This window comes from Benincasa hispida, chromosome 7 (genome assembly GCF_027475165.1).
Source record: "Benincasa hispida cultivar pf3 chromosome 7, pf3_genome.v1.1, whole genome shotgun sequence".
NCBI classification, from domain to species: Eukaryota; Viridiplantae; Streptophyta; class Magnoliopsida; order Cucurbitales; family Cucurbitaceae; genus Benincasa; species Benincasa hispida.
In genome coordinates this window covers 7,666,641-7,738,729 of record NC_143484.1, presented here as the reverse complement: position 1 = coordinate 7,738,729, position 72,089 = coordinate 7,666,641, and the positions used below count along the sequence as shown (strand labels likewise).

The window sequence follows — 72,089 nt, the reverse complement described above, 5'->3', positions numbered from 1 at the left end:
GTGTTCATGTTTTATGAGCTAGTAGAGGGACCTTATGGACCTATAGATCATGAGCTCCAACGATTAAGATTAATTGGCTAAAACTCTTTAAACCAAATTAATTAGTATTTGTTAACTATCAAGTCACATCACTATAACTCGATAGTTGCACTCTCCTCACTGTAGATATATTTGTGTCCACATGATTCAACCATAACTAGTAAGTCGACCCTTCACAGATTGTTCGTAATAACGGCTAGGTCAATATGCTATTTTACCCCCTATATTATATCTTGTTCCTTAAGTTCCTACTGATCATCTAATGAACAATTGGTTTATGATATAATCACTAAATCGGATCCCTCTCGGGCCAGTGAGAAGGTGAGGCCTCTTGTTCAAGACTTGGATTCAATACTTAAGAGAATAACCTTTCTCCTATCCTTAAATTGGGTAGGCGTGAATTCTGTCTTACACCCTATGTCTCCAGCCTACCCAGTCTTGCCCCTGAAATGGGAGGCTTATTGTGCCGATGTTGTTGAGCCAACCCTCACCCATGCAAATCTAAGGGTAATCTCGAATAGACAGGAGTTCATAGTTAGCTTAGGATTAAGATTGAGTTACCTAGGTCATCTAAGCGAAATAGTCAGTCTTAAACAATAAACAACGTTATAAAGTAAGAGTGACTTATTTCTTGATCTGATCTTATGCAAACTCATTGCATAGGACGCCCACACTCCTCATGTCAATACATGAACAAATCTGGATCACTTCATTTGTAGTATCTTTACAACAACTTATAACAGCTACAGAGTAGGCCACATCCAATAGTGTTACCAGAATTAGGTACCAAACCTTAATCATATACTATAGACCGTTTTGGCTATTTACACGAACTTGATCCATCTCTATGTCTCGACATAAAGTTCAAGTATTCATATAATAGTCATGGATCTTAGTTTTATTGGATTTAGACTTTATGAATGCAATTAATATATTTAATAATAACTTTATTGAAGAAATGTTGAATAACATTTTTATTGATGATAGAATATGTTTAATTTTACAAATTTCGAGTTTTAGGACATAAAACCCAACATAATGCACAATCTAAAAAAATAAACAAAATACATTATTGGACCGAGATTGACTTTCTAACAATTAATTAAATTAATATAATGTTTATATTAATTTAACTAATTAAAAACCTAAATTATTACAATAATAATAAAGAAAAACCAACAAGAGAACTGCCTGGACCGGACCAATATGTCGAACTGCTCACGAACCGGACCATCTACGTGAACCATTGTATATCGGCCAAACTCGCGTTGTAGTGCGTTTCGAAGCGCCGGCATAGCGGCACTATGGAAACTCTTTTCTTCACGTCGTGTTAGAGTGCCATGGCACTAGGGCATAATGCCACAACGTTACTATATAGTCGAATTTTGCATCGATTTCTCCATTTTGGCTCCAAATTTGACCCCATCACTTCTAGATCTTCGCCAGAACAACCACGAACGACCCGATCAAATTTTATTCAAAATTACGCCCAAAACAAGGGGTCCTTACAAGCCAAATTTGTAAAATAAAAAAAATAGTAAAGAGAAAGAACAATCCTGAAATATCCACAATGTGCAAAACTCCCACATTCATCATCATAAATGTAGAATAAAAATAGTACCCACATCACTCTGAATTTTAATTTCGAAAAATTGAAATTTGGGACTAAAAAAATCACGTTCTGATACCAATTGAAGGTTTGTAAAAATCACAACGGAATTGTGATCTTGTCTCAAAATCGATTTTCACAGAAAAATGAAATTTACATAGAACAAAAACCATTATGCATTAATAATTACAACATGCTTTAACTCAAGAAAAGATGAAATTAGATGGGTTTGAGACTACTTATTCTTGAAGTCACAATTCCTTCTTGATTTCCTCTCCAACCGGTCACGATCTTCCTTGGACAACGAACACCAAAAACTCAGCACTCCAAAAGCCTAATTGGTTGGACACCACCCAAAGATTTCCAAGGTATTCTCCGTAGGGTTGAGAAAACACAGAAGTTGTAGGTTCTGGATTAATTTTGGGAGAGGGAGAGAAAGTTTTGAGAGGAGAAACATTTTTTTCAGTGAAAAATGTTTTTTTTAAGATGAAAAACTCTCTGACACTTTTTCTGTGTAAGAAGCAAGGGGAAAAAGAAGACTGATCTCAATCAACCAACTCCACCTGCACGATTTTTTAATTGAGATAATTAAGCGGAAGGAGTTACATAACTCCCTTCTTTAATTTAAATTTAAATTCTAAATTTAATTAAATGAAAATAAATTTAAATTTAATTAATAATATATAATTATATAATAACTACCTTATTATGTAATACATATATTATACTACATGTTATATCTAATATAACATATAACCTATAGTTTATATTATATCAAATATAATAGAACCTATAATTTGTAATTCTCTCATTAACCTATAGTATTTAATATAAATCAAATTAATATTAAATTTAAGGAAAATTATTTTAAATGAAAAAACTGCTAAAAATATTTACAATTAATAGCAAAATATCACAGTCTATCTATGATAGAACGCGATACAGATAGTAGTCTATTGTTGTCTATCGCGGTCTATCATAGATAAAATGTAATATTTTGCTATCATTTGTAAATATTTTGGTTCATTTTCCTATATTTGAAAACAACCCTAAATTTAACCTATAGTTTTTATATAAATCCAATTCATATATTAATATTTAAATCATATTCAAATATTTGTTCCTCTCAAAATAAACTTTATATTATAATGTATCAAATATATTATATTAATTATATCATATATAATTGATTCCTCAATTAATTTGAACAATTCAAATTAACTCAAAATTAATTTGATTATCAATAATCCCAGTTGAGCTATCGAGGGGACTTATGGACCTATAGATTGAAGCTCCAATGGTACTTAGATAATTAGTTAAACTCTTTAATTAAATTACCCAACTTCCATTAACTGCCAATCACTCCATTAAAGACTGACAGCTGCACTCTTCACATTATAGATATATTTCTGTGTCTATTGGATAAAATCAATCGATGGTGTGTTGACCCTTCATAAATTGTTTGTAAGTACAATTGGGCCAAAATTATCGTTTTATCCCTGTAGTTACATCTAACTCCTTAAGTACCACTAATCACTCTAATGAACAATAAGTCATAGTTCAACTATGACTAAACCCTACCAGGAAAATGTGTGGTGTCACATTGTTCAAACCTCAAACCAGCTCTTAAAGGAGCAATTTCTCTACTTTTTCCAACTATAGAGAATGAGTGAATTCCTTTTTGTGTAGTTGTGTTCCCCACTCTCCAATCAAACGAATCCTCAAAATGGTAGGCATATTGAGTCAGCGACACTGGCCACTCTCACCCAGGCAGATCAAAGGACCACCTTCATAGGTTGTTCACAACTCACTTAGGATTAAGGTCAAGTCACTTATGGTCATCCTGGTGAAATGTAAGTCTCTTCTATCAACGGTGTTATATAGTGAGACTATTCATTTCGTGGTTCAGTCTTATACAAACTCTTTGTATAAAATGCCACTGTTCTCATGTCTCCACATGAATGATCATGATTAGATCATTTGTAACACTTTACAATAATTGTAACATCTACAAAGCGGGTCATATTCATAGTGTCACCAGGATAAGGTACCCAGCCTTATCCATCTGTTACGGACCGTTTAGATTACATTTTACACATGATCCACCTGTATGTCTCCACATACATGTTTAAGTTACAGAAGATAACTTTGGATCTTAGTTTATTGATTTTGTGTGTGGGTTAATGCTACTAAATGCCAAATAAAAAATCTTGGATTTTACATAAATAAATTGTTTGTACATTACAAAGACAAACTCCAGGATCCACTAGATTTAGGACATCAACCCCAACAGAGGCGACCGGAGACAACAGAGAGTCTCAAACAAGGTCATGAGAGGAAAGGAGAAGACGAACTGGGGGTGGCGGTTTACAACACTTAAGTTCTTAACCCTAGAAATAAAATAAAAAAATTATATATGTATATATATTAAAAAATTAAACGACTTGATTCAATTTTAAATTTGGTTTTTTAGTTTAAAACTGAATTGAACCGCATAATTTGATTTTAAAAATTATACAAAATCGAATTGGAATGTAGAATTCGATTTATAGCTTAATTCAATTCGCTTTTGCATTTGGTTTGATTTTCGCGGTTTGAATGATCATCCTTGGCAAAGCACAATTTTATTTTATTTTATTATTTTTTTAATTCTTAACAAAGCATTTTCTTTCTGTGCAAGTTATTTGCTTTTTAGACCGAGAAAACGAAGCTGAGGAAATAAACCTCACTCGAACTCTCGCTGCTCCACCTGGTTGGATCCTTCGTATTCCTCATTTCAGGTTCGATTTTTACAAATCTAAATCTTCCGCTTCTTCTGCTCTTCGTATTCAACCCTTTGATGCTGCCATTTTAATCTGCTCACTCCTGGTCATGGGTCGCAGCAGAATTTTGAGATACTGCAATAATTTTCTTAGGTTTAACCTTGATATTGTATTTGTTTGAAAATATTAGATTTCTGGGGTTTTGTTTCTGAGTGTAGAAACCCATTAATTTGATTCAGTGTTTGGAACAATGATTTAGTTGGATTCTTGAAAACATATTTTAACAAGTTGTGGGGTTGTTTGATTTTTTTTCCCCTTTTCCCCTGTTCATTTTCGATTATTTTGTTTCAACTTTGCAGGTGCACTTGACATTTAGCTATGTCTAGCTCTGCAATTGATGTTCCTCCCAAGGGTGGGTTTAGTTTTGATCTCTGCAGAAGAAATGATATGCTTGCAAAGAAAGGTCTTAAATCTCCGTCTTACCTTAAGACTGGAACTACCATTGTGGGTTTAATCTTCGAGGTAATCGGTTGCATTTAGGGTGTTACATAGGTCAATCTTATTATTTTTCGATTGCCAAATGTTTTGTCCTTCCAGACATTAATTTTGTAGAGATCCATTGTCACCATTATCAATATTTGGAAAAGTCTTGTTCCTTTCTTTGTAATTTGAGTTCACTTTTATTTCTTTATCACTTTCAGAAAATTGGCCTTTTTTAGCTTCAATTATCTAATCTTTCTACAATGAAGTCGTAGGTTGTGAATTGACATTGGTAAGCCTAGTAAGGATCAATGTTCCATTGAAGAACTCCAAATGTAATTTAGGAGTGTATAGGAAACTTAATTTTTTATGTTGAGCACCTTTCTATTTGTTTTATGACAAAGTTATAATAATCGATCACGTCTTAGTGATTGTAGTCGTCCATGTTCAGTTATAAATATACCACATGCAATGGCAAACTTTTGGAAGATAAAACTGCGAAACAAAGCCAGCTTGAGTTACTATAAATGAAAGAATATACAAGGGCATAAATATGACAAAAAAGGAGCTTATCTACTGACACCAAAGAGATTGAACAAATTAGCAACCCCAAAACATATGATTAAGGTCCTCTTGCTGCCTACAAAGAATGCACCATTGCCTATGCAACACAAAATAGTGTCTTTGAACTCAATCCATGGTATTGACTCTCTAATGTAAAACCACCACACAAAGAGTTTGACCTTCTTTGGGATTTTAACTTTCCAAAGAAAGGAGAAAGCAGAGTGGGCATGGGATGGAGAAGGGGTAGACAAATTGTGGAAAAATGAATTGCATGATAAACCCCTTATGGATTGGGGGTCCAAATCCTAACATCCTTCTTCTTAGCTAGACCTGCTAGTCTTAAAGGAGGGGGAGAAGAACCACCCTTTTTGTTGCCTCTCTATCAGACAAATGATATGAAAACCTAAGGAAATTGAACGAGGAAAAAATTTAGCCCACATAATGCAACGCAACCTCCTATTGGCGAGACGGTATAGCCCCCTAAACATTGCACAATGGGGCTTATCATCCACCAATCAATCCTTCCAGAAGTACACCTTTGAGCCATTCCCAATGAAACAAGTTACAGGCTGAGAAAAGAAAAGAAATCTGGAGGCAATAACTTCCCATAGATTTCTATTTTCTACTAGTGTAGTGTCCTTAGACCCAGCACCTGAAACCCGCTCAGATGGGTGTGGTTTATATCTACTCACAATAACTCTGTACTACAAAGCATTGTGCTCCATGAAGAAGTGCCACAACCATTGTGCTAGAAGAGCTTCATTACGTAATCTCAAGCAAATCCCAAGCCCTCCTAGACCCACCAGCTTCACCACCACCTCCCACTTAACTAAATGGGACCCTCCTCCCTCGTTGACCCCTTCCCATGAGAAATTTTTCATCAATCTCCTGTACTTCAGCTGAAAGCATATTTCAATTCATCATTTGAAATATGTTTTTGATTCTTCCTTTCTGCTTTCCCCATTCACCATGAGGGAAACTCGGGAAGAGTTCAGGCAGAAATAGATGGTGAACATCCCTTTGATATATACTAATGCCTATATATCGAAGGCTAGCAGATCTGCCTTGTGAAAAGAAATTTTTGGGGGATAAGTCTTCATGGTTCTAAAATTGCTATCTTCTGGTTGTGTTGTCTGAAGAAATTATTTCAGCATTCACCTTGTTGAGAATATTCATTCTTTAGAAGATGACTGAATTGAATAGTCTGGTCCAGTTAGTAAATGTTACGCTTGTCACTGCGATGCTTTTTGTTTTCAATTATGTTATTATACACCGAAGTTTCATTTGTAATTTTTTTTTACATTTGTAAATTCAAAATAATGTTTTATTTAATCTTCCTGATTTGCTTCAGGATGGTGTTATTCTTGGGGCAGATACACGTGCTACTGAAGGCCCTATTGTTGCTGACAAAAACTGTGAGAAAATTCATTACATGGCACCAAACATATATTGTTGTGGAGCCGGAACTGCTGCTGATACAGAGGCAGTAACAGGTAATTGGTGATATCTTGCTACTACAAGTTAAATTTCGTCAATATTCTTTCTCAAACAGAACTAATTCTATTATTCTCGCATTTTTAAGACATGGTTAGCTCCCAATTGCAATTGCATCGCTACCACACTGGTCGAGAATCAAGGGTTGTTACTGCACTGACCCTTCTCAAGAAACACCTTTTTGGGTATACCATTTTTATCTACTTGGTATTTTTTTCGTATCTCTCATCTGTAGAATGAAATTTAAGTCTTCCCATCCATTGTCTTCTCCAGTTATCAAGGCTATGTTTCAGCCGCTTTGGTGCTTGGTGGGGTTGATGTTACTGGACCTCATTTACATACTGTGAGTTTTGTCCTGGAAAACAAATAATTTTAGGTTGCACAACTTGCCATTTTTAATGCTATACTTCGTCTGCAGATCTATCCTCATGGATCCACTGACACCTTGCCATTTGCTACAATGGGATCGGGTTCTCTAGCTGCAATGTCTGTATTCGAATCAAAGTACAAAGAAGGCCTGACTGTAAGTTCATGTGCTTATATAGACACAGATAATTGACAACATGGTGTATCTTAGTTGTGGGAATTATTGTTTCCTTTTCTATCTGCATGGTGATTACTTGGTTTCTCTTATTTTAATTTCCTTGTTGCAGAGGGATGAAGGGATTCGACTTGTAACTGAGGCGATATGTTCTGGGATATTTAATGATTTGGGGAGTGGAAGTAACGTTGATGTTTGTGTTATCACGAAGGTTTGTGATCCTAAGGTGTTTCGATTTCTTTGAAGATAATAGGGGAAAATTTGCATCTAAAAAGTACGTGATTATTTGTATATTTATTTCTTTGGGTGTTGCAGGGCCAAAAGGACTATCTAAGAAATCACCTCTTGCCGAATCCTCGAACATACGTTAGTTCGAAAGGTTATTCGTTCCCCAAGAAAACGGGTAAGTTATTTTCTTACTCTACTCTTCCGCATACTTTCATGTTTTGTTTCTCTTCCCCCATTGCTCCACCAATGACTTATGCTTTCTTTAACTACAGAGGTTCTGCTGACAAAGATTATGCCATTGAAAGAAAAGGTGGAGATAATCGAAGGAGGCGATGCTATGGAGGAGTGAGAATGATGAAACACAGGTTTGCGATTCCCGGGGAATTTCGAACTATAGTTTTTTATTTTTCTCTTCATTGCTCAAGTGGATATTATTAGCAAATTCAGTTTGGCCTTGAGTTCATGTTGTCATTGACTTGATTTAAACTTACCAATATTTCAAGCCCAAGAGGGCTGTTAGATAGAGCCAGTTGCTTGTTCAAATCACTCAACTTGTTTAGAATTTGACAACTTAGCTTTGTATGATTTTCGGTATGCCATGTTTATCCCTACTAAAACGAAATTCATTAATGGTAATCTGAAAAGTAGACCTTGCTTAATTATGTTTGTTGTTATTTACCGTATTTCGTAATCGTAGTGAATTGTAGGGCCCACCTTCAAATATGTAATCAAAATGCGCAATTTAATTGAGGAACGAAGGATGGTTAATTTGTTTGTATTTGAAAATTACATGAGACTCATTACCTTTATCATTATTGTTACAATAAGAGAATTAGGAATCTGTTATTGTTAACTTTACTTTTACCGATTGATCCTAAATGGTAAAGGAAAAGGTAGCAATAAGAAGACAGTGAAGTAAACAGCCTCAATTTTAATTAGACTATATTCGCAAAATCAACGTTATTACAAGTAATCTAAGTATATTTACAATTGAGACTCATTAAGAGAGAACCTTTCATTTTATTGCAATTACTCCAATTTTGATTATGGATTGGCAAATGTAGCCTGAATGAATATGAAGGTCATCAACTTGGATTCACACCGTAGCTGATATCGATACTGTTTAAAAAGATGTTGCTTCACAAATTTGAATTGTCTGCATAAATATGTTGTTTCTTTGGGGACGGTGCGACTCCAAACCCTGGCGAAAGTTTTGAGTGTAGAAGAAGGGACAATCTTAGTGAAAAAAAAATCACATGTCTTGGAACTTCAAAGGCAGTTTTCACCTTCGCAATATGCAACTTTATATGTGATGTTGGTAAACACCATTACTTCACATTATATGTAGACTTTTTTTTGTCCTCTTTTTGTCATAATTTGAGTGTAGCTAAAAGGATCTATTATAAGTGATTTTATTAAAATCGGTTTTCGTAGAATCATTTAAATGTTTCATTCATTCTCCACTTTCGAAAGTAACTATTACAATGAAAAATGATTTTAGGTTATTTTTGGAAGTGATTTTGAATTACCGTTTTTCTGTCCTCATGGTTTAATTATAATTGTTTCTTAAAAGCATTTGATTATAATTATTATAAAATTTACTTCTAATTTTTGTAATTCACTCTGCGTAAATGAAGCAAATAAAATGTGCTTATAACTCTTAAACCCAATTGGAAATTGGGTGGAGAAAATATGTTTTCAAATATAGGTGAGTCAACTCATTTATAAATATTGCAAAACGTCACTATCTTGGAAGATACTAATAAACATCTATCAATATCTATGATAGGTGTCTATGTTTCCAATAGTTTTATCATTTAAGACAATTATTCATTTTTATATCTTGCAAATTTGAAAGATTAATATGTATTTTTTTCTAAAACATATTTAGGTGGTGTTTGGATCACCAACTTGAAGTTGGTGGAGTAGGTTATTATAGCACACTTCATGTTTGGGCTCCAAATATAATAGTGAAGGAAAATTTACAACTATTTGGGTAATTGCTATGAATAACATCTTTAGAGCTAATATTTAAGTGTAAAACAACATTTCTAAAAATTGCAAATATAATAAAATCTTCTAAATTGTAAATACAGTAAAGGAGAATTTTCAAAAATGAAAAATAAGGGAAACTATTTATATAAAATAACAAAAATTTAATAAAGGCTGATAGATATCTATCAATGACTATTAGCAATAAAAACTAATAGAAGTATATCAATGACTATTAGTGATAGAAACTGATAGAAGTTTATCATTGATAGACGCCGATAGAAGTCTATTAATGTCTATCCGTGTTTTTTTTTTTGTTTACTATTTTTGTAAGTAATTTAACATTTTTTCTATCTGTGAAAGTTTTCCTATAGTAAAATCTTCTATCGCTGATGAACTCATATTAGCGATAAACTCTTGTTTGGGGCAAAGATCTAGGAAGCTTAGCTTCCTATAACCTTTTCCCATAGGTTTGAATAGTAGGTTATTTTTTTTTTCTAATTTAATTTAGGAAATTCATTTGCCAACTTTCGAATACCGCCTTTGGTGATTGTCGTTGGCCAACTCCGATCGCACCTCTAGCTATCGACACCACCCAATCTCCGGCCACCAACCCCGAAGACCGCCTTCGGTCGCCACACTTCCAGCAACCCCCAATTGCAAACATTTTTTTAGGTCATTCCAAAAAAGCCCTTAGTTTAATTGCAATAATACTTTTTAAAATACACTTTCTCTTTCTTCTAATCATTTTTTTGGGATTTTTTTTTAATTATTATTATTATTAGATTATCTTTTTAATTTTTTTTCTCTTCCCTTCTTTGTTTAAAATTAACGTTTCTTTCTTTTTAGGAGATTTCATTTATTTTCAATTTTTACTAGTTGAAAATCGATTGAGATCAAGTATATGTTGAATATACTAGTAATATAGTAAAAATGTAATATATATCACATATATCATTGTTTATTTTTGGCGTGTTTACAAATATATGGAAAAATGTAAATATACATCAAATATATTGCTCAATATATAAGAAAAATATATTATACAAATTGTATTGTTCATGCACTTTTCAAATATATACTGATTTATTTATAGAAATTTCAAATATAGAGTGCTATATATATATCAAATATACCTCGTCTTCTCCTTTAAAACTTTTCGTTGATTCTTGTTTCATTTATATGGGCAACAATTTTCGAATTTTTGGAGATATTTTATTTTTTTGCATAAGTTCCGAAAAGACAATTGTTTTCAAAAGTTCATAACCCCAAGAAACTTTCCTTGAGCTAAAAAAGTAAATTGTGTCATATTTTTGTATAAAGTAATAGCTCATTAGATTACAATTTTATAATTAGGCCTATTTATTTGGGTTATATGTGTAGAAAGCTCTAATTTTATTTAATATTATTTAGGCTATATGTATGGAAATCTCTAATTCTATTTAACATTTTCATTTTTTCCGTTGGTCAATTTAACTAGTTCGGAGATTTAGGATTATTTTCTAAATATAAAGAATTAAAATGTTGGTAACAATTTAGCGCCAAATAAAAATTAAAACTTTATGTTTTTTTCCTCAAATATAATTTGATAAAAAAAAATTATAACTTTTCAATAATTGAATTTAAGACTTATATTAGTTTATTTCAATTTGAAGTTAGCATGTTATGGTAAAAAAATCGATTATTTTCAAATTAGTTAAAGTGACAAAAGTTTGAAGTTTTATCGCAAAACCATGTAAAAGCAAATATCAAATTACTAAAACAATAAATTAAATAAAATTATAAAAAATTTAGTCATATCTTTATTACAAAATAATAATAATAATAATAATAAACAAATATTCTTCTAAATTTGTATTTGTACCTGTGTTCTAACATATATGGAATTTTTTTTTTTCATTTTTCATTTTTTTGGGTTAATGTCTAGTTAATTTCTATTTAATTTGGATTAGTGGTTGATTTTTTGTAATTTTTTTCTGTGCATTCATTTTTCTTTTAAGTGGTGATGTGGAAGAGAGAACAAAAATATAAGATATGTTTCTTTTGGTGTTATATTAAATCTGTTTTTATTTTTCATTTACTATTTTGTCATTTTAACTTATTTGATAGATTTATCTAAGAACTATTTTCAAATATAGAAAAATGAATAAATTTATTTATAAATATAGCAAAATGTCATTGAATGAACAGTGATAGACATCTATCAATATATATTACTTATAAACAATAACATTTTACTATATTTGAAAATACTTACAATAGTTTTGACACTTGCAACAATTACGCTTTATGTAACAATTATCTCCTAATTTAAACACAATCCTATAAGATATGTTTTTTTTTTGTTTTATATTATTACTTTTTTCATTTCCTATTCTGCCATTTTAATTTATTTTATTGGTTTATCTAATTTTAATTGTCCGAATTTTACAAGTTTTAAAAATGTAGATAAATGTCATAATTTTTTTTTTATTTGATTCAAAATTTCCTAAAATAAGGAGGTTGAACTAGATTGTGCTTTAATACCCTATAGTTGTAGATATCTACAGCAGGTGAATATTAGTCCACTACTTTATTTAAAATAAGATGTGATCTTTTCATTTAACGATTTTTCTAAAGAAAAATTCATTTGGTCATTTTTCAAAAATACCAAGTTGTTTTAGCCATTTCTTCAAATTGCCCCGATATTTTTCTTGGTAGTCAATTTCATTTTTTTTTTTTAAAAAAAAGAAAAGAAAAAGAAAAATCCTCGTTAAATGCAAATTTGAAAATTTGTTCAGTTCTACTTCTTCTAACAACAATAAAGTGCAAGTTTTAATTAAAATTTCATAGAACTAATCCATCCAAGGTAATGTTTTAGGAATACAATTTATTTCAAGCTCATAAATGCAAGTTTTCATTAGAAACTTTAGCAACGATTTGATGCCCAAAGAAATATCTTGAAAAAAGCTCAACTGACATACGAATGACCAAGAGGTCTGTATTTCAAAAAGTAAAAGTAGAAGTTAGAAACAAAGTTGTAATCCATATAAATGTGTGTATTCATCGAGGATACATTGTGACATATTCCCTATTTCCAATCAAATGAAAAAGAATTGTCAGACAACACTACAAACATACACTTCTCACACCTCTCTTCTATATACAATCTGCAAACCTTTTCAGAAAATGTCTGAACATGAGTTCAAAGACAAATATGAAATGAGTTTACTCAAGAACAGATCTAGAAAGACAAAATCATCCCCATCTAAAACTGACTTATGATGGGAAGAACTCAAGGATTTGCAAAATGGAATTTTTTACCTCTGAAAATGTGGACTGTCATTATGAAAGCGTTCGCCTATTGAAGGACTCCACAGTTAAGTTTGCAGTAAAAGCTGGAATCGAGTTCATCTTCCGGATAAATATCTCAACCTGCAATATTTAACAATCTAACCGTCACTCTTTGCACTACCTGTAAATATTAAACTTTCAAAAAAAGCAATTACACCAGAAATAAATACTATGATCAACTGGATATTTTTAACAAAGCTCTGGATGCAACACAAGAGTCAGCTGAACTTATCCATCTTATTAACATATCTCCATGGTGGTATGATATTGTCCACATTGGGCAATAAAGTCCCATGACCTTATTTTTAAAATCACTCAAGATCTCATATCAAAAGAGATTGATGTTCTGACTCATATATCCACAATTTGCCCATTTCTTAGTTAATGTGGGACTTTGTTCACACGCATAACAATCTTCCTTGAATTTGAACAAAGGATCACATAGCGTCCCTCAAATAATAATCTATCCGTTAACCTCTCTAGCTTCAATGAAGTTTTCTTTTATCCATACTAGCTCTCCTTTTAGGCTTACCGCACCTGTGTGATAGAGCTTAGCCACATATTACTATGACTTATGTCATCGAGTCCTACCCCCTTTCTTTGTCACTCAGGATTGCATATTGAACATGGAAAGTCTACAGGCATGACTTTGATACCATGTTAAATAAATCACCAATCAACTCAAAAGCTCAAGTTAATAGGACATGGTAGATTTAATTATATCAATATTATCGCAGATAACTTTTTATGTTGGTCCCAAAATATTTGGATGTATAAAATAAAACCACCCCATTTGCTCATTTGGATGCTGAAAACTCCATGTGGTTTGGACCAATTAAAAATATTAATGTTGATGCTGATATTGCTATTCCTTTATGGGTATATCAATGAAATTATCAATATCAATAGATATTCCTGTAAATAAAAAATTTAAAGGTCCATATCGTTAACCCCATCAATTCGATAGCTCTTAAACTTTAAATTTTGTCTTACAAGCCTATATTTTTAACCCACAATTTAACATTTAGATGGCAAGGTAACAAATCGACCAAAGGCTAGATTAGTGTACGTAGCATAGGTGGTGCACACCAATGAAGTTAATGGCTGAAAGTAGATACAATGGACCTAAAAACTTTTGGGTATAAGAGACTAATCAACACAATATTTAAATCCAGAAGCCAAACTTTTAATTGAACTTATAATGTGTGACATATTTGGTCCGAAAGATTTAAATTTCATTTCTAGGTAGTTCCTAAAGTTTGAAATTGGTTTCTAATTAGATCCTCAAGTATAAAATTATTTTTTGAAGAAAAATCCGGCTGATTTAAAGGATACATAGTAGAAAGACAAGTAACATATTTTAATTGTCATGTCATTATTTCGTTATATCAACTAACAAAAAACTACTTTTTTGACAACAAATAATAATAATAATAAAAAGAAAAACCTTCATTGAGGAAAAAAAATAAAAAAATACAAGGGATACAAAAAACAATCCACGAAAGAGCTCGAAATTATACATAATAACACCTATAAAATAGTTATAGAAAACCTTTGAAACTGATGCCCGCAAAGTAACATGAAAATGAATGAAAGATCAAACCTCACTAGGGTCCCTCTCCATACCTCTAAAAATCTTACTATTTCGCTCTTCCCCACAGAACCCACAAAACAGCACACACCACTACAAACCAAAGAAAATAACCGTTCTTCCCACGAGGCGGTTAAGAAGAGACTCCTCGATCATAGCACAAACATTTCTGTGACAAGCAACCACAATGCCAAATGATTGAAAGAAAGAATCCCAAACAGAACTGACAACCACACAATGGCAAAGAATAAGGTCCAAGTCCTACTCCATCTTCCGACAGAGACTACAATAGAAAAGACCAACAAGTGAGGGAAACTTTTTCTTAAGCCAATCCATCGTGTTAGCGTAGTCGTGTAAAACTTGCCAAGTAAAGAACCTCACTTTCCTAGGAATCTTAATCCTCCAAAGCAGCTAAATAATCGACAGGCCTAGGAGAGAAGGATCTACCAAGTTATGCAAGAAAGATTTGCATGACAACTCCTTTAATGGATCGGGGCAAACTCTATATACTCACATCCCTTCTCCCACGACTAAAACGATAACCCTCAAGTTACGAAAGAAGAACAGCCACATCTGTCGCTTCCCTATTAAGAGCACGATGAAACCTGAAAGAAAAGGAACAAGAGCTCCCAGACCACATAAGAAAATCAATCGTGATTTTTTATTGCAGACAAATGGTACAACCAAGGGAACAAAGAACAATGAGGTCTCTCCCCCACCCAATGATCTTCCCAAAAATATGCATCCCTACCGTCCACCACACAACGAACCAAATGAACCAAGGAAGGGTGCTCTTTTGAAATAATCTTCGACAAGTTTTGATGAGAACATTTAACAGAATGGGGACCATGTTTACTAACAATAGTCCTATGAGAGCGATGGGCTGAAAGGAGAAACGCCAAGCCCAAAAAACTACTTAAAGGACCATTTAAAAACAAATTTCAAATTTTAGAGACTATAAATATAAAAAAAATAATAATAAATTCTAAACTTAGGGCCAAGCATGTCACTCTTGAAACCTCAAAAACAAAATAGAAAAGAAATTCAGAAATCAAGTACTGACAGTGTTAGTTTTGAAAACCTAGGGACTAAATAGGAAATTAACTTTAAATATCAAGGACCAAAAGTATATTTTACCTAATTATCTTATTTTGTGTAATGCTCTGTACTAATTCAGAGTCAGATAATCATTTTACCATTACCCTCCAAGTCAATGATGATAATAGAATGATTTTAATCATGTAATGCATGGATTAATTTATGCAATTCATGAATCAAAATTTTGATTCAGAAAAAAATGTTATATGGCCTCTACCAGTGTTAGGCATAAGAACAGAAAATAAAAAACCAAGCCAGAACTAATTTGCATACCTGACGAGATAACTCAGGTTGAGAGGTATAATTATTCGCCTGTTACAAGAATAAGAGTAAATGCTTAAACGTCTTTAGAAATATATTTTTTTTTAACAGGAAACATGCACAAAATTACAAACTCTACAAGGGAGTGAGGCCGTGAGGGAAAGAAACATAGTAATCGTAATATGAGCAATCATGATAAAGCTGAGATCCAAAACAAAACAAAAGACATAAGATAACCAAATGGGGACAAAAGGCAATGAATCTGAAGTGGGCTAGAGATCAATAGATGAAGGGAAAAAAACTTTAACTATAATCTAACATAACTTAGGAATAAATACTTTTTCGTCCTGCGGGTAGTTTATTTTTCAAACTCCCAAAATACTTCAAAATAATAGTCTATATCTTGCAATAACACGCCCCCCCACCCCCCCTCCTCTAAAAAAAAAAAGAAAAAAAAGGATTTCACATATTCTATGCTGATGTGGCTGAACTGGCAGGACCTCATTAGTTTCATTGTGTATTGTGGCGAAAACTTTACTAAAATTTTTTATTTCTTCAGTTAAAATTAATTAACTACTAATAAAATAGATCTTATTAATGCATAAACAGAGACTACAAAAATAAATCGAACATTACAAAACTAATTGCTTTCGTTCTTGTATCCTTAAAAAACTCTAACCACATTTTCTTCCTTAACCCACTCATCTTGCTTTCTCCCAAAGTTGAAATGACCCACACTTGGGACATGGAGGAGGAGATGAATAGAGGGGGATGCATTTTGATCTCAAGTTGCTCAAATTTTAGTTTTTGTTAGCGTGGCTAAAAGAATACTTTGGAACAATTTTCAAAATTTAATAGGAAAAACTATCATTTTTGAAACGTAGGGACAAAAGGGAACGAACAATGAAAAGTCCCAAAGAATAAAACATATTTATCTTATAATTTGTGATACCAAAAATTATTTTTGTAGAAACTCATTTTCATACTCAAATAAATGGGTTAGAATTTAAAAAAAAAAAAAAAAAAAAAAAGATCTACTTGGGATAACTCCGGTGAAAATCTATCATAAAAGATACACACTCCACAATCTTATGACCTCTTTCATTCATTGCACAGATCGATGCAGTTTAGGGGGAAAAAAGATGGATTTGCATATATACAATCTAGAAAATTTGCGGAAACTTTAATATCATACCAAAATGTTTGTATTCCCAGATTCATACTCAAATTGCAGTTTCTCATCATCACTTTGTGCATATATTGATTGGAGGATAAACCGTGTAACCGGAATTCCATCAGCTCGCTGGTGTTCATCCATCACAATCTGAAAAAATTATTAATAATTTGAATACAAAATGACGGTAAGGTACAAACACATCATAGTCAAACATCAATTGTACACTTACTAGGTGCCTCAGTTGCAAGTCCGAATAAAGTTATTTGAAGATTGTCCATTATGATTTGAACTTGATATAGAAGCAAAGCAGCAAATACAAAATGAACGTAGTTCTAGAAGAGAGAGTACCTTGTAGCCAAAAAGTTCGCAGCAAGCCCTCCTAAACACTGAAATTCTATCTGCAAAAACAGCCTTATACCTGTATAGTAGTAATATCAGAAAATGCTCCATCAATTGAAGAAATAAGAAAACCAAAGTTTATCAAATCCTGCAACTACTTCATGCTGCATCCACCAAGCACTGACCTCTCTTCACGCTTTTCAAGTGTTGCAATCTGTTCTTTGAGCTGCAATATTTTTCCTGATATGTACGAATCCACGAGCTTCCCAGCATCACCTAAAGGTTAACATGTGAATACACCAAAGTGAAAATGTATTGGTAATATAATTCCTTCATACTTTGGAAGGATGGATACAAGGCTACTTACATAGCAATTACAAATTATAAAGAGGGATACTAGATCCCTCTTTATTATGTATCAATTTCCTTAATGACACTTCCAAAGTTATATCGGGAGTGGAAAGAATAATATATTTATTTTCTGGAAAGATAAGAATGGCAGCAAGATAAATCATTTAAGGAAATGGGAATCAGTTTCTAAAGCACAAATCTTCAATACTTAGTAAGTTTTTTTTCTAGGCTAGGGAGTGTGAAAATTGTTCCCACGTCCTTAAATACATTGTATTTGTGTTTCCAACCCATCAAACTCTAAATTTTTATAATCTATTTTTTTTAATTTCATAATTGCTGAAAATCTTTTGGTTACGTTTTCAAAAAAATTCTAAATTATCTATATTTATTCTCTGGTTTTTAGGTCTTCCTAAGAAACATGAAGTACTAATACTGATAACGAGTTTGAAGTAAAAAGGATAAAAAGAAATGAACTTTTACTAAAAACAATAACTTTAATGAAAAGTTTGTTTCCTGTATCTACCATGTTCAATTCCCACATCCAGTATTTTGGGTAATTGGAAAACAGAAAAAATTATAGAAAAAAAGAAACATCTCCTTTCAGATTTTGAAGAGAGAACACCTTATTTGCGAAGCAGCACACAACCTACAGAAAACGAGCATTGAAACAGACCAAGGGGAAGAAAAGATTGATGATCAAGGTTTTCAAATAAATGATTGCCTCGCCAGGACCAGCGTAACTAATAACTAGCATAAGTTAAAAACCTCTCATAGAAAGGATCTCATACCTGATGGAGTCTTTAATTCTTCAACAGCTTGTAACTTCTCCTTCGTCTTCTGCAATTCAGATTTTAAGGCCTCTATAGTCTGTTTTGCCTCATTATCGACAGCAAGGGTATTCACCATTCGTAGAACCTTTGTATTTGTTGAGGAAAAATCACCATGTCCTAACTGGAAGAAGAAGAAAGAACACAAAAAGTTGCTAATCAGTTACCGGATAAAGATGATTTGTGCCATTGAATTAAGTTTGGCCATGAGACAAAACACCATGAAACTGGAGGTAAAAAAAGAAACCACCCTTGACCTATAGAAGTAGTTACAACTTCATTCACACCTTAAACTTTCTGATGTAAGAAGAATATGGGTTAATTGGGTAATTAGATAATATTTTAGGTTAATTCCCTTTTTACCCCACTTGTAATAAAGCTCTATAAATAGGAACCTTCCTCTCTTGTATCAAGCACACTATTCATTCTAATAAAAGATTCACAATCTTTGTTCTTGGAGATTTCTCTCCTTTTATCATTTAGGCTACATCAGAGACCCATCAAAATCTGCAACATATTAGTACGAAAGACATTTCCAAAGACCCAATTTAAATTGAACAAATGAAACAGCCGAAACCAGCAATTCCTTGCATGACTACAGTCGAAAAACAAGTGCTGCAGCTCCACTGATTTTAGAATTGTTGTGAAGTCGAAAAACAATAGTTTAAGGGATGGTGGTTAGTGCATGGTGTAATTTAGGTTTATTTGTGACATTTGGTAAGTTTAGGGGTTTGATTGATCAAAATGAAAATGATGTATTTTGTTAAAATTCGATGGCTTTTCTACCCCTCCAAAAAGAAAACTCGTCCTTGAGCTTTATAAAGAAAAAAATTATGAAGCAAATAATAAATGAAATAAACCTGCACTAAGGGAGTGTCAACCTAGTTGAGATGCCCGGGTACGCCTCCTAATCCTTTATGATTTCATGCTCTTTGTATAATTCTCATGTACTTTGAGCATTAGTCTCACTCTACTTTTCTAATAAAGAGGCTTGTTTCCTTTTTTTTTTCAAAAAAAAAAAGAAATAAACTTGTTCAATGGAGTATGATCGAACCAACTTCCTATATTTTGAACAAAAATATTATGATCAAAGGGATAAATTCATGAAAAAGAATCCAATATTGCCACCAAAAGATGAACTTCTCCATCGGTCATATACCAAAAAAAGTGATGTTTCCTTCAAGCTCATTCAAAAGCGTATTCAAAGGACCAAACACTAAAAAACCACCTTCCAAAGAGAATCGTTCAAGAATCACATCTTCTTTATCATTAGCTTCAAGTTCTTTGACAGTTTGGTGGTCCATTTCCAACGCAATCAATGTATCATTGTCTTGCTCAATTCTTGCTCGGTGTTCAATACCTCTTTTCCATCTTCTTCGTTGGATTTTTCTTCTTCACTTGAGACAATCTTTGAATTAACATTTTCAAATTCTTCTTCTTCTTCTTTTTCTTCTACCTCGTTCGCATGATTTTTATCCCAATCACCTCCATGAACTACATGGGTCTCAACAAGATTTTTCCCAATTTTATCTTCAAGATTTTCTATTTGAAAAGTTTCCAACCGTGATTCCTTTGTATTTTTTCTTCCGTATATGAAATCAATCTGTTCTTGAACTCTTGCAAATGAATTGATAAATGATTAATATGTTGAGTCATTTTTCCCAATGAACGTTGGATTTCTTTTGTTGTTTTCTTTATTTCCTCCAATACTATGTGATCAAAGTAGTCATTTTATTGGAATCTTGTAGATGTTTTAATCTCGTAGTAGATATAGAACTCAGCTATTGATTTTCTTGAATTTACCTTTCTTGATCGCGTTTCATAACCAAAGGAATAATTGAGTCTTGAACATTCTTCTTGGGCTGTAAAAATCCATTCTTGATGATTCTTTAATTCATCTAACTCCCCATCTTTACATTGATTTCTTGAAAAATGGATTTGATTGAATCGTTGAGCGCTTTTTCGATATTGTTGCCTTCTTATTCCATCCCAAATTGACTTAGAAACATCTTTGGAGTCACTAGAGTCACTAGAATCACTAGAATCAAATTTCCAATATGGATAATGATAGGTTCTTTGAGAAAATCGAGCATGGGAAAAATTAGTCTGTTGAAATACTTCTTCTGAATCACTTGAGTTAGAATCCCAACATTGTTTTGGAAGTAAAATCGATTTACTTGCCTATGCCAACAATTGATTTTTTTTTCTTGGACGTCCTCTTTGATCAATAATAGTCCATTATTACAAAATCTTGATAAATCTTTGGTTTTTTCTCCCTTGTTTGGAATTTCAAAGGTTCCTACAAATTAAATGTGTGTTGTTTGGCAACAACACAACTCACAAAGCTCCCTCTTGCGATCGGCATCACCAAGAGTTTCCCGATCTTCCATCGGCAACAATCAACATTGGCCCAAACGGATGCTCTGATACAAATTGATGTAGCCTAAATGATAAAAGGAGAGAAATCTCCAAAAACCAAGATTGTGAATCTTTTATTAGAATGAATAATGTGTTTGATACAAGAGAGGAAGGTTCCTATTTATTGAGCTTTATTACAAGTGGGGGTAAAAAGGGAATTAACCTAGAATATTACCTAATTACACAATTAACCCTTATTCTTCTTACATCAGTCTCTCTAAAAAAGAATGCCAAACTGTTGTGGAATAATGCGGTGAAAGCATTACTGTCTGAAATTTGGTTCGAAAGAAATCAACAAGTATTCCATGACAAGCGGACGACTTGGATGGAGCGTTTTGATACTGTTCAGCTCAACGCTTCGGACCACTTACATCAGTCAATGTTTTGATACTTTCCAAGCATTTTGCAGATTTTTCAATTCAAGACTTAAGCTTAAATTGGAGGGCCATCATATTTCCAAATTTTTAGAAATTTCTTGAATGTATTTGTAGGCTTTTGTTGACTGTTTTGGGTAGTTTCTGGTTATTCCATTGTTGAAGTTTTGGGGGTTTGTGTTTTACTTTGTCCGATAGTTGTGGACTTGAGATGTATTAGTCTTTGTGACTTGTAGACGTATATATAGGTTGGATTGTATTCTGATGGTTGGAGATGATGAGTATGTTAAGGGGGTGTCAACCTAGTTGAGATGGGTGACTTCCTGATCCTTAGGTTCTATTGCTCTTCGTTTCCATATTATACATTGAGCTTTTGTCTCATTTCATTATCTTAATGAAGAGGCCGTTTCTTTTTCAATTGAAAAAAAAAAAAAATTGAAGTCAGTTTTAATGGCTAAAGTTTGAGAGAATCGGAATAATCATATTCTATTCATTGAATATATATATACACACACATACACAACTGTACAAAGATATCCTAAGTAGGAGAAGGTAAAAAGACTAAAGGATAGATAATATGACTAGGATATTTACAATAATATAGCTACACTAATATTAACACTATAACACTCTCTATAACTACTTCTACAGATCAATGGAGGTTTTTGCAAGTAAACCAAAATCACAAAATGCACAAACCACCACCCCTAGCTACTTCTACAGATCAATGGAGGTTTTTGCAAGTAAACCAAAATCACAAAATGCACAAACCACCACCCCTAAGGCCTAAAACTATTGTTCCAATCAAACCCTGAAACTGTAGATCTTTTACAATCAAACTCAAAATTCTTTGTAACAATTTTTAGTTTTCTTAAATCAAGAAGATAATTCCACATCAATATGAAAGCAAAATGTTTAATGGTTGTACCCGCTAAGGTTAGAAAGAATCAGAATAATCATGTTCCATTCACGGAAGAGATATATATACACAAATGTACAAAGATAACCTAAGCAGGAGAAGGTAAAAATACATTAATCTATATGGGCTCATGCCCAACTTAGAGCATTTATGTTAATCATACCACACGATATATTATCATATATCACTTCCGGGTGAAGACTAAGAGTCTTGGAGAAATCTTGGAGAATCTTGGAGTGGAAGTTTTATTTTTTTTTTTAACAGAAACAAACTTTTTATTGAATTAATGAAAAGAGTCTAAAGCTCAAAGTACAAAGAGATTTACAAAAAGCTTTAGAACAAAGCAATCATAACTACGGATCAGTGGGCACACCAGGCCATCTCAACTAGGTTGACACCGCCGTAGTGCCCTCATCATATCCCCGAAACCAGACATATCTCTAACATGCTATAAAATTCAAATCAAATTCGTACAGTAAAAGACTTAACTTAGGACTAAACAATAATAAAAAAAACACACGTTTAAGAAAAAGAGATAAAAGCATTCCAGTTAAGGCAAATATCTTGGATGAAATAATCTTCAAATAACTTGGCTTGTGAACACCAAGAGGATGCAAGAAGCCTGATTGAATTGAAACGGTCTGACCAAACTACATCTTTGTTCTGAAAAATTCTTTGATTGCGCTCGAACCGAATTTCTGACCACGTGGCCTTGACTGCATTTGACCAACTTGAGCTTTAGGTGTGAGAGAGGGTCCCCTTAAAACTTGAGAGACATTAATAGCAAACGATCGCCCAAAGGCCCACAACACATTGAAGTAAGAAAAAGTTCTTCACCAACACATACTGGAGTAAGGACAATCAAAAAACAGATGTTGTAGATCTTCACTGTTTGCAAGACAAGAGGACAGATTGTGGGTGATAAATAATGGCCTTGGAGCTTATGTTGCAATACTGATGAACAATTAAGGGTTCCATAAATCATAATCCAAATCAGAATGTTGATTCTTTTTGGGTTTTTGGACTTCCAAAGAACTTGGGAAAGATCTCTATCCATGGGAGAAGAGGAGCACAGATGCTTTGACAAAGATTTGGAAGAGCTGAAGGTTCCAATGACCAAATTCTTGCATCTGGGAGACAAGATGGTGAAGCTAGGTATAGAAAAAAGATATGTGTTTCTTATATTTGAGTGATTGAGAAAGACTCAATATATACAAGAGGATTATCAATTAGTGTGTTGAAATTAAGCTGACAATCTACACCTATAAGGAAAGAATAAAATTACAAGGTATAAGGAAATAATCTAAATTAATTCTCTAATTACAAATGCATAATTAGCTTGATTGCCTACATTTAGCTTGATTTCCTACACTCCCCCTCAAGCTGAATGGTATATGCTAGCCATTCCAAGCTTGGAAATTAGTCTACCAAGGTTTGTTCGATGCAAAGCCTTAGTTAATATGTCGGCGACTTGTTGTTGGGACAGCACATATCTCAAGTTGATAGTATTTTTCTCAATCTTTTCACTGATAAAATGACAATCTATCTCGACATGCTTCATTTTATCATGATGTATCGGATTTCTTGCAATGGCTATGGCGGATTGATTATCGCACAATACTTCTATAGTACCTTCAATCTTAATTTGAAGTTCTGTGAGAAGGTGTTTTAGCCAAATTCCTTCACAAATTCCATAGGCTAATGATCGAAATTCAATTCGAGTCACAACTTGTTGTTTCTTGCGGCGCTAGGTTACTAAGTTTACCCATACGTAGGAGCAATATCCCGGTGTTGACTTCGATCAATAGAGGATCCAATCCAATCCAATCTGCATTAGTGTAAACTTCTAGTGATCTGGTCATGGTTTTTCTAAACATAAGGCCTTTTCCAGGATCGCGTTTGAGATATTTCAATATTCTATACACAACTTCCACATGTTTCTTAGTAGGTTTGTTCAGAAATTGACTTACCACACTAACTGCAAAGCTAATATCTAGTTGGGTGTGAGTCAAGTATATCAATTTTCCCACCAGCCATTGATACCTGTCGCGATCAACTGATTCATCTTCGGGATTAATTGCAAGTTTTGAATTTGCATCCATTGGTTTATCAGTAGGTTTGCATCCACTCATTTCAGTCTCCTTTAAGAGGTCTAAAGTGTATTTTCGTTGGGTGACAAAAACTCCTTGCTTGATCTTGCTACCTCCATTCTTAGAAAGTACCTTAAATATCCCAAGTCTTTGATCTCAAATGTCTTTGACAGGAGTTGCTTCAGTCGAGTTATTTCATAAAAACATTTCCTGTAAGAATTATATCATCAACTTATACTATTAACACGGTGATCTTACCTGGGGAGAAATGTTTGATGAATAGAGTATGATCAGATTGACACTGAGTATAGCCATCTTGCTTCAATACAGTGGTATACTTTTCAAACCAGGCTCGAGGTGACTGTTTCAGTCCATAAAGGGACTTCTTGAGTTTACATACCTTTCCTCTAGTATATTTGTGCTCAAATCCTAGGCGTATATTCATGTACACTTCCTCTACTAGATCACTATTTAAAAATGCATTCTTTACATCAAGTTGAAATAATGGCCAATCTAAATTGGCAGCAATAGAAAGGAGTACCCGAATATTATTTAACTTGGCGAATGGTGCAAAGGTTTCCTATAGTAAGTAGGAAGATTTGAGAGAACTGACTTACAAAGAGTCGCCTGTCCTCCTCTAGATAGGCTGTATCTTCTCCATTTATCTAGATTACCTTGAAGTTTGTCAATAACTGACTGCCAGAATTCCACCTTTTTTGGGTAACCACCCAATGGGAGACCGAGATAAACGAGGGGGAGCTGCTTAGCTTTACAATTGAAATTAGCAGCCATCGTTTCCAATTTGTTTGAATCTATATTTATGCTACAAAGAGCTGATTTTTCCCAATTAATTTTCTGATCAGAGCACCATTCAAAAAGATCAAGGGTAACCAGAAGAGAATCTAACATAACATCTTCATATTTGCAAAAAAATAAGAGTGTCGTCAGCAAATTGAAGAATTGAGACATGGACTTTATCTTTACCCACCAAGAAACCTTCATAACTTCCTTTTTCATGCAGGCATTTAACACTTCACCCACTAGGATGAATAGGAAAGGAGAGAGAGGATCTCCTTACCTAATTCCTCTTGTTGCATTGATTCTCCCACGTGGCTTGCCGTTAATGAAGATGGAGAACTTTGGGTTGACAATGCAGCCCATAATCCATGAGATCCATTTTATATCAAGATTCTTACCATAAAGCACCTTTTCTAGGAAGGACCAGTCCACTCATCAAAGGCTTTTTCTAAGTCCAGCTTAAGGATCCAACCTTTCTTCTTTTTCGATCTATAGTCTTCGACGACTTCATTAGCTATAAGGATGGGGTCTAGGATTTGTCTCCCCTCAATGAAAGCACTTTGAGTAGGAGCTATTATACTTAGCATGATCCTTTTTAGTCTTTCAACTAATACTTTTGCAATTATTTTATACAAGAGTTGTGAGACTGATTGGCCTAAAGTCTTTTACTTTCCCAGCATCTGTCTATTTTTTGGATTATGCAAATGAAGTTCTCATTAATACAAGAGTTGAGCTTACCATTGCTATAGAAATCATCCAACATTTTTGTGAGGTTATCCTTTAGTTGATTCCAAAATTTGATGAAGAATTCTGGTGTGAAACCATCCGGGCCTGGTGCCATGTTTTTTCCCAATCCTTTCACTGCCATTTTGATTTCTAGGGCAGAAAATCTTGCCACAAGCTGCTCATTTTGGCTTCTTGAAACTCTAGACCAATCAAGATTAAGTGGTATTGCACAAGAACTATCACATTTTGAGTAAAGAGAGGAGTAAAAACCCAAGATGAGACCTTCAATGTCGCGGATGGATCTAGTTGGTAAGCCTTGGTCGTTAAGCAGTTCTGCTATCAGATTTTTCCTCTTTCTTGCAGATAGGAATCTACAAAAGAAGGAGGTGTTTTCATCCCCCTCTTTTAGCCAGTTTAATTTACATTTTTGGATGAGGTTTCTTTCTTCCTGCTGGTATAAGACCAATAGGTCTGCTTTCAATGCTAAATTTGCCTCTTCATCCCTGGTTTGAGGGATTTCTTCATCTGCCAATAAATCCCTTCTTTGTATTTCTTTTATGAGACTTTCCTCCTCACCGTCTCTTTTTCTTCTTTTCTTCTTCTATTTCCTTTTTTTTTTTTTTTTGGTAACAACTAACGGGTCATTCGGTTGAAGGGTTTTCTGGATGGGAATTGACACAAGTATACAATATTCATATTTGTTTCATAGTTTTCAACTCTTTGACCGGAAATAAGCTATCTCCAAGCATCCTCTTTTTCTACAAACAAGAATTTTCTTTTCCCTTCCAAAACTATGGGTTTTCTCTTTTCGCCTTTCCATCTTTTTTTCATTTTATATATAATTTCATTTTGAATATAGATAATTAATTAATTACTAGTAATTTAACAAAATTAATACAAATATTTGTTTTAATAAATCAATAATAATTATTAAAATTATTACTTAATTTATTTTTACAATAAAAATTTATTAAATGAATGCAATTACTAACTAAAAATACATAAATGAAGCCACAAACTACCACAGCTAACAGAACCAAATCTGGTTATGTGACTATGGGTCAAATACATGTGTTTTCCTGAAATTATCTTCAATCACAGGAGTATCACAACTTGAATACGTATGGAATCTAGACCACTTTTTAAATATTTATGATCTGATGATTTGCAATTCTTACAATAACTTTGTTACTTACCTTTGACTCCAACAGAGAAATTTCAGAACGAAGCCGATCACAATCCCTCTCCAACGACTTTATTTTTTTTGCTTCATTATTTGATCTCTCATTCAACAACTTTAGCTCATCGTGTTGACGGCTATTAACCTCTTTCTGCTCATGTAAATTCGTTTCTAATTCTTTAATGTACCAATCTTTCTTTGCAAGGGTCGAGTCTAGTTCCTGTACGATCAAACAAGCCGCAAATGAAAACTTTCAAAACACTAACATGAAATTAGCTTGGGAAACAATGATAAGGTGGAAACCTGAGAAAGAGTTTCACTTGTTGCCTTAGCCTCTGCATCATCATTTTTAAGGCTCTTCAACTCATTTACAAGACATCTCAATTTATCCCTCTCTTCAGTAGCCACAGAAAGCTGAAATTGAAAATTAATTTTTTAAAAAATCATTAAAAACATAATGATTACTTGGTTTTTCTTATATTAATATATTTATTGTTTTATATCCACACACAACTTATTCTATTAGGTGAACCAGAATCTTTAGTAGTAGTTTTATACTTTTATGGAAAACACTACTGAAACTATATGCACATACTAACAGTAGGGTAACCATTAGTGTCCAAATGAAAGACACGGGGAAGGACTACAGCAGGCTAACAGTAGGAATCTAATCTTTCAAGGAAAGAAAAATACGTAAAAAGGAACAGAGATGATACAAGATAGGTGAAAAACCTTGAACAGATCTTAATTTAACACTGATACTCACATGCCATTAAAATATATTCAAAATATAATGTCAATCTACAACAAGTACAAATAATTCAGAAACAAAATTGGCATTACATAGAAACAACAAACAGAATGGTGTACTAATTCAAATGAGTTTTTATGTTCATGCTTCCATGTCTATTTTTCATACAAGATAGTTTCCAATTACAAGCGGATTCTACTGCCCTAGTTCCTACCAACTAAATGAAAAACAATTAATGGATAACTCATCCTGTCAAACATTGAAAACATTTCTGCAAATTAAAATACAAATAGCATATAGATAGAAATAGATGCGATTGTTGAGAGACGAAAAAGAGTAATAATCAACATTCAGAATATGGTTAATTTTAAAGGGTCTTGATAGCCATAAAAAGAGAAGGCGACTGATTTGTCTTTTACTACAATTGTTAACGAGTGGCAGGCATACTAGTAATCGTTACAGTCCTTTACTTTATTGTCATATTGTTCGCACAATTTCTGGGAACAATTGTGTAGGCTGGTCCTACAACACTCGAGTTACAATCCAACTTATGTTGAATCTTCTTTTTCTTTAGTTTATTTTTCTTCTTCTTTTTTAACAAGATCCGAAACTTTTTATTGACAAAATAAAGGGAGACAGTGTTACCGGATATAGTGTATGCACTAGTTTATTGTATTGTATATTCTATTTGTATTGTACACTTCACTCCACTAGCTTTAGGAAAAGTGGGAGATTGGTGGGATTGGTGTCCTAATATTCTTGTAGTTTGTAAATTTGTATAAACAAATTGTTATTAATAAAATAAATGTTATTTTATACGTGCATTAACTAAATCTAATAAACTAAGATCCTAGGTTATTTCATGTAGTTTAAACATGTATGTGGTGACATATATGTGGATCATGTTTAAGTAATAACCTAAATGGTTTGTAGTAGATGGATAAGGGTGACACTACGGATACGACCCTTTTTGTAGTTGTTACAATTGTTGTAAAGTGTTACAAATGATCTGATTTTGATCATTCATGTGTAGACATGTAAGCGGAGGTATTCTATGTAAAGAGTTTGTATAAGACCAGACCACGAAATGAATAGTCTTTTTTTATAACACTGTTACTAGAATAAACTTACATTTCACCAGAATGACCATACGTGACTTGACCTTAATCCTGAGTGAGTTGTAAACTACTGCTTATGAGGGCGGTCCTTTGATCTGTATGGGTGAGAGTTGCCAAATTTGTCGACTCAATATGCCTACCATTTTGGGGATTCGTCTGATTAGGGAGCTGGGAACACAGCTACACAAGAAGGAATTCACTCTTTTTCGTTGTTAAGGTAAGTAGATAAATTGCTCCTTAAATGACTGATTCTGGGTCTTAAACAATATGGCACTATACCCTCTCCTAGCCCAAGAGGGATTCAGTTATAGTTGGACTATGACTAATTGTTCATTAGAGAGATCAATGGTATTTAAGGAGTTAGATATAGAACTACAAGGGTAAAACGACAATTTCGACTTAGTTGTACTTACGAGCAATTTATAAAGGGTCAACGCGCTATTGATTGATTATATCTAATGGACACAGAAATATATCTACAGTGCGAAGAGTGCAGTTGTTGGTCTTTAGTAGAGTGACCAGTAGTTATAAATGAAGATTAACTAAATTAAAGAGTTTAATTAACTAATCTAGTATCATTGGAGCTTCAATCTATAGGTCCATGAGGTCCCCTTGTTAGCTCAATAAAGATTAATGAGAATCAAATTAATTTTGGATTAATTTGAATTGTTCAAATTAATTAAAGATAATTAATTGTATGAGATACAACTAATATTATGTATGTTGATACATTATAATATAAAATTTTACGAGAGAAATAAATATTTGAACATGATTCAAATATTAATTATATGAATATGATTCATATATAAACTATAGATTAAAATTAACATGATTATGATTCATTTTAATACTATAGGTTATATGCGAGAATATAAATTAAAGGTTATATTATATGTGATATAATAAAATGTTATATATTATATGGGATATAATATATGGTTGCATTTAAATATATTAATGTAATATAATTAAATTAAGGAAAATTATTTTAAATGACAAAACTGCTAAAAATATTTACAAATAATAGCAAAATATCACAATCTATCTGTGTCTATCTGATAGTAATCTATTGTTGTCTATAACAATCTATCACAGGTAGACGGTGATATTTTGCTATTATTTGTAAATATTTTGGTTTATTTTCCTATATTTAAAAACAACCCTTAAACTAAATTAAATTTGAATTTTTGAAATTCAAATTAATAACTCCCAGGGAGTTAATTTTCCACGTTGTGGGAGTTATCTCTCATAGGTGTGGAGAGAAGTTAAGGGAAGGGGAAAGGTTCATTACAAGGAAAAAAACATTCATCTCCTTCATCTGTACAATTTCTTTCAACAAAACTTCTTCACCCTTTTCACCAAAATTAATCAAGCAAACCCACCAAACTTTGCTTGATTCTCACCTTGAGAATAACAAGGTAATCATTGTAGTGGTATCCCATTACTACCGGTGTCGAGGTTGCTGCATTTGAGAGAAGATCTGTGTTTGAAGGAGTAGATCTCACTGTTCGTGAGCATTCACCAGAAGGGAAATTGAGAAGAATGGTTATTCAAGGGTTAATATATCATTTCCCTTTCCCCTCACTGTAATTTAAAGTAGAAAGCATGCTTAGGATTTATATCGTTTATCCTTGTTTCTCGTCCTCTATTTTCTTAAGTTCCGTAAAACGAAAAACTACGACACGAATGCATTCATATGCTTCCGCTATGGGAATTCCAATCCCTTTAGATAAATGCTCAAGAGACTCTTAACTTCATATATCTTATTAAAATGTCTATAAAGATAGAAATTGACATATATTCATGAAAAAAAAAAAAAAAAAATTGTTTCAATAGAGCCTCTCATCATTAATTATACGATGAAATGACATATTTAAAACAAGATAATGAATGCAAAAAACACAAAAAAAAAAAAAAAAAAAAAAGACCTTGTAAGAATTTAATTTAGTATTGATATTAGGTTAGCAAAAACCTACAGAAAGGAAACACAACTCATGATTGATTTTTCTCTTATTTTTTTGTTATTTATCATTTCACCACCGAAAAATTGTGTGATATCTTTAATTTAATTTGGAAAAAGAAAAGGATAAACAAAAAAAGTGAATAAAATCTTACCGATAGAAACATCTTGATTTTCTTGGCCTTTCTTGCCAATCTTGTTTAGGCTTTCTTTTTTTGTTGATTAATCTTCGGCCGGATAGTTTCATTTCTTTAATTTCTTGTGTTAGTACTTGATTAAAGGTAGCTAAGACTTACTTACCAGCGCAGTCAGTTGTAATATTGATTTACCAAGTTCCTGTTCTCCCATGTCTATAAATATGGCAGTCCTTTGTATTTTTTGAAATAAACACTTTGAGGGATTACTTTCACTTGTGTGCATCACTTACAAACTATTCATGCTATCTACTGACGCTCCTGTTAATATACCAAGTACAAGGTTGAAAGGTAACTGAACAAAAACTTACAAGCAATTCATTCTGCTTAACTTCCAACTTTAATGCGTCAATCTTTTCCTTTACAAGTGTAGCCTCACTTTCTGCCTTTCGTTTATCAATTTGAGCTGCATCCAGTGCTACTTCCAATTGTTTCAAGCGAGCATTCACCTCACCCATCTTTATCATGTTATCAAGTACCTCCCTGGTTTAGAGAATGGCAAAACGAAGCTAATAAAGATATTGAGAAAAGGAAAAGATTACAAGGGAAAAAAATTTGAAGAGCCCCACTTCTAATGAATTTGGCGATCCATATTTACTCCAATAATAGCTACAGTAATCATGAGATGTTTACGCTTTTTTTTCTTCCCTTACCTGCAATTGGTCTTTCTTCTACATAGGAAGATTTATGCCGCATCATTTTTATCACAAACTAAGCAACACATTAAATAAAATTGGACTAAGTGAACGAAGCACCAGAAGATGGAGATGCTTGACAATAATTGAAAATAAACCCACTCACTTACTTTTGGAGAGAAGAAATCTTAATTGGTATATCTTCGTAAGTTGTAATGCCAGGAATGTCCTTAATCAACAATTCTCTGCGTGTCAATTCATCCTCTAGATTCTTTACACTTAATTGAATGTCTTCTAATTTAGACAACTCTGATTCTGCTCTCTCCCTTCTGGCCTTTTCTTCTAATAGCTTCTCCTTCAATAATCCAATATCACCAAGTGATGATTTCAACTTCCTAGCTTCTCTCACTTCAGATTCCTAGGAAAAGAGCCAAGAACAAACATATATATACACATTTATATAGTAGTTGGAAAATAACGTGGATATTGCATATATGTTTTAAAGAAAAAGATGTAATTTTTACTGAAGATAAATCCTTACGGTTAGTTATCATATGTTGCATAATTTAGAAATTATCTATTATAGTTATTCTATTTCATCAAATTATTTGATGTAGTATATTTCCAATTTAAACTAATCTATAACCTTAAAATTAAGGATCACCTTTGGAGAGTTTTCATTTAGTTTGAACTTCTAAATCTTCTTTGTTAAAATAATGGTGGCAAAAAGAATTTAGCTTTAACTGCAAAATCATTAGCATTAATCATTGTAGAGCAAAAAGATAGACTTTTTTGTACATTTGCATGCCAAATTAATTACAAGGAGCAAACTTAAACTCAAGAACGTTAACTAAAGATTTACAAGCAAATGCCCCAAAAAATCAACATTCCAAATTTGTCTGTCACAATAAATAATATCATCGCATGCAAGTTTTTCTACTTTATAAGAAAGCGAGAAGCTAACTTATTGTAAACATTAAGATTAACTATCAAAGAAGAAGAAGAAAACCCTACATAGTTCCTGAGCTCTTCTTGCAGATGCTTAATCAAAATATTGCTTTCCTTGCCAGTACCTTCGTTGACTGTGAAAGAAGTTAATTTCTTCTCTAGTTCAGTCTTCTGGCATAAACACTGGAAAGTAACGATACCACCATGAAATATAAAAACATTGGTCATAATACTATTAGAAAATGATGAACAAAAGAAACTGATTAAATAAGGAATTTACTTGTCCATTGTTTCACCTGTTAAGTATAAAAAATTCAACTTTTACTTAAATTTAGGAAAAAAGAATAATATTATTATATTTCTTCCTACTTATCTAAAACAACTACAAGGTCTTCTTATATAGAAGAAAGACCACAAACTAATAAGGAAATGGATATTACAAACCTAAATATTAAATATATAGAGAATACACAATAAAAATTACAAAAGATACAAGAAAATCCAACACTCCCCCTCAAGCTAGTTTGTAGATATCTTCCATAGCTAGCTTGTCGATAAAATTATCAAATTGCCTTTTTGAAAACCTTTAGTTAACATATCAGTGGTTTGTTCTGTTGTTGCATATATCACCCCCATCAATCTTCTCTTTTAAGAAATACTTATCAACTTCAATGTATTGTTCTATCATGTAGGACCGGATGATGAGTAATGGTGATGGAAGCTTTGTTATCACAATAGATCCATATGGGAGTCTTTTGAGACAATTTCAATTGTTCAAGTATCCTATCAATCCATATATCTTCACAAATTCTAGGTGCTAAGGCTTTAAATTCTACTTTAGCACTGCTTTTGGCTACTATATTTTGTTCTTTACTATAACATGTAACTAGATTCCCTTCAACAAACGAACAAAAACCAGAAGTACATCTTCTATCAACACTACTTTCAGCCCAATCTGCATCAGTATACACTTTAACTTGAAGATTGTTATGTTTCTAAAATAATATGCTTTTACCTGGAGTCCTTTCAAATATCTCAAGATGCTATACACTGCTCCAAAATGAATGGTTGCAAGTGAATGCATGAATTGACTCAACATACTTACTGCAAATGCGATATATGGACATGTATGAGATAAATAGATCAGTCTACCCACAAGTCTTTAGTTTTGTCTTTGTTCTTACTTGTTCAACCTTTGCAGCTTGTAATTTCAAATTCGATTCAATAAGAGTTTCTACTGTTCGAAAACCAAGTAAACTTGTCTCTTAAAGTAAGTCAATAACATTTCCTTTGACTAACAGAGATACCTTTCTTAGATCTTGCAAACTTCATCCCTAAAAAGTATTTCAAGGCTCTCAAGTCTTTGATCTAAAACTCACTTGCAAGTTTGTTCTTAAGATAAACTAATCTTTCTCATCATCACTTGTGAGAATAATATCATCAACATACACAATTAAAATAGCAGTTTTATTATTCCCCGAGTGTTTAAAGAAAATAACTATGACGGTATCCACACCTAGTAACTACTTTTCCAAAACATTTTTAAACCAAGCTCTTTGAAACTGCTTGAGACCATACAATGATTTTTTTAATCAGAAAACTTTACTATTTCCTAGTTCCGTTTCAAATTCTAAATTATTGTTGAGAAAGACATTCTTAACATCTAGTTGACGAAGTGACCAATCTAATGGTGGAGTTAATTTTTGCAACTAGAGCAGACGTCTCTTGATAGTCAATCCCATAAGTTTGAGTGAAGTCTTTGGCTACTAATCTAGTCTTGTATCTTTCAATACTACCATCAGGATTACACTTTACTATAAACACCCATCTACATCCCACAATCTTCTCATCTTTTAGCAAGTTTGTTATTTCCCAAGTACCACTTTATCTGGCATTCATTTTCTCCACAACTACTAGTTTTCAATTTGGATCCTCTAAGACTTGTATATTCTTTGAAACAAATAATTTGTCTATCCTAGACACGAAAGGTTTATGACTATTTGATAATTTGGAATATGAGATGTAATTGGCAATCGGATGTTTATTACAAGTTCGAGTACCTTTTCTAATACCAATAGATCGGAACATCAAAATCAGAAATAATAGATGAGATATTTTGAAATTTGAAAGATGAGGAGCAGAAAAGGAATCTTTTTTAAAGAAAACAAGTAGGCACTTTTCATTGATGGAATGAAAAGGGACTAACGCTCAAATACAAGAACCCTATGAGGGGAGACAAGAAAGAAAAAAAGTAATAAAATAAATGTAATGCAAAATTAATTTAAGATTGTAACATAAAAGCATTCCAATTGATTGTAGTTTCCCAAATCCTGATATGGCCTTCCTTGCCTCCATTCAAAATATGTCAAGCTTTTCGAGGAGTCCTATAGATACCGTCCAAAGGAAGATGCTCAGTTGTTGAAATCCTTTTTGATACATTCTCCTGTCTCAATTGTCCCACAAAGTCAAAAGAAGGGGAGGAAATGAAGGTGTGCTTGAAAGCTGCAATAGTAAAGAAGCGTCTCTAAGGAAGGGAGCGGAAATTGGCGGCCACTTGTCTACAAAGTCCTTTAAAGTCACCCAAGTTGGTGAAAGTTCTGATAACCCTATTTTAGTTTTAGATAAAATTATTCCGGCCGGTTCAATTTCCCCTTCTCAAGAAGCTACCTCTCCAAAAAAAAGAAGATAGTCTGCATAGCAACGTCAAAGCTTCCCCCTCATTCCTTCAAAGGATGTAAATTGTGCTTCTTCTCTCAATGCACCTCCTTATCTTCCCCCTGTTTCGCAAAGTTGTTCGAAGTTGTTTAAGCCTTATCCCAAACACATTTCCAGAGGCCCAAATTCAAGGCAAGTGCAGTGATTAAAAATTCAGTTTTGTTGAAGAATTGTTGTGTCAGAGCACAGATTCCGGCCATTGCTAACAAAAAGAAAAGACCCATCCTCAAGTCAAGTGTTATAGTCAGCAACCTGGATTTGTTAGAAGTGTGTTCGTCCAAGTTCATGTCCCTGCTTTTTCCAAGAGATCAATTACTCTTCCCCCACTAACTCAACAATTCAAACACTCTGTTTTCCCTAATTCAAAGGTTCAATTTTTGAGAGGTACACCATGCCTTCCTTCAGATTCTTCTTGAAAAGGAAGTCTGAATAAGATAATGATTCTCCTACAAATGTTAGCAATAAGGATTCATATGGCTCTGAGAATGGAGTTGATCATGATGAACCAGTGCAAGGGGATAATTTTGAGGTGGATTCCAATGCTTTGTTTCATAATGAAGTTGATCTGAAAGATAATATGATGGGTGCTACTTGTTTCTCTCCACTACATCCTTCAGAAATCTCAGCACATTTGAAGTCTATTGTTGAAGAATGTGATTTAATCTTGGGTTGGTCCTCCCCTCCTTGTTAGAATTTGTTTCAACTTATTCGCCCAAAATTCAAAAATGATAATTGATTCTTATAAGGAAAAAAAGAGGAAGCCGCAGTGGAAGTTGTTACTTTGGGGTTGCTAAATAGTTGGAGCATTGTTGATTGTTCTATTTTGGGAGCTTTGTAACCTTCATTCATATATCGAGTTGGTTTGCCATGAAACTGCTTGTCGAAATGCTTCCTCTTTTGGTGCACATTAAGTTAGGATTTTGAAGACTACTCTTTTCAGGACCTATTCTTAAACTGGCGAGATTTCACTTTCCAAGATTGCTAGCAAATTGCTTCTCGGATCAGCTCTCCTCTAGTTAATTTAGCTTGAGTATTTTCTGTAATTGTTCGTTCTATTTTATCTAGTCTTGGTTTATGTTGATTTCGTTTGTTCTTGCTACTCTTTGTTATGGGTTGAATTTTAGCCTACGTTTTAATCCTTTGGGATTTTTGCTCTTTGTATAATTCTCTTATACTTTGAGCATTAGTCTCATTTCATTTTATTAATGAAGAGGCTCATTTCCATTTCAAAAAAACATAAAAGCATTCCAATTAAGACCATTTGCGAATACATGGGCTCCAATCCCAAAGAAGAGTGCATTGTTGATGTCAATGTCTAGGGATCCGATGGTGGCTAGGGTTTGTAGTGATGGTTAGAAATTTTTAAGGTTTTTTTTAAAGTTAAGCCCGCTTTGACACCAACTTAAATTTTGGAAAGAAGAATAATATCATTTTATATCTTCTTACTAATCTAAAACAACTACAAGATCTTCTTATATAGGAGAAAAACCACCAACCAATATTTTTATACAGAATACACAATAAAAATTACAATAATGAAAACTTTTGTACCTTTTCAGAAAAATAAATAAATAAATAAATAAATAATGGATACTCACAATATAAAGACATAAAAGAGAGATGTTGAATTGCACAAAGGCAGAATAAGAAATAGGGAATCAGACATCTTAGTAAAATTCTCTCTAAAAACCAAACCCACATACTCACGAAGGCTACAGACCTCATTGAGTTGTTTCTTCAAGTCTTCCAACTGCTCTTTTAGTAGCTCAGATTCCTTCTCAGCATTACTAGCTCTGCAAACCATCTTTTCCAGCTACAAAAGATAAATCAAGACAAGTTAAACAGTATAGTGATAATCAAACAAATATTGCTTGACATTTTATAAGAGAAGTTTGTATTCTCAGCAAGAATTTCTTTCACGGAATGAGTTTAACAAGTTGCAATTACATCTGCGTTTATCCTTGAAACAGAAAGTTTTGATTCTCCTTTTAATTGTGCAAGCTCAGTATGAAGACGCTTCTTTTCTCTTTCTATGCTTTCAGAAAGATGGTTTAATTTATCTTCTAAGAGTCTAGCTTTCTCTTCTGACAATGCAATTGAAGACTCAGCTTTCATCCGAAGATTTGATTCATTTTGCAACTTTACCTAAATTCACAAAGCAAGATATTAAAAGAGTATCAAGAAAGCCCTTTTTAATCCTTTTTTAATCAAGAACACTTTGAAATGGAGACAAAATTTTCAGTGATATAATGAAAAGAGACTAATGCTCCAAACTACAAAATTATGAGAATAAATATAAGCGACGACTATAGTTGACGATGAGAACAAACCAAATAAGACATGGAAAGTCTACAACTGAGAAGCATCAAAAAGCTTGGGGAAAAAAGCACTCTGAAGAAGCTAGCCCAAACAGAGCAAATCTTGTTTTCATTTTGTGTTAAGTTATGTATCATTGTAAATTAAGCTTTGGACTCTTTTCACTATATCAAAGAAAAGTTTGTTTCCTTTAAAGAAAAATAATAATAATAGTAAGACGTGAAAAGCCTACAACTGAAAAGCACTAATAAGCTTGGGAAAAAAAAAACACTCCGAAGAAGCTAGGAGATATATGGAACCACAACATATAGACCAAATAGAGCAAACATCAAACCCAAAAGAAAACTAACAAAACTGTACTGCAGTAGGCCAAAAAACTCGAAAAATGTCACCATGAGAAGAAAATAAGACCCCAAATCGAATGGGACTTTAAGAATCGCCGACAATCAAATAAAATACCTTGAAAAATCCATTAAAATATAACAGTTCTAGTCGAACAAGGTGAACACTTTAAGTTGCAACTCCTGGAGATCTAGGAGGAATTGCCCACAACTGGAGACCACAAATCTTAATCAAAGAAAGAATTTGTTAAGCATCGAAGGAGAAGACACTAGTGTTACTATTGAGATTGGTTCTGATCTAAGTGACTCATTATCTTCCCTTGAAAAGATATGATTTGTAATTCCTATTGCTCTAGGTCTTCTATAAGGAGTTCATCTTCCACACTACTTACAGTAACAATTGATTCCTCATCATAGTCAACTGAGGATAAAGCTACTTTAGGAGAAAGGGGATTAGATACCCTTCAAATATTAAATGTCAAACCCAGATAGAAATAATGAAATCCCTATGTTGTTTTGTATATTTTATTGAATAATCAGCATAATCAGCTAATCTTTACAAAGATGAACGAGAGAATAAATAGACATCAAGAATACAAGAAAGGAAAATAGTAGAAAGGAAAAAGTACAAGAAAGGAAAATACAGAAAAGGAAAATACTAATTAGGAGAATTATGTCTCATAAATATAAACCATAATTTACATTGACAGCTTAAAAGGCATGGTATGATCCAAGACTGATGTTGCTTTTCAACGTCAGTATGAGAAGCTGTCAAATGTGAAGAAGACATCAAGAACGGGTACAAGATTCTTCTAGAGCATTAGAATTACCCTATGAGCATTCGGGGATAATGGAGACCTGTTTCTTATGAGAATGATGAAAAGGGAAGGCTGTCATGTATCTTGGCTTGTACTCACTGTAGGCTGAGTAGATGAAAAATTATGTTGAATCCCTTTCGAATGCTTGTCATCTTCTACTGGAAATTCGTCTTTATTTGACAAAATAACATCTTCCATTACCTTTTTTAACTCTTTAAATCCAACAATTTTGAAGTCTTTGAATGATATATTGCCATGAAGGATTATTTGAACTTGGAGTGTCCACGGAAAGCTATATCACCAAAACAAAGAGAGAAGTTACTAATAATACCATCCTGAACATTATTAACTTCTATTAGAATGAATCCACAAATATTTTTGTTAACTTCAAGTAGGGCAGCTGAACAGTCTATGAAATTGAGAATTTGGGAGGCAATGGTAACCGACCTACCTAAATTTTGCCCTACAGCTTCAAAGACGGAATTCTTCCGGTGTTCTAATTTTAAGTTTTTAATTGATAGCCAATCTCCATAACTTTTAATAACCTCTGGAAGAGAGTGATTCTTATAAGACCAACGCTCAAATTTGAATAATCATTGTCAATCTTTACTAAAGCCTTATGATCCATAATTGGATTCTAAGATGAACTTTGGACAAAATAATCTTCTAAGGAAAACTGAAATTCCTTCCAAGAGTAATAAGCAAGCAAACAAGGCGCCACCAAAATGGAGTTAATATCTAAATCCTCCACTTCCTTTTCTTTTCTTACCCAAAAAAGAAGAAACCTCAACCTGAGAATTTCCTACCACTTTCAACTGCTGAAAAGTGAAAAGATTTAGACTCAGAATGCATCTTGCTCTCGAGAAATGAGAGGAAACCATTTACCATTTCCCAGAAAACCATCCAACCTTTTTTGTCGATGTCGGCAGGGACTTTCACAATCTTTTTCCCTTCGTGGAAGGCCAAACAGAGTATTCAAAATGTCATCCTAAAGATATCCAAATTTGGATAAGTGAAGTGACACCAAAATCATCCTTAAATTTCTTCTAAAAGAAGAAGTGAACTGGAAGTTGCAATAATTCAACCACAACACATTCTAACCAATAAAAAAGCCAAACTTAGGAACATTTAAATAAATAAATAAATGAAATAAAATAAAACCCAAAACTTTTCACTGAAGAAATGAAAAGAGGCTAATGTTGAAATTACTAAGATACGATGATAACAAAAGAAAATTACATAGATAATTAAGTTGGAAATATAAAAGCAATCAAATTCAGGCAAAGATCTTGAATAGACTAATCAACAGAATGCATGAAAGAAGAAGGCCATGAGGAAGCTTTTTTTTTTATGAGAAACATTCGATCATAATTTTATTGATAGTATGAAATTACAAAAGGGAAACAAATGTTGTGAGGGATTACATAATGCAACTGTGATATAAAAGATGTAAGATCGTAATCACAAAAAGAGGAAGTCAATTTACACCATGAAAGAGATGCATACAAAAGGTGATCAAAAAATTGAGTAAACTCCGTTTCTCTATCTTCAAAGATACGAATACAATGATTCCATTCATTCCAAATGAGCCAAAAGTAGGCTTCGATGATGAAGATCCACATGATCGCTTTCTAATTCTTGAACGGATGGTTAATAAGAAGCATATTTGATGTAATAGGAATTGGGGTAATTTTGTAAGTTTAGAATTAGTTACCCTATCCCACACTTCATTCTCTATAAATAGAGAACCTCTCTCTTGTATTCATTAGATTTGAATCATTTGAATAAAACTCTCATTTAGGCTACATCAAGTGGTATCAGAGTGCCGATCCAATGCTCATTCCTTTTGGATCTTGAAACATTATGGACGCAGAAGCACCGTCATCAACTAAAGTCGTGGAAGCCCATTTGCCTTCAATTGAGAAATCATTCATCATGAAGGGGGAAATTGGAGAAATCCGTTCCATGTTGGCCCAAGTCTTGCTGCGATTGGACATCCAAGCCGTGGAAGACTATCAAGAACAGACTAATCGGCATCACGGAGGTGGTATTCGAATTCAAGAATCACAAGATTCAGGCGTGAACAAGGAGAAACTAGAAAACCGAACCCCTATTGAAAGATTTGAACCTACAAGAAACCTAGGAAAGACCATTGTTGAAGTTCCATATCAAGAACATAGACCGAGCAAGATTCCAACTTCAAGAAATTTGTCTCAATCAAGATTTCCACCTCAAGAAAACCGAGGGGGGTATATGTTGCAAAATTCTGATTCATCAAGTGAAGAAGAGAATTATTACTACGAAATTCAAGAAAGGTCATAATTATAATCTTCAAGATTTTCCAAGAAACCTTCAAGAACTATATTTAAGCACTCAAGAAGATCAAGAATTCAATCAAACAAGGTGTGAAAATATACTAGAAACAAACAAAAAAGAAAGGCCAAGAGATTCGATACTTGTGTATGAAAGAATTGAAAGCAAACAAGCTGAGATATGGAACACAAGTGTGAAGGCCATATTAGGCGAAAAAGAAAGAATTGAAGGAGTTGACATCGAGGCTGCACGGTTTGAATCGGATGAGGAAGAATAGTCGATCGAAAATTTGAAAATCAAAGATGGCAATACTGAAAACGAAGAAGAAATTCTCTATAGAGATGAAGTCAGTAAAATCATTTCGAAATCAAGGTTTGTGCAACCACTTTTGAATGAAAAATCTAAGTAGAAAATTGAGAAAAATGTATAATTTGCAATTGATTCATTTTGTGAAGGAAGGAAAGCCAGGCTTGTTATAGAAACACGCAAGGAAGACAACGATGGAAGATTTGCAAACAAAGGATTTTACTTCATCGATCAGGCCCAACCCATCTATTTTAAAGAAGTGACCCGAGGATATTAGGCTACACTAGTTTATCAATTTAGCTTTGTAGTTTTCAAGGAAGAGGATATTAATTTCCAGGTTCTTCTACTCCAATTTTCAACATCTTTGGAGGTGTCACTAATTTGGAAGCTTTGGCATGTTCATGATCTTGAAAGGCAATTTTCAGTGAAAGTATTTTGCAATCATCGAAAGAAGTATTCTTGCAACAATGACTCGCCCACTATATTCATTCAAACTTTTTAAGACTCGAGGAGGAATTTCTTTTGGGAGGGATAGAATATGATGTTATAGGAATTGGGGTAATTTAGTAAGTTTTGAATTAGTGACCCTATCCCACACTTCATTCTCTATAAATAGAGAACCCCTCTTTTGTATTCATTATATTTGAATCATTTGAATAAAACTCTCATTTTGGCTACATCAATATTCAAGAGGATGAGTGGGTCATTAGGCAAAATCACTTGATAGTTGAAGTAGGATAAAATTTTGATCCAAAAAGATTAGACAAATTCTCAACCATGAAAGGAAGCCTTGAGACAAGCAAACTCTCATCGAACCAAGCATCAAAGCCTTATCACAAAAATTCTCTAAATCCTTTCAAACCAAAATTTCAAAAAAAAAAAAAAAAAATAGCTTTGATTGCATTAGACGATAACATTGATCTAGTTGTACACGAGACAACAACAGATACACATCTTAAACCCATTTTGTTGACCTTCTCGTCGAAAGCTTGATCAATTTGATATGAAACTTCAATGGCCTCTTGATGTAGGGATATTTTAGACAATTTTGTAATTAGCCAACTAATTTTATACTTTTAGTTTAGGTGCGAAAACACCATTACCCTTTGGATCTATTTAAAGGGGACTTGGGTTTAGGTTTAGTTAGGTAGTTAGATGTGTAACCATCCTTTCCCTTTGGGTCTATTTAAAGAGAATTTTGTCAATGTTTTAGGGCAATTGAATAAAACTCTACTTTCAGATTTCTCCAAGAACTTAGACTTCACCAAACTGGAATCAGAGTAGCCACGAAGTTGAGCCTAATGGCTGGCAAAAACACCAGCAAACTTATTGACCCTTCCCTCCCTTGATGTGGAAGTAGCCAACTCTTCACACTCCATGAATCGTCAAAAGCAACTTTGATGTAAGAAGAATAGGGGTTAATTGGGTAATTAGGTAATATTCTAGGTTAATTCCCTTTTTACCCTCACTTGTAGCAAAACTCTATAAACAGGAACTTTTCCCTCTTGTATGAAATACATTGATCAACAATCTTGATTCTTGGAGAGAATTCTCCTTTTATCTCCTTTAGGCTACATCATTTGGTATCAAAGCGACCGCCTGGGCCAAGATTGACTACCGTCGGTGGAAGACCGATAAACTCTTGGCGACGTTGATCACAAGAGGGAGCTTCGTGAGTTGTGCTTGTTGCCAAATAACACACATCTAATTAGAGGGAACCCTTGAAATTCTAAAAAAGAAAGAAGAAACCAAAGATTTTTCAAGATTTTGCAAGAATGGACTATTACTGACCAAAGAAGGCATCCAAGAAAAAATACAACAATTGATATGGGCAAGAAAATAAAATTTACTTCAAAAAAGAGTGCTGGAATTCTGACTCAAGTGATTCCGAAGAAGAATTTCAACATACTAATTTTATCCACGCTCGATTTTCTCAAAGATTCTATCATTATCCACATTGGAAATTTGATTCTAGTGATTCTAATGATTCTGATGATGTATCAAGGACAGTTTGGGACGGAATAAGAAGGCAACAAAATTGGAAAAGGGCCCGAAGATCCAATCGAACCCATGTTTCAAGATATCAGCGTAAAGATTGGGAGTTAGATGAACTCAAGAATCATCAAGAATAATTTTTACAGCCCAAGAAAAATGTTCAAGACTCAAAATTACTCTTGGTTATGAAACACGATCAAGAAAGATTGATTCAAGAGAATCAATGGATGAGTCCTATACCCCTCATGAGATTAAAACATATTCAAGAATCCAATAAAATGACTACTTAGATCCTGTAGCATTGGAGGAAATAAAGAAAACAACAAAAGAAATCCAACGTTCATTGGGGAAAATGACTCAACATATTGATCAACTATCAATTCATTTGCAAGAGTTCAAGAACGGATTGATTTCATATACCGAAGAAAAAACAAAAGAATCACGATTGTTCATTCAAATAGAAAATCTCAACATATTGATCAAAACAAGAATTTGAAGATATTGAGAGGAAAAGAACGGATTGAAGAAAATTTCATATACCGAAGAAAAAACAAAAGAATCACGATTGGAAAATTTTCAAATAGAAAATCTTGAAGAAAAAATTGAAGAAAAACAAGAATTTGAAGATATTGATTTGGAAATAGTTTCAAATGAAGAAAAAAATCCAACCAACGAAGAAGATGAAAAAGAAGTATCAAGCACTAAGTAAATATCGAACAAGAACAACGACACACTGATTACGGTGGAAATGGATCATCAAACTGTCAAAGAACTTGAAGCGAATGATAAAGAAGATGTGATTCTTGGAAGATTTTCCTTTGAATGTGGTTTTTTAGTGATTGATCCTTTGAATACGGTTTTGAATGAGCTTGAAGAAAACATCTTTTTTGAGTTTATGCCCAATGGAGAAGTTCATCTTTTGGTGGCAATATTAAATTTTTTGTCTCGAATTTATACCTTTGACCATAATATTTTTGTTCAAAATGTAGGAGGTTGGTTTGGTCATACTCCGTTGAGCAAGTTTATTTCATTCCTTATTTGTTTCATAATTGTTTTCTTCTCAAGTTTCTTTTTGGAGGGGTAGAATGATGTAAGAAGAATAGGGGTTAATTGGGTAATTAGGTAATATTCTAGGTTAATTTCCTTTTTACCCCACTTGTAGCAAAACTCTATAAATAGGAATTTTCCCCTCTGGTATGAAATACATTATTCATTCTAATAAAAGATCAATAATCTTGATTCTTGGAGAGAATTCTTCTTTTATCTCCTTTAGGCTACATCAAACTTTTTCAACCTGGAGATCTAGACATGGTGTAATCAAGAAATCAAGACTACCAGCTAGAAGTTCATCCAAATTAGCCAACCAAAAATTTGGACCATTCACAATACTAGACAAATTCCGTGACAATGCCTTTCGAGTAGATATACCTACATCCATAAACATTAGCAACACATTCAACATTGTTGATATCTTTCCCTACTATGCCTCTAATGAGTTTAAACTTTCATCATAAACTCGAGGGCGAGTTTAATTCTCAGGGGGTTGAGTTGATGTAAGGATATTTTAGATAATTTTTGTAATTAGCCAACTGTATTATTTTATATTTTTAGTTTGTTTTATTTTTAGTTTAGGTATGAAAACACCCTCCCCTTTGGGTCTATTTAAAGGGGCCTTGGGTTTAGGTTTAGTTAGGTAGTTAGGTGTGTAACCACCACTTCCCTTTGGGTCTATTTAAAGGGAATTTTGACAACATTTTAGGGAAATTGAATAAATCTCTACTTTCAAATGTCTCCAAGAACTTAGACTTCACCACCTCTTCATAGGAAAGTGAAACATTTCGATCCAAGAAAATTTGATCTAAAAATATGCGGTTGTAAGATGGATACTTGATTATTCCCATAAAAGCTGACAAGTTCTGCTCTCCATTAAGGAAGAAAAGCCTCACATCACTTTAGCTTTAGATGATATCCTAATGCAAAAACCAACTTTCTTTGAGGTCTTGCGGACATGTTTGAATGACCTTCTTAAGCAAGCACATTACTTTACGTCGGTCAGAGATAGTGAGAGGATTCAAAATCTAGGAGCTCCTTGATAGCCTGTTTAAGATCCAATACTTCTTTGTAAGAAGTACAAAATAATTTACGCATATAAAGCCGGATAAAAATACTCTCTCTATCATCTAATAGTGAACTAAATGCAACTAGAAATTGATTCCCATCATGGGACAATAAATGGGAATAACCCTATAGAAATTCTTGTATCAAAAGAGAAAAGTTCTGATATTTCAATGCAATAGGTGCGAAATTCTTCAATAAATCAATTTCCCTATAGAACTACTTGTATCAAATCCAATTTTTCTCTTGAATTAAAACTGCATGTGGATTCTGATTTTGAAGAAACTTTTTAAAGCAACCTTTGGCGAATGGGAAGGAATTTTGCAAAATTGGAGACCACAAACTTCAATAATTGAAGTAAGGGACAATGACTGGGCGACAACGTTCGGTGATAGCGATAGAGCAAGAAACCTGACGAAAGCGACGACTAGGATGGTTCCAACGGCGACGATAGCTACGGTTAGGTCTAACAATGCAACTAGGTTCGATTTTCTTCTGGGAGAGAGAACACTTCAGCTTCATAGACTCTCCTCCTTTTGGTCGTTCTGATGAGGTTGTTACGAATTGGACATGATCAGACGTACTTATCCTACCTTCCTGGAAGAATTGCTAACCCAAGCTGCTCGATGCGCTCGCCTTTCCCTCCAGCCACGGCAAACTTGATCAAAAAAGAAAAGTTAGCATGATTGATGTAGCACACCACCACAATAAAGCCATTTGCGTCCCCTTTAGTTTAAAGCAAACATCCTCCACCTAATACTTCTCCATCTCTCTCTCATCTTCCTCGGCCAAACCTCCACACCATTCTGCGATTTCTGAAATAAAATGCTTTGTTCTTAAAAATGGAGCCGCATCCAACATGGTGACACAACCCCTTGAAAAAGTCAATCGTGTACCTTTAGCTGCCAATTGAAAATTCCAATCAAACTCCCCAAATTCCTCCACAAGACCAACAAAATCACTACTAACAATTACCCTGGCTTTCTCCTTATATTCACAAAGGCAAACAGCTTAGTCGGAACAACAAGGTCTCACGAAAATCGAGAGCACAAGCTAATTTTATAATTGTAGCCTGAGGCCCTTAAGCACAAGCAAAAACATCTCCGACCCTTCTTTAGCATATTAAAAGGCCCTCGGCTCACGGCTCCGGCGAATACCCTTTGGTCCAACAATGTTTTTTCCTTCCTTTGGAGACTTTGGTTTGAAAGAAACGCGAGAATGTTTTGTGGTCAAGAAACTAACATGGATACTTTTTGGGATTTAGTGACGCTTTTTTCTTTTACTTGGTCCTTTACTTCATTTTTTTTTTTTAATTATAGCCTACTCAAATGTACACTAGTTGGGCTTCTCTTTTGCCTGTTGGTTTGTGGGGATTTGTCAACACCACCCTTTATTTCAGAATGGTGAAAATGTTCAAGTAGATAAGTCACACACTATTCCTGCCAAATTCTCTTGTTTGAATGAAAAACATGGTTTGCAGATGAAATCAATCTCATCTTGTTCTTCATCAATTAAGGTCCAGCTCGATGGCTATGTTTAGGGTTGGGCTTAATTTTGCGAAGTCTCTTGTTCTTGAGACTTCGACTAACCATTTTGCTTTAAAGAAATTATGTTTCTATAGCAGTTTTCAAGTTTGCATCGGGCAGCTGAATAGCGCTTTGGTATGATTTGTGGGTTTCCTCTGGAAACTCATTTATTCAAGATCTCTTACTCCCACATTGGTTTGATCTTGGTTTATCTCAATTTCCAGTTTATTGGTTTCCCCAACATACTCAAGGATTATTGTTCTCAGTTGCTCATTGGTCTTTCGTTTGGCATTGGCTTTAAAGTTCTTGTGATCTTTAAGCAGTGGGATATATTTCTGTTTTTTTTTTTTTTTTGGGTTTGTTAGGATTATAAGGTTTTGCTCATATGGAGATTTTACATTGTATTTCAGATTTTTTATCTTCCTCTATTTTACTGAAAAATTAGTCTCTTCATTTTTCCAATGAAAAGTTTTGTTTTCTTTTTCAAAAAAGCGTATATAAGGTTTGTTAGGATTAAAATGTGTTTTGTTTTGTTATATACACTTTTCATCTATTAATAATGAAAATTTTGTTTCTTGATAACAAAAAAAAAAAAAACAAAACAAAACAAAGAAAAAAAAATCCAATAACTAAAGTGAGAAGAGAAAGCGTTCAATAAGGGCCAACCCAGGTAGGAAATAAATATATTTAGTTATAGGACTGAAATTCAAATAATGTACCTCCAGTTCACTGCTTATTTGCATTTGCTTCTTCAATCGTTCCCCAGAATCATTAACTTCTTTTATTAATTGCTCTTGCAAAACTTTTTCACGTCCCCTTGCAGCTGCAAGTTCTTGCTCTGTGTATAATAACTGATCCAGAAATTTTTTTCTCTCTGATTCTGTGGCAATTACAATGACAACTCAAATCAGCAAGAAAAAAAAATTTATAACAAATATTGATAACTGTAAGGATTTTTTTTTCAGGAAAGATCTTTCATGGATCAAATGAAAAATTACAAGGAACTCGAAATAACTAACCTAGAAAGAAACCAGCAAAGAACTAAAAACAAAAATAGATAGCAGCCAAACTAAATGATCAAAACAAACCCAAAAAACCATTCAGCATGAGGTAAATACCATCCGATAAATATGGAAATCAAGCTGAAAGATTTCATAGCCATTTAAATCTTTTTTAAAAAAGAAAAAAAAACTTTTCATTAATAAATGAAAAGGAAAAAATTGTTAGAGTGAAAACAAACAAACAAAAATCCCGTAAAATACAAAAGCCTGAATAAAACATTCAAGAACAATGCTTGATCGAACACAATATTCTTTAAAGCTCAAGGTGCAATAAAACACAATAGTCTTCTGGAGTTCAAGCACAAGGCACAAAAAACAAGTGCGGTTTTTTTTGTGAGGCGCACTACATATAAAAATAGTACATTAAGAAGAGAAAGCATGCCTGAAGTGAAAATATGGAGGAAAAAAAAGATCCTTAAACAGAAGAAAATTGCATGTAGGCAAAGTAAATTTGATATTTTTAGTTAATTGACAAGAATAACCCCTGATTATTACAATTTTTCGAAAATAATAGAAAAGCCCCAAAGCCCAAGACTTTGAACCTTGGGACTTCATAGAAGGAGCGCACTTGAGGCGCACCTTATTTTGTGAGAAGGCGAGGCACAAGACTTGCGCCTTGAGCCTAGGCATGCGCCCGGGAGGGCTTTTTAAAACACTGATCAAACAGAAAAACAGTCACTGAAATTAGGTGAAAGTTTAACACAAGTAAGATCCAACCACCACAAAACTGCTGAAGCTATGACCAATTCCAACGATGTACAATATGAACTCCTGAGCTACTGGCCTAAAGACTAAACTTGGAAGAAAAGGTCAAGAATTTCCCCTCATAGCTTCAAAGATCTTTTTTAATTATTTCTTTTAAGAGTTAAACCAGCAACTTAACTCCATCATTCAAAGGACGGATGGATGCTGGATGTTTTACACCTTTCCCACTCCTCTCCCCACATCCTCCCTTGCCACCGGCCATCAGTCATGATCCATGCCACTTCACTTTCCCAACAACCAGATTATTCTGCCCACTGCTCTACGCTCAACTGTTACTACTGAACATAAACACTATACCATTGAAATAGACCACAAATATAGAGGTTAGAAGACAAATCACAAAAGCTGCCAAGAATTGATCATTCTTCATCTTCATTAGCCACCCCATGCTACAATGGTTGGTTGAATATTTCGAGGACCTAAAATATGCTCTGCTTGACCAACAATTTGCCACACCCATGCTACAATGGTTGATAAATGGAACGAAGACACATTGAAAAGCATTGGTGATTCTTATGGAGGATACCTAGAAACGGCCGCCAAAACATTGTCTTGAATGGATGTAATGGAGGCTTCCATTAAAATTAAACCCAACCTTTCTGATTTCCTCCCAACCAAGATATAGACCCTTTCTTTGTGGCAAAAAAAGAAAAATATCGTATACATGGTCGACATCCACAGAGGAATCTCACAGGTGAGGCATAGCTACAGTAGAATCCCATCAAAAGGATAGGTCATCTCCTCAGACCATACCCTGGTTCAGCTACATATGAGGTTACTTTTACTTTACCTGTCGAGGTTGTTAGAGTATACATGTGTAAATATAGGAGCTTATTAGTCTTTTGTCCTTTATTATCTTTTTACTATAGTTTAAGGCTTCCATGTATGCCTATATATATTGAATTCCAATGTATCGAATACGGGTTCTTTTATATTTTGATCTCACAATAAAATGGTAGAGTTAGGTTTTTCCTAGGACAATTAGGGTTTTGTGAGTGATTAGGGATATGTGAACCCTAAGGTTTGAGGTTCGGAATACCTTTTTGGAGGGTGGCCATTAACTTGAGTTTTGCATATCACTGCCCACTTCCAAAACCGTCGTCGTCACCACCGTTGAAAATCGTCATCATCACCTCCACTGAGGTCTATCACTGTAGTTATTTTTCATCTCCCCCACCCAAAAGATGGCCCATCTATTGATCTACAGGAATCCAAAATTCGGTCAAAATGTCGAAGAGTCATTTTTTCCAAGTAATAAAAAATTCTCTCATGACTCTAATTTTATAAAAGAACTTTGCTTGTCTCTTTAGCTTTTACCCAATTTTGTTTGAAAAACATCAACAATCTCCGTATCATCCTTTGCCTTATAAGCAAAGTTGTGATCAGTCATCATTACTTTCTCAAAGGATTCGGTAAAGGCAATGATTAAAGGACCTTTTCTTTCTTCATCAACTGAGAAGATTTCTTGGCACTCTTCTTCATCTTTGCCTTCTTATCAACACTTCGACAATCGGGTTGTATCAAAATCATCTATATCTTGTTTTTAGAAAAAAATGAGAATGCATGGTGAGTTGCAACAATTCAACTAAGGAATCTTCGAACCAACGTAAATAAGAGAAAGAAAGAGGAATCGCCAACTTTTTCTTACTATCTTCAAGAAAAAATATTGCATGTTTTTTGGAACCATTTACTTCTTCTCTTCCTTCTTTGCCTCAGCAACCTTCTTCAACCGAACACCAACATGGCGGGCATTTGCTTGCTCAACACAAAGCTTGTCATAAGCCTTGAAAGATTTCATGCCTTTTGTGATCTTCACAAGCTCCAACGATGGCTTCTCTAATCCAGTAGGCATGTAAGAGCCCTGGACCTGGGTGGCAGTAGTTAGTTCCTCAGAAGTAGAATCGCCAGCCTTGAACTTGCGGGCACATTGGGGAAGATGACCACCTTGGCCTTATAAGTCTTCAACCTTTGTACGTTAGCTTGAAGAATCTCCAAGGAGCGGGTTCTACGGTGATGATCAACTACAATGCCAATTGTTCGTACATATGTCTTTGGAATGCCAACTACCTTCAACTCTTCCAAAGAGAAGCCTCTACCGGCCCTCACTTTCATGTTATATTTCAACGTTTGTCCATGAACAATAGGTTGACGTGGTCCACCAATAGGCCGAGGGAAAGTTTTCATGGCCTTTTCTTGACGAGCATTCCTTCTCCTTGTTTTTCGAGCAGTTTGGTTGAACCAAGTTCTAACATAATTTTGCCAGTGCTTCCTAAAGTGCCCACTAGGGATAACATGTTATGCTCCATGGCTTACCTTTGTTTTTCTTTCTATGTTCCTTCTGCAATTCCAATCTCCTCGTTCCCTATAACAAAAAACATTGCATTTTTTAACCAAATAAAGAAAAACTTAATTAGTACACAGCAGTTCCTTACTTTCCATAATTTAGCAGTCTTTGCTCATTGACTTCTTCTCTAATGATTCCAAGCACAACTCTTCAATTGCTCATTGGTCCAGGTCTTCCACCACAGCTTCGTTTGTTATGTGTTAATGCAATTAAAGCTATTATTTCAAAATTTTAGTTGAAGCATAATCAGTTTTTGAAAGCAAAGCAATAGTACGTATTGGCTAGATCCTTTTAGGGCAGCAAAATTTGAGGTTTCTCTTTCATGTTCTTGTGCCTTTTATATTTCCCAAGTATTTTTCACCTTCTTTTTCAGTCATCCCTTTTTGGAAGTCTGTACCTTTGAACATTAGTCTATGACTCTTTATTCAAAAGATATAGAACTACATACACTTCATCTACCAACAATTAAAATAAACTTATATGCTGACTGGTGGCTACTCACCAATTTTGGAGAGGTTCTCATTTAGCACGCCCAACTTCAATTCATAATCATGAACTTGCTTCTCTGCATTGCTTAATGCATCTAAGAAGTCTGACTTCACCTGAAAAATAAACAAGATTAGAAGTTCATGGGACAAAATATGAAAGTATTGGAAAGCTTATTGTGCAAGGTTCGTTTGTGAGTTCTAAAACTATAGTTTAATGTGTCAAGGAACAAAGACATTTGATCTAAAATATAATAAAATAATAAATATTGTAAAATAGGTAACAAGTATGCAAATGGCCAAACATACTTCGACATGGCATAGATTTCTAGAAGGGACATAAACCGCACCATATGAACGACTCCATGGAGAATAAAACAATTGGAGTATGTTGAATATGTTGAAAAAAGATTGAGGTTGGATCTCCAAATCTTTTGCATAATTCTCTATTCAAGATATATGTTTAAATTGGAATATCTAATTTTTTTCCTGCTTAGTAATGTATTATTGTAGAAGGATTGCATTTTGTCTTCTTAACACAAAGAATGCCACTTAAAGATAGAATCTTCAGCAGCATATCTTCAGTTGCTGAGGTGGGCAGGTTTTTGTCATTTTTTCCATTCTCATGTTAATTAAAGAAGCTTTGAAGACATGGTTTTTTGAGTTTGAGGAAAAAAGGTAGAAAAAAAATAAAATCTTCTTGCTGAGCTTGATTTCTTAATGATAAAGCAGAAGCTAATAACTTTAAATTGGCAATCTTTTTGTCAACTGGAAGATTAATCGAAGCATCAGAAGTAGAGACAGCAGCTTCGCTTTCTTTAGTACTCTTATTTGTCTTAGCTTCTTGATGTAATTTAGATTTCTATAGCCTAGTTCTATATTTTGTTCGGTTGCAACATTCAGATTGTATTGCTTCATTAGACTACTCTTATTTTAGCCTTTGTTGGCATTCTCAATTTGTTGTATATGATGAGGGTGCTATGGGGGTGTCAACCTAGTTGAAATGTCCTTGTGCACCTACTGATCCTTTGGTTTCCTGATTGATTTCCTTGTATTTTCCTTTATTATCAAAGTACTCATCTCTTGTACTAATTATATTGATTAATAAAGGTTGTTTCCTTTTCAAAAAAAAAAGCAGAAGCTAATAACATTTCTCCACATGAAATTGTTATTTGAGCTGCTGTTAAAGGAGAGCAGTTCTTAATTGAAGAAAGGAATTATATTCAGAAGAGCAAGTTAAATTAGCTTAGGCTGGGAGATGAAAATTGGCTTAATTGCCCAAAAATTCTTCAAAAAAGCTTCCAAGTCATTCATTATTGCTCTCAGTTTGTCCTCTTTGTTTGATGGATTATGAAGATTCTCTTCATATTTTCTTTGAATGCTGTTATTCGATAGAATGTTGGAGGAAGCTTTTTCTTCATTGAAGCTTCATTGGGTTTGGAGCAATGATCTCAAGACCATCGTTATTCAAATTTTAGTTGGCCCTTCATTATAAGTTCAGGCACAACTTTATGGGCTAATGCAGTGAAAGCTCTCCTTTGCTCCTTTCAGAAATTTGGTTCGAGAGTATTCAGTCAAGCCACTTCCTTTTTCTGATCGTTATGAGATTCCTCAAGTCAAAGCCTCATCATGGTGTTCTCTATCTAAACACTTTGCTGATTATTCAACTCTAGTGATTTGTTTAAACTCGATTGTTTTTACTGCTTCGTCAGAAGTTTAGTCTATGTTTTATATTTTGGTTCTAGCTTTGTTTTGGCAAGTTTGTAGTTTTTATTTTGTTCCATCTCATGTACTATGAGCATTAGGGTCATTCACTATTTCAATAAAAAGTCTTGTTTCCGTTTTAAAAAAATATCTTTGTATTTTGAGTATTAGTCTCTTTCATTCAATAAAACGTTGTATTTCCTTTAAAAGACAATAATAATAATAACTCAAATAACATACTTACCGAGCTTGGGTAGTCTGCACTTATTAATTGATGACTACAAGTTGCCTACATGATGGGATGATAAATTGTCCACTTTTCTGTGTTGATGCTTTAAAGGGACTTAACTGATATTACAAACATTTTGATGTCTTTCCGGAAATAATCTTTTTTTTTTTAACGGAAGCAAACACTTTTCATTGATGAAATGAAAAAAGACTAATGCTCGAATTACAAAGAAACAACAAAATAACAAGAACTAAACCACATAATCAAATTTTAACATGACCTAAACCAAACAATTCTATTGATCAAAGTACAAGTACAGCTAAAAAGAAATGTCCTCCATGGCTAAAGCCTGAGAGATATCAGAAAATAGATGTTCCAATTAGCTGTGTGAGGAAAACAAAATCGCTCAAAAAACACCAAGTCTAATTAGATGCTGCAAAATGCAACAATTGCCAAAATTACAAAAGTATCTAACTATCTCATCCCCTCAATTCCTTTATACCAAATCTTCAAATCTAGGCCTTTCCCTGTTCGCTTTATTTGCAATAAGCTAGAGAATCTAGGCTTTACTACCAAAATAATAACGATATATGATCTACTACTACCAAGAGAAGAAGAGGCACTAGACCAACCAATCCAATCAAAACTGTACTTGTTAGAGATGGTTATGCCACAAAGTATCAGATTCCAAATAAAAACCTCAACAACTATCGGGAAAGAGGCAGCTGTTTTCCTCCCTCTAAATTTACCCCAAATATCTCATGATCTGCTCAAATTTCAGGGCTGATTTAAAATGTATCTTAGCTAACATACCCAATGGGTGGAAATGTCAAAATGGACATCTAGTTGGAGTTCACCTGTCTTTAAGATGAAGACCTCCTATTTTAGGAGTTTTCATGTGACCTTATTCCTCAACACGATCTAGAAGCACTTGGCTATCAGACTACCTGCTAGAACCAGACCATGATACTCGGGTTTATTCAATTAATTGGGTTTAGACAGGTTAACATCTACGCATGTACACCGCCCAAAAGAGTTCAGAAACATCAAACAATTGGAACAACTAACGAACTTCACACAATAACAGGACTACGAAATGATGTATCTATCAATAACAATACATAGATTTGAGAAGAGGAAAGGCAAGTAATTTTGCAAACCATTTGGCGACATTGGTAAGTGCAGAGCATGTGCTCAGAGGACTCTTGCGAGCACCCTGGTTGTGTCGTTGCTGGCACCAAGGGAAGAGGATCTTCATAGATAACGAGCGGCAGATCTGAGGCACCGGCTGGTAAGGAATCGGGCAGAGATGCAACATCGGAACGTTGCTTCTTCGGTGGAGGAGTCCTGACAATCATGCTGCTGACTTTTCAAATTCCAATTGATGGGTTAGGGTTTGTTCGGGAAGTGCAGTTGTGTGGGCTACTGAACAATTTGAAAACAACGGTCGTTTGATGGCCGTACCAAAGAGCTTCACTGTGACGAATTAATCAAATGTAAAGGCGATGAGAAAAGTTGGTGAATCGAGAGTTTTTTTTTTTTTTTTTTTAAGGGTAAAAAATAACTCTTATTTCACTTTTCATGAATAGCACGTTTTTAAAGACTCGTTAAAATAATTTTTTGTGTGCTTCTCGATCGAAATAAATCATCAAGGTCTATATAAAGAGTTAACTTTTTTAACTTATATCCAAACTATCTATTCTTTTGGACTTAGTGGAATCTCGAGAATCGAGATTTACATAATTTTTTCAAATCTTGCTTAATCTTTCTGATCTTTCCAAAATTTAAAAACCATACCAACAAATATTATAGAATTTAGAGAATATTGAAAAGATAATTGTTAAATCGATTTAGATAATCGGTAGATTAATTTGAAAATTCATGGAAACATAAGTTGGGCACTATATTTGCAAGATTACACAATAATTTATATAAGATTTGGAAAGATTATAAGAAAATTTTTTAAAGATGTAAGAGTTAATATAAGATTTGAAAAGGTTGCATGATATTTGGAAAATATTATGTGAATCTCAAATCCGGAGCAAAATTGTATCGAGAAAACATGAAAGAATTGATAGTTGGATATAAGATGAAAAAATTATTTTTTTATTCAAATCTCGATGTCGATCTCAACTAAGAATGACTAAAAAAACTATTTTAACGAATTTTCAAAAAGAATGCTAGTTGTGAAAGGTAAAACTGAAAGAGGGTTATTGTTGTTTAATAATATGATGTTTAATGTCCTTATAGATGTGAATGAATTAAGTAGAATTTCTCTTCAAAAGCATAAGTATAAACTTCTAAAGAACTAAATTACTTGGTAAGACCAAGGTTAAACTTAGGGATTTTCAAGTCAAATAATCTTATCAGTTATGTTTATCTTTGGTTTTATAAATTCAAATTCATGCAGTTGAGACTTTTGAACTAAAAACTTTAATAAAAATATGGTTTACGTAACAACATAAATGCATAGTTTGAAAACTCTGAGAATGTGCGATTGAGAAAGGTGCCTTTTGCATGAAAAATAAGGTTGAGATGATTACCATCATTCCTTTTAACATATATAAGAGTTTCCATTTGTATTCTTAACCACAGCATTATACGCAATCTTTCAGTGAGGAAACCACATTTATCATGTTTCCCGGATGCATGCATAGAAGTTACTTGAATAAAGGGTTGTCTTTATCTCTAACGATACTACCTACTTTGATTACTGTTCACAATCCCTTAGTTAATTGTTGCTACTTTATTCAAAAGACCAAATGGAACCAAGCTTATAGAAATATGCATTCATTAATCAAACTGAATGTTCACTAAAAGTATATCCACCGGAATGATGATATATGCACCTCAACCCATTTTCATTTAGCTACTCGTGAAGAAATAAGAAATAAAAATGGAGAGGGTACTGGGGACTTCTCTATTTTCAATTAGTTACCATAACTCCCACCCACATGAGTGAATAATTCTCCTATAATGAGGATTTAATAATATTATATTTGTTAGAGTTGATGTCTTAAATCTCAGTAGGTACTGTAATTTGTAATTATAATGTACAAACAATTTATTTATCTAATTAAACCTAGGGCATTCTATTTGATATTTAATAGCATTAACCCATAAAACCAATAAACTAAGATCCAAGGTTGTCTTTTGTAACTTGAACATACATACAGGTGGATCATGTTCAATCGATAACTTAAACAGTCTGTAGTAGATGGATAAGGCTAGGTACCTTATCCTGATAATACTATGAATACGACTCGCTTTGTAGTTGTTACAATTGTTGTAGAATGCTACAAATGATCTTATCCTGATCATTCATGTGGAGACATAGGAGCGGGGTGTTCTATACAAAGAGTTTCTATAAGATCGGACCACAAAATAAATAGTATCTCTATATAACACCGTCGATATAAAAGACTTACATTTCATCAAGATGACCATAGGTAACTTGACCTAAATCCTGAGTGGAGTTGTGAACTTCTGCCTATGAAGGTAATTCTTTGTTTTGCATAGGTGAGAATGGTCAATTCTTCGATTCAATATGCCTATCATTTTGTGGATTTGTCTGATTTGGGAGCTGGGAACGTATCTACACAAGAAGTAATTTACTCATTCTCTATGGTTAGAGTAAGTAGAGAAATTGCTCCCTTAAGGGGTGATTAAAGGACTTGAATAATGTGGCGTCACACCCTCTTCTGACTTCAAAGGAGTTTAGTCATAGTTAGACTATGACTTATTGTTCATTAGATGGATAAGTGATACTTAAAAGTTAGATGTAACTATAGAGGCAAAACGATAATTTTGGTCAAACTGTACTTACGAGCAATTTGTGAAGGCTCAGCAAACTATTGATTGGTTATATCCAATAGACACAAAAATATATCTGTAGTGTAAATAGTGCCGTCAGTTTAGTGGAATGACCGATAGTTAATGGAAGTTGGTTGATTTAATTAAAAAGTTTAACTAATTAATCAAGTACCATTGGAGCTTTAAACTGTAAGTCCAGGTCCCCTTGGTAGCTCAACTGAGATTATTAAGAATCAAATTAATTTTAGATTAATTTGAATTTTTTAAATTAATTGAGAAAATTAATTATATGTGATGTAATTAATATAATGTATTTGATACATTATAATATAAAGTTTTATTTCAGAAGAAATAAATATTTGAATATGATTCAAATATTAATTATATGAATATTATTCAAATAGAAACTATAAATTAAATTTAATTATGAATTTGATTGATATTAAATAATATATATAAAATGAAAGAATAATAAACTATAACTTATATTATATGTGATAATATAAACTATAGGTTATGTGTTATATTGGATATAACATAAAATTTATTATATATACATATATTAAAGTAGTTAGTAATATTTATATATATGTTAATTTAAATTAAATTAAATGTTATTTTAATTAATTAAAATTAAGGGGAGTCATTGTAACTCCTTCCAACCCATTCTTTCATTGATATCAAGAAAGTGGTTTTCACGATATATATTTTTTTAAATAGAAGTTGGAGATCATTCTTGATATTGAACTTCTCAATTTTTTATCTCTAAGAAACTCATCTTCTCGACACATCTCTTCCTGCCAAAACTAAGAGCAAAGCCCATACCTCTTGCTTGATTTCTCATCCTATAGAGAATATTAAGGAATCGTCGTTGGTGGTGTTCATTTGGTGTTATTGTGCTTGTAGATATTGTTCGTTGAGTTTGTGCAGTACATAGGAGATGAGACGAAGATTTTGTGTCTTCAAGGATAAGTTCTCCTTGGTGTTCTCGTGTTTTGTAAAAGCATGTTGTAGGGTATTGAATATTTATCATGCTTTGTTTTCATCACTATCTCTAATTTATGTATGTTCTGTAAAATTATTTGAGAGACATGATTGCATATCATGTTTTTGCACAGGTTTTCCAAAACCTTCAATATTGAATAAATATAATATAACTAAATGATTATTTAATTAACAATTAATTAATCAATCATATCACATGCATTTTAATCACATTAAAATACAAATCTCTCTTATAACCTATAGTTTTAATATGAACCATATTCACATTAATTTTTAACCTATAGTATTTATATGAATCTCATTCATATAAATAGTATTTGAATCTTATTCAAATATTTACCGCTCACATATTATATAGTTTTAATTTAAATCATATTTATAATTAACTATATACTATAATATATCAATATAATTATACTTTATATTAATCACATTAATATAATTAATACCTTTAATTCCCTTAAATAATTTGAACAATTCAAATTATTCTAAAAATATTTATTCATTGGTTAATCCTTAATAAGCTAGCAAGGGAACCTTATGGACCTACAAATTAGAAGCTTCAATGATATGAGATTAATTAATTAAACTCTTTAATTAATTAATCAACATTCATTAACTGCTCATCACTCCACTGGAAGCCGACAGCTACACTATTCGCACTGTAGATATACTTATGTGTCCACGGATATAACCAATCAATAGTAAGTCGACCCTTCACGAGTTGCTCATAACTACAGTTGGGTCAAATTACCTTTTTACCTGTGTAGTTACATCTAATTTCTTAAGTACCATTTATCCCTCTAATGAACAGTTAGTTATAATCCAACTATGAACTAGACCCCTCTCTGGCCAGTGAGAGGATAAATCGCCTCATTGTTCAAGATTCAAAGTCAACCTTTAAGGGAACAATTCATATACTTTCTCTAAAGACAGGAAGGAGTGAATTCTATCTTGTGTAGTTGTGTTCTCAGCTTTCTACTCGAACAAATCCCCAAAATGGTATGCTTATTAATTCGGCAATCTGGTCACTCTCACTCATACAAATCAAAGGATCACTTTCATAGACAGGAGTTCACAATTCATTTAGGATTAAGAACAAGCCACCTATGGTCATCTTATTGAAATAGTAATCTCTTCAAGTAACGAAGTTATAAAGAGAAACTAATCATTTTGTGGTCCGGTCTTATATAAACTCTTTGTATAGGAACCCTCACTCACATGTTTCCACATGAACGATTAGGATCACATTATTTATAACACTTTACAATTATTATAACAATTACAAAGTGGGTCGTATCCGTAATGTCACCAGGATAAGATACCCAACCTTATCCATATACAACATACCATTTAGGTTATTAGTTAAACATGATTCATTTGTATGTCATCCATATACATGTTTAAGTTACATAAAATAACTTTGGATCTTAGTTTACTAGATTGAGTTAATGCACATAATGCAAACACCTTCTGAAGGCGGATACAAGTAAAGATGATCCCACGAGACCGAGCATAGATCTCAAAGTGTAAACTTTTATGGAGAACGTGAAAAGAAATTGACATATCATATATATCATTTTCCTCTCAATAAAGAGGCGTTTGGTGCACAAAGTTGAGTTGAGTTGAGTTCGTAATAATTATCTGGGAAGTTAGATTATATGTAAAGTTAGATTGTCTATGTTTGTGGCATAGAGTTGGGTTAAGTTGAGTTGGAATGTCTGCATTTGGAATGTTGACTTGAGTTGAGTTATGTTAGAAAGTCTGCATTTGGGGTGTAGAGTTGAGTTAAGGTATCTGGTGTAGTTTTTCTAAACAAAATTGATTGTCGTGAATTTTTTCCCTATTTTATAAAATTTTCAACCATACACATATTTATCTACAATTTTAATACTAAAAAATGTTTTATTCTCTTTTCCCATTCTTAAAACATAACAAATTCTTACATAGTAAACATATACTAAACACAAATTTTGAATTCAATCTTTGAACGCTCGATTGCATAGCATATATTTTTTTTTATTCCTAAACACCAAACATATTCCAAACAAATGAAAATTTTTTAGAACTACTTAGCCCTCAATCATGAACACTGAAGAAGCTTTAAATTAAACAACTTTTTTGTTTTTCCTTCTTTTAAAATGTAACATATTTTCACCATACACTCGAACACTCAATTGCATAACAATTTTATTTACATTCCAAAAAACATGTCATATTCCAAGAAAATGAAAATTTTCTCTTATTTCTTATTGGGGTTGATGTCCTAAATCTCGTAGGGTTCTATAGTTTGTAATTGTAATATACAAACTTCTTATTTATGTAATAAAAATATTTGATGTTTTATTTCACAATTAATTGCATTAACCACAAACCAATAAACTAACATCCAAGGTTATCTTATAGCTTAAACTGTTGGGATTGGTGACCTAATTCTCCCGGTGGTCTCGTAGTTTGTAAATATATTGTTATTAATAAAATAAATGTTATTTTATAAGCATTTACTCAAATCTAATAAACTAAGATCCGTGGTTATTTCATGTAACTTAAGCATGTATGTGGAGACATACAAGTGGATCATGCCTTAAGTAATAACCTAAATGGTCTGTAGTAGATGGATAAAGGAGGGATACCTTATCCTGTTGACGCTATGGATATGGCCCACTTTGTAGATGTTACAAGTGTTGTAAAGTGCTACAAATGGTCTGATCCTGACCATTCATGTGGAGACATGCGAATGGGTGATATCTGAAGTCTATCATATAAACGGATGCTTGATCGTTTAGTAAAAGGTAGATGATCGTGTAGTAAAAAGGGCCTGATCGTTTAGACGACCGTTTAGTAAAATCGCTTGCGCGGGCGATCGTTTAGAAAAGACTATGTGATTGTTTAGGAAAAGCGCGCGTGTACACGATCGTTTCGTAAACTTTGAGCTATTGTGTATGATCTCGTTTGCTAGGCGATGGACAATGTATTAAATCGTGGAGCAATTATTTTATCTCTTTGCAAAATAAAAACCATTCATGTAATCCTTCAGTTACGAAAACTGATTGCAACCTCCCATTATCTCATTCGGTTACGGAGAAAAAACTGCCAACAATTATCTTATAATTGTTTAATTAGAAATAAATATAATCATATTATATTTATAACCTATAGTTTAATATCACATCATATGCAACATATAAACCATAGTCCTTTTCTCCTCCACCAAATATAAATCATATTTATATCCTTTTCCTCCAATTAATGTATTTCATACATCATGTCAACAATATCATATATAATTGACCCGTTTAATTATATCATATATAAAAAAACTCTCTCTTGTCAATCTGAACACTTCAAACTGACCCAAAAATTGATTCTCAACTTGAATCCATTGAGCTACCAAGGGGACTTTATGGACCTAAGGCTTGAAGCTCCAACGGTACGTGAATAGCTGACTAAACTCTTTAGCCACGAGATCCACAATCTGTTAACTGTCAGGCATTCCACTAAAGACCGAACTCTTATCACCACAGATATATTTTTCTGTCCATCGGATATAACCAATCAACAGTACGATAACCTTTCACAGATGCTCGTAAGTACAGTTAGGCCAATTTACCGTTTTGCCCCTATAGTTATATCTAACTCCTTAAGTACCACTGATCCCTCTAATGGACAATACAACATAGTCGTACTATGTGTGGACACCTCTCGGGCTATGAGAAGGTGTGTGGCGCCACATCGTTCAAGCCCTGAATCAGCCATTAAGGAAGTAATCTATCTACTTACCCTTACTTCAGGGAATGAGTAAATTTTATCTTGTGTAGTTGAGTTCCCAGCTCTCAAATCAGACGAATCCCCAAAGTGGTAGGTTTGAGTCGGCAATCTGGCCACTCACACCCATGCAAATCAAAGGACCGCCCTCAAAGGCAAGAGTTTTGATAACGGGCAGAAATGAACGTTATCATAGTGCTAAGTTCTTAAACAATACTGGCTTGCGTTGATAAAATGTGTTAGATTGTGTCAAAAAAGCATTAAGTTTATTATATTGCGGCCGCATACGTTCATTGCATAGGAACAGTTGATTTTTGTATTTTTTGTGCAAGAAATGCGTTGACGCAAGGCAGAAATTGTGATCATAGGAAATCATTGGTCAAGCGTAGCATTACCGCAAGGCTTTGCGGTGATTGTATTCATAAACATTTGCCTAAGAAGGAGTGTCGCAACTTGGTTGGCGTAACATGGTGGACGCATCTTGGTGAAAGGTATAATTAATCATGATGGGACAGAAAGCTGATAACAGTCGAATCCGAATTAAGTTGACAGCCACTAACGAACAAGTACATTCAGCTTTTCGGTGACAAATATTCAGCGCATCAGTCAGGAATTAAAGTCGTCTCATCTATGCAATCATGAGAGAGAAGCCGCCTTTCACCCTGGAAGTTCTATAAATACCAGAGGCATCCTTTAGAAAAGAGGTTAACCAGTTCACCATTTCATGAATTTGAGAGCTCAGCTCGTCTTTGTCCATAGTTTTCCTTTTTATTTTAAGGCGAAGCAAGAGAAGAGAAAAGACGTCGAAGATCGCTCAAGGCAACTCGAGAAAGAACCTTAAGGCGTAGAAGCAGAGAGCAGGCTGACTTTCGCGAGAGCGAGATTATCTTTTGAACACGAGTAGAAAAACAGTGTAAAAGCCTAGGGAGCAAAAGACTGATACCAGGCCTTTTATTCTATACTTGCATTGTTATTTTGTACTTCATCTTTATATTTATACAATAAAAGTTCTTATTCTACATCTATTCACTCTCTTAGCACGTATGAGTAGCTAAACTAGTCGAATGGGTTGAGAAGAACTAAGCTAACATGATCTAGGAAGTTCATTGCTTGCGATTGTCTTGTTTCATGCTGTGCCAAATACCCCTTTAGAGCTACTCGAGAGAGAGTCTAAGGAAAGAACCTAATGACCTGAGAGATCTAGGTTAGAATCTGGACTCGAGAGAGCAAGATTAAAACTACATAAACAAGAGATAAAGGCTTAGAGATAAGCTCTGTTTGTCAACCTGCATCGCATGCATCCTAGAGATGGGAATGATATTTTGTGGTCATCTTATTTGTGTGTGTGTCATGTTGTCATCGCATAAATAAGAATAAAGGCTTATGTGTAGGTCCTATAGACTTATCGCATATATCGCATGCGTTCTAGCCTTAGAAGCCGTGGCATTCGCACCGAGAGGTGGTTTACTGTTGTATACATGTTGCATGATCGCATAGCATGAATGCATCCTAGGAGGTGTTAGCCAAAATTTTTCTCAACCCGTTCACCGCATACTCATCGCATTTCCCATTTAATCAACTCTTTTCAAACTCCGCCACATTTATTTATTTTTCATCATCGCAAACAACAACCTCAACAATTATTGATTTATTTGGTTACCGCAAAGTTTTCTAAAAATTACCAACACAACCTATTTTCACAAGTCCCTGAGTTTGACCCTGGACTTACCAGGAAACTCAATGGAGTTTACATTTGGATTCCACTGAAGAAACTTGAGTGCTCAACGCAATTTCACCATCGCATTTCATCCACATTTCTACATCATAAAATAACGAATCAAGTTTCCAACTCATTCAAGATTGAGGTCATGTTACCTATGGTCATCCTAGTGAAGTGAAGTCTCTGTCATGAACGACGTTATATAATGAGACTATAACACTTCATGATCTGGTCTTATACAAACTCTTTTGTATAGGACGCCCCCGCTCACGTGTCTCCACATGAATGATCAAGATCAGACCATCTATAGCAAGTCAAAACACTTGTAACTATTCTACAAAGCGGGCCGCATCCGTAGTGTTACCAGGGTAAGGTTTCCCTCCTATATCCATATACTACAAACCATTTTGTTTATCACTTAAGGCATGATCCACCATTATGTCTCCTCATACATGCTTAAGTTACAACTACAACCAGGGATCTTAGTTTATTGGTTTGTGGTAAAGCAATTAAAACATCCAATGTTTCATAGACAACAGTGAAAAAAAATATCATATATTATTACATCAGAAGCGTTTGTTCAATACATTGTTTACAAACTACAGAACCCAACGAGAGTTTAGGGCATTATCCATAACAATCTTCCACTTGTCCTAAAGCGAGGGGGGGTGTACAAAAAACTAGTAAAAAACAATAAAATAGGGCACTAAGGCCCAGTACAAAAATCTTCCACTTGCCCTAGTATAGCCGCGAGCGATCCTGTAGACCTATGCTCTGAAGGTGACCCTAAAAAACTGTAGCTGTGAGAGCCTTCATAAACGGGTCAGCAACGTTGTGCTCTGAAGCGATCTTCGTGAATAGCACGTCCCCTCGATGCACTATCTCGCAGATGAGATGATACTTTCACTTTATATGTTTGCCATGCTTGTGACTCTTTGGCTCCCTAGAGTTCATTACAACACCACTATTGTCACAATAGAGGGTGATGGGCCTAGACATGTCTAGAACAACTTCCAGATCTGTCAAGAACTTCCTGAGCCAAACGACCTCCTTAACAGCTTCACAAGTCGCTACGTATTCGGCCTCCATCGTGGAGTTGGCGATGCACTCTCGCTTAGTGCTTCGCCACACTACTGCTCCTCCGTTAAGAATGAAAATTAAAACCTGGAGTGGATTTCTGAGAATCCTTATCCGTCTGAAAGCCAGAATTCGTGTATCTAGTAAGGATCAAATCCCTAGTTCCATACACGAGCATGTAGTCCCTCGTTCTCCGAAGATACTTAAGGATGTTCTTGACTGTGGTTCAGTGACCCTGTCCTAGGTTAGACTGATACCTATTGACTATTCCCACAACATAGCAAATGTCTGGTCTAGTACAGAGCATCACATATCAAACGGTCAACGACAGATGCATATAGGACCCGTTTCATCTCCTCAACCTCTTGAGGCGTCTTAGGTCACATTTCATTAGACAAAGTAAGTCCATGTATGAAAGGTAGTAGGCCCCTTTTGGAGTTTTGCATCGAGTACTTGAGTAATATCTTGTCAATGTACGATGCCTGAGACAGTGCTAGCACCTTGTTCTTTTGATCCCGAAATATCTGTATACCAAGAACAAACTGAGCCTCTTCCAAATCTTTCATTTGAAATTGGGTCGCTAGCTAGTTCTTAACTATAGTCAATAGTCCTACATCATTCTCAAAGTAGGATATAGTCTACATACAACACTAGGAAAACTACTGAACTGTTGATGATTTTCTTGTAGACACAAGGCTCATCAACATTTTAGTCAAAGCCGTACAATTTGATCCGAGTATCAAACCGAATGTTCCAAGATTGAGACACTTGTTTCAGCCCATAAATGGACCGATTCAGTTTGCAAACTTTTTGCTCTTGACCTTGGGCTATGAATCCCTCGGGCTACGCCATATAAATGGTCTCCTCAAGATTACCATTAAGAAAGGCAGTATTGACGTCAATTTGCCAAATCTCATAATTATAATAAGCGGCAAGTCTCCTCATAGTCTACTCCCTCCACCTGGGTATAACCCTTTGCCACAAGTCTAGCCTTGAAGGTTTGCACCTTCCCATTGGCACCCCGTTTCCTCTTGTAGATCCATTTGCAACCTATAGGTCTTACCCCATCACACTGATCTACAAGATCCCATACTAAGTTGAAATACATCGACTCCATCTCGAGATCCGTAGCTTTGAATCATTCATCCCAGTCAACATCCTCAATGCCTTCTGATAAGACAACAGATCCTCAACGTCGCCATCGGTAACCATACCCAGGATTTTCGTGAAACCTAGACAACAAATAGGTGGGTTCGCAACCCTCCCACTGTGTTGAGGTTTCCTCAACTCTTGAGGTGGAACCGACCTACTAGATGAACTATCATCAGCAACTCTTGCTGATGAAGCAGGCTCTTCAACAACTCTTGTTGAAGTTTCAGTAGTTTCGCTGGAAAGCTCACGTAACACAATCTTACTATGTGGACTGTGCTCCCTAATATGATCCTCCTCCAGGAAGGTAGCGTTCATAGATACAAGCAATCTATTTTCCATAGGATCATAAAAGTAACCCCCTCATGTACCTTTGGGGTAGCCTACAAAAAGGCATAACCTCGACCATGGTTCCAATTTCTTTGGATTAGCCTCAAGCGCATGTGCTAGGCAACCCTATGTGTAGAAATGATGCAAACTAGCCTTATGCCTGTTCCACAACTCCAGAGGTGTTCTCGTAACACTCTTGGAAGAAACACAGTTGAGTATATACATTGCAATCTCCATTGTAAAACCCTAAAACGAGTCCGATAAGAAAGCGTAACTCATCATCGACCGACCCATGTCCAACAAGGTTCTGTTTCTCTTCTTCGCTAATCCATTCTGCTGAGGTGTACTCGACGCTGAGAGTTGGGAAACGATTCCATATTCTATCAAATAATTCTAGAACCCCGAATCCAAAAACTCTCCACCTCGATCCGATCGAAGTGTCTTAATCCGTCTATCCAATGCATTTTCAACTTCAGCCTTGAACTCTCTGAACTTTTCAAAGTATTCAGACTTACATTGCATCAAATAAATATACCCATACCTAGAGTAATCATTAGTAAAGGTGATGATGTAGGATTGTATCCACAATAGCGGAAGCACAAGGATCATCTAAGCACTAAAATTCATTAATTTTGGCAAAATATAAAGCATGCTTTTGCAGAAACAAGTGAGTTTCAAGACATACCTCTTGTAGAACTTCTTCAAAGCTCTTTCACCAGCTGCTATCTTCTCCAAATCTTGTTATAGACCACCTCAAGATCTTCCCTACTATTCTCTTGGTGCTCTAGATTGAGTCGTGGGACTCAAAACAAGCTTGAATCAAGGGTAGAAAGAGAAATGCTCACTGCAGAAAACTAGCTGAAGAACTCTTTCTCCAAACCATTTTTTCTTTCAAAATCTCTATAGATTGCATCCTTGATTTTCACTTCAATCTCTTCATTATATTGCATATCAATATGCAAATAAAAGAGTTGCATGAGTTGCAACTCATGCTTGGAGAAGACAAAGCCAAAGCAAATGCTTCATGTGTGTACAACTTCAAAGATGAATAATGGAAAAACTCTTTTTTCCATTTTATTGTTTTGTTTGTTGTTTTTTCTTTTCAATTTTATCAAGGATTTACCATCTGTAGTAGTTTACAACACTTGCAAACCTCTACAAAGCTGGCCGTACCTATAGTGTCACCAGGATCAAATATCCTTCCTTAATCCTTATACTACAGACCTATTTAGGTTATCACCTAAGGCATGATCCACTTGTATATCTCATATACATGTTTAAGTTTACATACAATAACCATGGAGCTTTGTTTATTGAATATGCGTAAATGTCAAATAAAATAATTCTTATTTTATTCATAACAATGTGTATAGATTACAAACTACAAGACCCAGGGAGAATTAGGACACTAATCCCAAATTTATTAACTTAGACCATCTGGCTAGTGATTTTATCTAAGTTAGTTTAATTTGCTAAAAAACAACTCTTATCTTTGAAATTAAACAAGTTCAAGTAGTCACATTAAACTCTTTAACGGGCTGTCCTCAAATTTGCATGCATGCATCAAATTTATCTAATTCACCTTTCCAGGTAGGTTCCCAGATTGGGGTGTTTCGTTTCCGTTAGCTTAAATACCTCAATCTAGACAGAATCCGCCTTAGACAAAAGGTCCTTTATAGATAGATTTGCTAGACTTTTAATATTTTGTTAGTCAATTTAATCCAATTAAACTGATTAAAAGATTAAACCTTAGGTTACTAGTCTCATTGGAACCATGATCTTAGGTCTATCTCCACCAAGTTTTAAAACACTTTTAAAACCATGATTCAAGCTTAAGTTTGCATACATGTCTTTCTTATAGATTTTAGTTCTAATTTTCTCATAACTCTTATAAAAGAAACAACTAAAACCCATCCACATTGCCATGCATAACTAGGTATTTATAACACTTATAAATCTAACCTATGTGTCATGCTTCATTCAATGTCCATTCATTACTATATATAACTTTTATATACTTGGTAATGAACAAAGCAAACATGCTTCCATACACCCTTATACTATAACACTTATAATATAAGATGATGCATGTCTATGCTTAATGCATGCATAAATATAACTCTTATATTATATGATGCATGAGCATGCTCTTATGTAATTTAAATCATGCTTCTCTAAATCATAACACTTACAATTAGAGATGATGCATGACCAATGCATAACGTAAGGTGTGATTTCAACTATATGGTATACCATATGACATATAATCAAACATACATCCTATGTACATTCACAAAGATTAATGGACCGGGATGAACTGCCTAAAAAAAAATAGAAATAACATTCTATCTATTACATTTTTCCATCGAGCAAACCGGTTCACAGGCGAACCGGTTCTTGAACCGCCCGGGCGAAGCCTCCCTGATCGTTTAGTAAACTGGTTGGGTATCCACGATTATGTAGCTATGATCGAGTACCATTTATAATGCGATGAAGCATGAGGCACTCGATCGTTTAGCACACTAGACTTTAAACGCACAAGTTTAAACGATCATTTAGACGACGACATTACTGTGAAGCACGATCATCTAGATGATCCCATAACAAGCACTTAAGTAACATTTTACTCCGCGATTATGTAGTCAGGAACTAAGCGATGAAACTTGCTAAGCTACATGATCGTCTAGTACGCATGCGCCAACATGCTCCCGAGTATCCGATACTCAACGATCACTTACTCCATCGTTTACACGACCCGACCAACACTTGGTCGTCTTCATCCTTGAAGTACAACAACTCCTTGCCTTAAAGCCTCATCACGAGCGACTTACCAGAGACTCAAACATTTTGAATTTACAGACTAGATAACAAGTTAATATGCCCAGAAACACAAGGGCCTTTACAATTAATTTTGAATGTAAAAGAATTAAATAACTAGAGGCATCATCCTAAAAAACTCCATTAATCCACATCCACAAAACTATTTAACAATTAAACAGAGTGTAGACATGCTTTACCCACTAATAATTAAATGATATTCTTTGCATAAATGAATTTGGAATATATTAGCTTGACTCTAATACCGATTGAAGGAACTCTTATGAAAGAGTACCTATGAGCGGAAGCAAGATCGTTCCAAATTCATTGTGACAGAAATACCGCATTCACAAACAAATATACAAGTTATGCATCTAACAACAAATTATGGCATGCTTAGAAACTTAAACAACAAAGGGACGAGAGACATACCAGTTGAATAACTATTCTTCTATTTAAATCTCGCTGTCGTCAATCCAGCAAATCTTGCTGTCATTGAGATCGTCAAGTCTATCGTCCACCAAATATCATTGTCATCTACCACCGAACGGACTTCTCACGAACAGACAACAAGGAGCACACAACCACTTAAAAATCTCGGTATTCTCGGAGTGAGAATCCAGGTGGTGTGGGCTTTGTTGAATTTGGTAGAGGGGAGGAGGGAACATCGATCGTTTACCATGACCAAGCAAGTGGGAGATATCTGAAGTCTATCGTACAAACGGATGCTAGATCGTTTAGTAAAAGGTAGACGATCGTGTAGTAAAAAGGGCCTGATCATTTAGACGATCGTTTAATAAAATCGCTTGCGCGCGCGATCGTTTAGAAAAGACTACGTGATCGTTTAGGAAAAGTGGGCATGTACATGATCGTTTAATAAACTTTGAGCTATCGTGTATTCTCTCGTTTGCTAGGCAATAGGCAGTGTACTAAATCGTGGAGCGATTATTTTATCTCTTTTTCACATGAAAACCATTTTCATTTTATCCTTCAGTTACGAAAACTGATTGCAACCTCCCATTATCTCATTCGGTTACGGAGAAAAAACCGCCAAAAATTGTCTTATAATTGTTTAATTAGAATAAATATAATCATGTTATATTTATAACCTATAGTTTAATATCATATCATATGCAACATATAAACCATAGTTCTTTTCTCCTCCACTACATATAAATCATATTTATATCCTTTTCCTCCAATTAATGTATTTCATACATCATGTCAACTATATCATATATAATTAACCCGTTTAATTATATCATATATAATTAAACTCCCTCTTGTCAATCTGAACACTTCAGGCGGTCCTTTGATTTGTATGGGTGAGAGTGGCCAGATTGCCAACTTAACAAGCCTACCATTTTGGGGATTCGTCTGATTGGGGAGCTGTGAACTCAACTACACAAGACAGAATTCACTCCTTCCCTAGAGTAGGGTTAAGGAGATAAATTGCTCCCTTAAGGGCTGATTTCAAGTCTGGAACATAGTGGCCACACTCTCTCCTGGCTCGAGAGGACTCAGTCATAATAGATCTATGACTTATTGTTCATTAGAGGAATCAGTGGTACTTAAGGAGTTAGATGTAACTATACGGGCAAAACGGTGAATTGGCCTAGTTGTACGTATGAGTGATTTGTGTAGGGTTGTCGCACTGTTGATTGGTCATATAGACACAGAAATATATCTGTAGTGCGAAGAGTGCAGTTGTCGGTCTTTAGTGAAGTGACCAACAATTAACGGATGGTGGATCCCGTGATTAAAGAGTTTAATCAGTTATTCACATACCATTGGAGCTTCAAGCTACAAGTCCATGAGGTTGACTTGGTAACTCGATGGGTTCAAGTTGAGAATCAAATTTTGGGTTAATTTAAAGTGTTAAAATTAACAAGAAGAAATTCAATTATATGTGACATAATTGATATGAAGTATTAGATACATTAATTGGAGGAATTAATGTAAATATGATTTATATTAAATACCATAAAATAGAAAAAGAACTATGATTTATATGTTTCATATGATGAAATATTAAAACTATAGGCTATAAATATAATATGATAAGTTGGTTATTATATTTATTTATAACATATTAATTATATGATCATTAATTATTCTTTTTCTCTAATAACCGAATTGAGTGGGAGGTTATTGGAAGTTTTATGGTAACTGTGATATAAAAGGAAAATAGTTTTCCAAAATTTGGTTAATGACTCATTTGGAATAATTTCAGAAAAGGTGATCAAGTAAAAGTGTTTTACTAAATGATCGCATAGAGAGCATACACGATTAAGCTACGAGTTTATTATAGGATAGTTACTCGCTTAATCGTTGCTAAACGATCGAGTAGTAATGTCTATACGATAGGCTTCGGCTTTCTAAATGATCGAGTATTTCGTCCATACGATAGATAGCATTCATTTCCCACTTATTCGATCGTCTACTCGATCGTCAACCTCCTGCTTTCTTCAATCCAAAATCATACAGAGCCCACAACTCCTGGATTCTCATACGGAGAATACCAAGGTAACCGTTGTAGTGGTGTTCTAATTCTGTTCGAGGATCGAGTTGGACTCGATT

General features: G+C 34.0%; 2 protein-coding genes and 1 pseudogene across 5 annotated transcripts; 1 reads left to right on the top strand and 2 right to left on the bottom strand.

Moving 5' to 3' along the window:
• The first annotated feature begins 4,003 nt into the window (after positions 1–4,003).
• LOC120068943 (proteasome subunit beta type-7-A) lies at positions 4,004–8,376 on the top strand. Its single transcript, XM_039020582.2, has 9 exons — positions 4,004–4,428; positions 4,770–4,932; positions 6,806–6,947; positions 7,037–7,133; positions 7,222–7,291; positions 7,367–7,471; positions 7,602–7,700; positions 7,805–7,892; positions 7,990–8,376. Exons 2-9 carry the CDS (start codon positions 4,789–4,791, stop codon positions 8,064–8,066), a joined length of 822 nt encoding a protein of 273 aa, XP_038876510.1. The 5' UTR covers positions 4,004–4,428; positions 4,770–4,788; the 3' UTR covers positions 8,067–8,376.
• A 4,338-nt stretch (positions 8,377–12,714) lies between these two features.
• Positions 12,715–55,299, bottom strand: MAD1 (mitotic checkpoint family protein). Of its 3 annotated transcripts, none has more exons than XM_039020610.2 (16): positions 54,994–55,299; positions 51,918–52,017; positions 47,965–48,125; positions 37,463–37,660; positions 37,236–37,328; positions 32,867–32,983; positions 32,023–32,270; positions 31,529–31,700; positions 27,495–27,605; positions 27,208–27,411; positions 18,648–18,810; positions 17,694–17,784; positions 17,518–17,587; positions 17,188–17,316; positions 16,005–16,043; positions 12,715–13,123 (listed from the first exon to the last, which is right to left on the bottom strand). In XM_039020610.2, exons 1-16 carry the CDS (start codon positions 55,189–55,191, stop codon positions 13,034–13,036), a joined length of 2,184 nt encoding a protein of 727 aa, XP_038876538.2. In that variant the 5' UTR covers positions 55,192–55,299; the 3' UTR covers positions 12,715–13,033. The 3 variants fall into 3 exon arrangements, with proteins under 3 accessions (XP_038876538.2, XP_090171852.1, XP_090171851.1); XM_090315726.1 differs by lacking the exons at positions 51,918–52,017; positions 54,994–55,299 and adding exons at positions 51,385–51,433; positions 51,504–51,594; XM_090315725.1 differs by lacking the exons at positions 51,918–52,017; positions 54,994–55,299 and adding an exon at positions 50,111–50,144.
• On the bottom strand, positions 50,145–51,371 carry LOC150034895 (large ribosomal subunit protein eL13z pseudogene; annotated as a pseudogene). Its single transcript, XR_016530769.1, has 3 exons — positions 50,720–51,371; positions 50,506–50,607; positions 50,145–50,272 (listed from the first exon to the last, which is right to left on the bottom strand). The product of XR_016530769.1 is annotated as a large ribosomal subunit protein eL13z pseudogene (transcript).
• Positions 55,300–72,089: the final 16,790 nt, after the last annotated feature.

What these genes read in the sequence shown, in the direction of transcription:
- LOC120068943 (XM_039020582.2), top strand. Translation starts at nt 4,789, where the DNA reads ATGTCTAGCTCTGCAATTGATGTTCCTCCCAAGGGTGGGTTTAGTTTT. An exon ending in AGTACAAAGAAGGCCTGACT is followed by an intron (nt 7,472 to 7,601) that starts GTAAGTTCATGT and finishes TCCTTGTTGCAG; the next exon opens with AGGGATGAAGGGATTCGACT. An exon ending in TTCGTTCCCCAAGAAAACGG is followed by an intron (nt 7,893 to 7,989) that starts GTAAGTTATTTT and finishes CTTTAACTACAG; the next exon opens with AGGTTCTGCTGACAAAGATT.
- MAD1 (XM_039020610.2), bottom strand. Translation starts at nt 55,191, where the DNA reads ATGATTGTCAGGACTCCTCCACCGAAGAAGCAACGTTCCGATGTTGCA. An exon ending in TGAAGAAACAACTCAATGAG is followed by an intron (nt 32,984 to 37,235) that starts GTCTGTAGCCTT and finishes GTTACTTTCCAG; the next exon opens with TGTTTATGCCAGAAGACTGA. An exon ending in CTTGAAAAGCGTGAAGAGAG is followed by an intron (nt 17,588 to 17,693) that starts GTCAGTGCTTGG and finishes ACTACTATACAG; the next exon opens with GTATAAGGCTGTTTTTGCAG.